This window comes from Cucumis melo, chromosome 5 (genome assembly GCF_025177605.1).
Source record: "Cucumis melo cultivar AY chromosome 5, USDA_Cmelo_AY_1.0, whole genome shotgun sequence".
Lineage (NCBI taxonomy): Eukaryota > Viridiplantae > Streptophyta > Magnoliopsida > Cucurbitales > Cucurbitaceae > Cucumis > Cucumis melo.
Window position 1 is genome coordinate 10,537,696 of NC_066861.1, and position 72,089 is coordinate 10,609,784.

The following is a 72,089-nucleotide window of genomic DNA, read 5'->3' on the forward strand; positions in this document are numbered from 1 at the left end:
TAGTGCTTCATATTGCCTAGCTTACTCTGCTTGTCGCCGCATAGGTTGAGCGCATCTCCTTGCGTAATCATTATATCACCGAGCTTCACTTCTTTTGCCTAAAATCCTGCAATTAAAGCACTAAAACACAATAAAACAGGGATGAAGTTCTTTTGTATCATGTTATTCACAGATTAATCAAATTGCCTATTTTTTCATCTGTTTTCTTCTATTCTCATGCGATTAGACCTCATTATTTTACATAAAAGGCTATAACAACTTGTATTTCTACAAGTTATCACAACCCCAAATTTAAAATAATGCTCGTTCTCAAGCATCATCTCAGGATTCTAAACATGATTTCTTTTGTGCACATCGCTAAACCTTTCAGAACGCTTTTCTAATCTATCTCTCATTCCGGCATTTCTTCTTTTCTTCACCTACTCTAAACTTGAAAATATTTCTAGATTCTAAACGCAGCAAGCTTAAGTCTCAAAATACCCTTGCTCATTTTCAGAAAATCTTATTTCCCCTTTTTTGCAAAATGGCTATTATTTCCAAAAATTCTTAATTATTCCTTTCTTTTCTTGCAACAACTTTTATTAGCTAAGTTATTTATTTATTTATATTGGGCATTGAAATCATAGGTACTCTATGAGTTCATTCCTCTCCTCAACTATAACTCTTATCGCCACATGTTGTTTATGAAACTTTGTTTCTTATTATTTTTGGGAAGAGGTGGTAACATAGGAATTCTTATTTCAATTGAATTTTAGAATAAAAGAATGACTTAGTTTTTATTTATTTATTTTTGAAATTAAGAGTTGAAAAGGAAGAGTTCCTTGATTTTCCGATTATGATATTAGTCTATTTGCCCCAACGTTTGCACAAGGTTTAAAACTGATTATGATATTAGTCTATTTCATCAAACTCTTTTAATCCACCATCATGTTGTTCGTTGATGCTTCAATTTGAATACATCGTTTGACCAATAATAAAAAAATAAAATAACATATGGTAACTTAAATAATATAACTTGATGTCTTAAGCTATTATATTATATATTTTTCTTTCTTTCTATACGTTGAATAACTGATAATTACTTGTTTTTATTTTATTAGGATATTTTATTTATTAATTAATTATTTTTATCAGACACATCATCGAACAATTGTGATTTGAGTATTCTCATCTCATAAATTGTAAATTGAATAACTTTACGTTGAAAGACTCCATAAGTCTTATAGCTTCTAGAAGGAAAAGAAAATTAAAAAAGAAAAGAGATATTTTACTTTTTAATAATTAATTTGTTGAATTTTAGTTGCTCTATATTTTGGAATGTCTAATTTCTGTCTATGTAGTTTTAAATATTAAATTTAATCAATTAAAATCAATTTTTATTAAATTAATTGGATAGATAATATTATAATACTTTTAATGTAAGAAAATTAGATTGTAAAAGAAAACAAAAGTTGTACTTTAACCTTAAAAAAGAGTATGAATGATTGTGAACCGTTTTTATTTAAGATTATTTACCAAACTTTGATTTGGGCATATATCTTTGGATTATCACCTTAATGAGTCATGTAATTAGTTATAATATGAACCTAACTTTATTACTTAAAGAATTTTTTGCTCATAGGTCCGAAGCACTCTTGCTTCGTCATTCTTAGGATAGATCATATATCTACGAATAATTATAAGGTTCCATTTCATAGAGAATTTACATTCAATTTTATGTTTTTAGATTGACTAAATTGAACTAATATATGTTTGACATACAATTTAAATTTTGTTCTGAAATCTGTTCTTCAAATTATATGTTCAATCCACTGAACATTCTAAAACCTATATATTTTTATATGTTTTTATTATATCAATAATTTGAATTTTACTTTTGAGAATGCATAATTATATTAAATATATATAAAAAAAAAATTAGAAACACTGTATGTAATGTAATATTAATATAATATGCATTATGTAATATATTATAAATTACAAATTTGGTACCTATAATTTTTAAAAGATAGAATATAGTTCTTTTTGGATAAAATCATAGAAAATAGTCTCGGAACCATATCTGATGCTTATAAAATTATAGAAACTATTTAACCAATATTTTAAATATAAATTATATTCATAAATAAATTAATAATAGTTCGTTAAACTAATTTTACAATTTATAAATATATAGTATAAAACACATTTAAGTATTTTTCAAATTAGAATCCAATGTTTAAAACTAAAACCAAATATATAATATGAAAACATAAAACATAACTTTGTTTTAATCGTTTTCAAGTTTTTATTGGACTGACACTGAGATTTCGACTGTCGATACATATTCTTTAATTCTATTAGAAAAAAAAAACATGTTTGCAATAGTTTTTTTTTAAATATTGGATAATAATTACAACAAATTTAAACCCAACTTAGTTGATAAGATGGAAGATAGCAGTTGAAAGGTGGATTATATGATCCACCAGCTTCGTAAACATTGTGAATTAAACACATAAAATAAGAGAGAAATACAAAGTAGCCATCCAACCATCCATTCTTAAAATGGTTGAATTTTAAGGAACCTATATATATATATATATATAAATATACACGTTGTCATTTTTCTTAAGTGGAATATTCAAAGAAAAAGAAAAAACATGTTTACCAAATAATAGGAAAACAATATTTTGTTTTTTTTTTTTTTTATTTTGTGGAGATATGATTGGTTGGTAGAGGGTTTGGACTTTTGTTTAGTGTGATTGTAAAAGATGAGAAGACGAAACATTGATTGGAATGAAAAGGAGGGAGATGCGATTTGCAATAAATTCCGTGTGTTGCAGCCAACTTTGAGTTGGTCCACAAATTATAAAAGTAATTCCAACAAAATGGGCAGCGCGTCCCATCTTTTTGCCGTCCTCACGCGCCCTTACCTCCAACTTTTTAGCAAAACCATAGATTTTGTACCTAATTAACATCCTACTCTTCTTCTCCTTTTTTCCAATCCTATTTTGATTGTTACATTTTTTAAAAACTTTCTTTTCCTCTTTCAACTTTCAAAAAAAAAAAAAAAAACTTATTTTTCTCTCTAACCTTCAAATTTTATTAATTCTTTAAAGAAATGGTGATTTGACTTTTATATTTAGACGACTTCTATAGATTCTATACTTTAATGTATAATAATTACATTATTACTTCATGAATTGATAATTTAATTTCTAGGAACATTGCTAGAAATTTAGTTTACGCCGGCTCTACAAGAGTTGTTTAGGACGAATTGAATAAGTATTTTAGGCAATCAAATAGACTAAGGTTTATCAACTTTGTTGACAACTCGTGATCGCCACTCGTGATCGCCTCTCAAAGATTATTTATCCATTTAAGCATATTTTACTAAGGCTAAAACTCTTCGACAAGATCTTTTTTATTTTTGACCGGTTGATGAATGTTCTTGTATTGGTGTTGTTCTGTCTCTACTTTCTTATCTTAAATCTATGTATATGTAAATGATATTCGTAATGAACCTCAATGAGACATATGCATCACTCCAACATAAATTCTTTTGATGGATCCCTTGCTTTCCATCAATAAAATATTTTCACTTTTGATTTAAGATAATCAAAGAGATGTTGGTGATTCTTGTGTTGTTGTTGAGACAATTGTTTTTCTTGTTGCAACAGATGGTAAGAAAGGATACAATGATCGATACAAAAGACGTGATGGGTGATCTCTTCCTATCTGCACAAATTGTAGAATAAAAGGTCATGTGATTGATAAATGCTACAAATTGCATGGATGTCCACATCGGCATAAGTTTTATAAACCAAAGTAAAATGAGAATTCTAATGAGAAGACTACAATAGGAAATATTAACGACAATGATTCTGCATTTTCTGCTAGTTAAAATGTTGATTAATCGTCACAATTAGTGACTATGCTTCAAAAACATTTTGACCAAGCTGGTTAATCTGTCAACAATGTGACTCATGTTACAGGTATTTGTTTTCGAGCCTTTCATCTAAAACGACTTTTGATAATTCTTGGATAGTTGATTTTGGAGCAACCAGCCATATATGCCATGACAAAATTGTTTTCTCCAATTTACATCCAGAGCATAATATCTTTGTGATATTGTCTTATCAGAATCTTTATAAGTTTGAATACATTGGTGATGTTCATCCGACTAATCACTTTTGTCTTGTTGATGTCTTTATGTCCCTCAATTTACATATACCTCTTGTCCATAGCATTCCGGAATACTAAAGAATGACAAATGCTCTATTATTATGTGTTGATTCTTATGACATTCAGGACAAATCACTATTGAAGACAATTCGAAAGGTTGACTGCATTGAAGGACTTTCAACGTTTTGGTGTTAGTAGTTCAAATAAAAGTGTTCTTTCAACGGATACTTAGCACCATAGATTAGGAAATCCTTTTGTCAGTCGTTTGAATATTTTGAAGGATTGTTTGAATCTCTTCTGATTTTTCTAAGCTTTCTAGTTTTCATATATGCCCGTTACCAAAACAAAAGTATCTTTCCTTTTCCTTCAAATGATCATGTATTCAAGCATGTTTTTTATTTTCTTCATTACATTTTGGGGCCTTTTAGTACTCCTACATATGCTGAATATTCCAATTTTGTTACATTAGTTGATGATTGCTCACGATTTACGTGCATTTATTTGTTATAACGTAGGAATGATGTTCTAAATATATTATACCTTGGTTATTCAAATTTGTGGAGACTCAATTTTCCAAAACTATTAAGATCTTTAGTTCTGGTGCAATTGAAGTTTGACACATTCTTTGCATCCATGAGAGCTCAACATCAATTTTCTTGTGTTCGTACACCTCAACAAAATACAATTGTTGAATGAAAGCACTGGCATGGATTAAATGTGGCAAGGGCCTTAATGTTTCTGTCATGAGTTATCATGCCTTTTTGGGGTGATTGTATTTCGACAGCAGCATACTTAATCAACCAAGATATGAAGGTTCATGTTATACCTTGTCTTGTAACCAAGATATGAAGGTTTGATTGTGTTCATCTTGAATCCATTTCTGGTTTTTTGATCTACTTGGGTGTTGTTGTTGCAATGTCATCAAATGTTTCCTTGTGAAGGACAAGAAGGATATTGAAATATAATTACTTTTAGTTTCATGAATTTCAATGAAATAAATGGATTATAGACAGAAGAACTTATTCTATTTATGGTTGCACATCAACGGTATTCATCAAAACATATTGACGAGCTTGATGTAAAAGCTCTCATTCAGGTATGCTAGTAACTCCACTTGACAATGGTCTACCAAGTTCTGAATTGTCTAAATTGTCTCTTTACTTCAAACAAGGGCAACGTATAGAAGTATTGATTGTATTGAAAAATTCAAATCTGATGAAGTTCTCTGCACCTAACTCAAACTCTTTAGATAATCTACTCTTTAATATCCATGATTTATCCATACTTATAATTGGCTAATCTTGGATCTACAAAAAAAAATTACAATATTTAAAATTAGGTGACTCTTGCAACTTACGATCCTATCAACAAACAAATCCCAATCTAGCCTAAGTGTTCTAGTAGTAAGATCATTTACATCGAAATCAAAGCTCAAATTAACAAGCAATTTACTTTTCGTCAAGGCTTAGAGTAGTCTCAAATCAAGAATCCTAACATAAAACATAAACGAACTTAACTTCAAACTTTACGGTCTCAAACCAAAAGACAAAATTAACTTATAAAAAGTCCTATTCACCATACCCAACACGTGGTTTGATCTAAACACATTTCAAAACTTCAATCGAGCAACACAACCAAAATGTTACTTAAAATTATCTCAAACTTAATTGGCAATGTGGTTTCAACTTTTAAATATCTCTAAAACTCAAATCTAGAGCTCTACATACAAATTTCACATACATCAGTCAAACATCACATGGAAATTCATGCAAATTAGTCTATCTTATCAAACAAATCTCATTCAAATGTAGATCTATAAGAAAAATTCATCAACATTTCAGTCAAACATCACATTCAAATGTAGATCAATAGTATGTCTACCATAGAAGTTCAAAACAAACATCACCCAGAAGCCAAACAAATAGTAAATTAAAACAAACTAACAAAGGTCATCTGTATAAGCTTATACACCAAGCCAAAAAAGAAATAGAGTTGAATAAGCAAATGAGAAATCATATTCCTACTATCCACCAATCTTAAATATTAGTATACCATGAGAAATTGAACTAAAATCAAAGGTTAGATTTGAAATATGAATTGAGTAATCCACACACCCACAAATTAACTAATTCTTCTTGCATTAGGGCTAAGGTGTTTGTGAAAATAATTGGACGAATATGAAAAGCTCACATTTAAGGCTTAAGTTGACCTATTAGGTATTTAATACAAAAACTAAGGACTCGATGTAACAAACTCGAAGTTCATTAAGGAGAAGAGACATACCAGCGAATAAAACAAACTAGAGCAAACGAGGTGAAGATCTGAGCTTAGGTTGAAGACAAGATTTGGGGAGATAACAGTGTTCAGAGGAATTTTTGAGTGCCTTACGTCGTCGTGCATCTCTGTTATTTAGCATCTGTGTAGTCGGCATTTGGAATGGTTGTACATTTGGGTGGTCGTGCATCTGGGTGGCCTTGGGTCTGTGAGATTTGCGTCGCCATCGAACTTCCGTGGAGAGAATCGCGTCGCCGTCGAACTATCGTGGAGAGTTGCATCGCCGTCGAACTGTTGTAGAGATTACATCGAACTATCGTAGAGAGTCGTGGGCTGTGTGATGATGAGGATCGTCGGCGTCTTTGATGATGAGAACATATTGCGGTGGCCGATGTAGATAGAGAGCAGTGTGGAGAGGTGGTAAACGTGAAGATGATGGAGGCCGAAGGTTTTTTGGAAGAGAAGGTGGAGATGAAAGGGTTGGAGGTAAATTTTTAATAAAATAATTTATTTTAATAATTTTTTTTATTGAAATAATTTTTAATAAGTTTATTTAAATAAATTTATTTTAATAAGCTTATTTTATTAAGTTTATTTTAATAAATTTATTTTAATAAGTTTATTTAATGAAAGTAATACTTTATATTCTTATATTTTATATTTTTTTATACTTGACATTTCCAAAACATTTTTAAATAAAAATGTCTATATTTGTTGTTATTTCCACGTCAAGTAAATGTTAACTATACTTGCCGTAAAAAGATGTCAAGTAAATTCTACACTATATTTGACGCTAAAAAATCGTCAAGTAAAATTTGCACTATACTTGACACTAAAAAACTATCAAGTAAAATGTCTACTATATTTGACGCAAAATAAAATATTAAGTAAAAGCTAACGTAAAATAATCGAAAATTTTGTTTTTTTCAAACTATACTTGACGTGTTTTTGCGTCAAGTAAATATTTGCTATACTTGACACGAATAAAACGTTAAGTAAACTCTCATTATACTTGACACACAAAAAAAATGTCAAGTAAAAGCTAATGTAAAATAGTTCAAAATTTTCCATGATATGTAAAAGTAGCTAGTGTCAAGTAAAGTAGATTTTATAGTAGTGATATATAGTAAACCTTGTAAGTAATCCCCGTACTAGGGCCTTTTGGGTGAGTTGTTAAGCTCATTCAAACATAGGCATAATGTACGAATGATAATATGGCATAAGTAATGACCCCAAAGGATCACAAATAATAACATAGGAGTGAACCTGAGAGAGCACAAAACATAGTGTAAGTAGTAATCCCGAAGAAACATAGTTCATAGTGTAGGTAGTGATCCAAAAGGAACACAAAACATAAAATGTACATAGCCTGTCAGGAGAACTAACAATCACATCTAATCTTAGCATGCATTCATCAATCAATAGGCTTTAGCATAATGTCATAGTCCAAAGTTTCCCAATGTAAATAATATTCATACAATACATAGCATATAAACTTTTCCATTAAACAATAGCATGCTTATATGATACCATAACTAGAAAAGATAATTATTTACTTGGTTGTAAAACAATTCCCAGATCCAACCTAGACATAACGAATTTAATTAATAATTTTATCCAATAAAATTATCAATTATAATCCAACTTTAGTTCTCCAATTTGCTTACAAATGAGGTCGAAAACTAATTTCCAACTTGGATGGAGGTTCACACACAATTAGATTAAAAAAATTCTCCCGTTGACTTCAATAAGAAAAACCTAAATTAATTCCAAAAATAAACTCAACTTTAGAACCTTAATAGGTATTTCAAAACCGATCTAAAAACCAATCAAACTCACCATAATCCGATCAGGAGAGGGGCCTATGTACAAAAGAGTGTTGTGGAGATGCTGCTCAAATAGCTCTGATCCGATAGAGGTGGCGACGACTAGGGTTGTTTTAGGGAAGAAGATGAAGAACATTTTTGTTTTCCTTTTGTTTTGAATTTATGGATTTCAACATAATTTATACACTCAAATAATAACAATTATTTTTATTATTATTATTATTTCCTTTTTATTTCACAATATATATAATTCAAATACATATATTTTTTTATTCTCATTATCTTTTCTGAATCAATTCCTTATCTATTCCACACGAATCAACGTCAACAATCTCTCTCCTCATTAACTCATCTTATTTTTCAACAATTATAATTATATTTCACTATATAATTAGCTTTACTTTATCATATTAATTATTTATACAAAATCAAATAATTAATATTGTATTCCACCAAAAATCCAAATTATTAATTAAATATACATACCCATATATATATATACTAAATTAAAGAAAATTGCAACAGACAAAAAAGTTTAGAAAAAACAGCTCATAACACTTTTTTTTTTTTTTTTGTATATTGGGAATATAGCAAATATGATAAGTAATTGACGATATCATATGGTTATCAAAGAGCTATAGAGGGGCTATTAGAGGTTATCTACTTTTAAATTTGTTACTTTTGCAATTTAGAAAATGGAGTGACATCCTCCATTATAATAAATTATTTTACTATTTTTGCAAAAACCCCGTAATTAATTTCAATTACACAAAAACCAACTTTTCCTTTCAAGATCCAAAATCAATTCAAATCCTCAATTATTTTAATCAATCAAATCTTCTCTGTAAATTTGATATTTAAAATTTCATAAATTCTTGCCCCGACCCGACCTGGTATTAGATGAACGTTCCTTTCCAATTAGTTTGTTACAAAGCCACTGCGAATTCCTCTGCTGGTTTCAATGATAACATTCTATATGTTGGTCCTTTTGATGCAAATATTGTTGTCGATCCATTAATTAATTGAAGACAATGTCCCTTCTCTTGAAATAGTTTCTAAAAAAAGAAACATTGTCAACATAGAAACTCTTGGAGCTACAACAAAAGCTACTTCATCAGCAAAAGTAATGTTGCTGTTGATAAATCTTCTTTCTTTGCCTATCGCCAGAAACAAACGTTCTCCAGCCTACTTAAAAAATTACCATTGTAATCTTCTTTTAAATGCTTCAATGACTCGTACTCCATCAAATCCTCCTTATCATTTGATAGTATGGGTTTTGTCTCAAAACCAATCGGCAACGAAAGAAGTAGACCATCTCCTTATGAAGAGTGTAAAGTCTTCTTGATTTTTTCGACATGAAACTTTTAACATATCAGCACTTATTTCTTTAGAAAATATTTATCTCGTTACAACATAAGCAATTTTTGCTCAATGTTTCAATAGAATATGAATCTGTTCTCTCACATTAGGAGGAAATCATTTCCACATTGCCAAAAAGCTTGAAAGATGAAATTGATGCTATGGAGCGTACCCAAACTTGGACTATTGTCCCATTGCCTTCAGGTCACCATGCTATTGGATCTAAATGGGTATATCGAGTGAAATATAAAAATGATGAAACCCTTCGTCGTTATAAGGCCCGACTAGCAGCGAAAGGGTACAATCAACAGAAAGACAGAGATTTTATGGATACATCTACACCTGTTGCCAAGATTATGATAGTGAAAGTGTTTATTGACATTAGCTACTAGTTATCAATGATCTATAGCACAAATGGACATCAATAATGCTTTGGTTAATTAATGGTGATTTTTTAGAAGAAGTTTATTTAACTTTTCCTTTGGATTATTTTGTTCCTCCAAATGATTCGAGTAAAAAGAAATTGGTGGGTATCTAAATAAGTTTATCTACGTGCATAAACAAGCTTCAAGGTAATATTAGGTTTCAAAAATTTCGTCAGTTTTGTTTTCTCATGGATTTCTCCAGTCTAAATCTGATTATTCATTGTTCACGCGTGGAAAAGGATTTTCTTTAATTTGTTGCCTTATTGTTTTATGTTGATAACATAATTGTTAAAAAAACCTTGGGCAAGCCAAATACTTTCTTGGATTAGAATTGGCTCGATCAAAGGAGGCCTTATTTTTGTCCTAGAGGAAATATTGCTTACAAATCTTGGAGCATGTTGGGTTCGATAATGCTAAACTATCATCGTTTCTTGTGGATCGTCCAAATTTGGAATTAACTGCAGAATGTGAGAATTATTATCTCTATAGATCAATCTTTTGAATATCGATGATTAGTTGGTCACTTGTTGTATTTACGGATATTCTGCCTTGATATTTGTTGTCGTTCACCGTTTAAGTCAATTTTTGAAGTCTCCTACAAATGCTCACTTTTACAAGAGGTACATCATTTGTTGCGTTATTTAAAAAGAGCTCCTAGACAAGGTGTCTTGCTTAAACCCGTATTTTCCTTCAAAATTGAGCATTTGTTTATGCTAATTTTGGGGAGCGTGTCTTCATACACAATGGTCTGTCACTGGTTTCTGCGTGTTCATTGGCGATTCTCTTGTCTCTCGGCATTCCAAAAAGCAGACAGCAGTATCGAGGCCTTTTGTTGAAGCAAAACACAGAGCCTTGGCCTCTATTACTACTGAATATTCATCAGCTTCTCCTTAGTTTAAAAATGCTTGTTTTATTGCCTAGTGTTGTCTATTGTGATAATGAGGCGGCTATCTCTATTGCTTCTAACCCAACGTTTCATGAAATAACGAAGCACATTAAAATCGACTGCCATTTCGTTCGAGATAAGATCGTTCCAGGATTTCTCAAGTTGTTGCCAGTTCGTTCTTCAGCCCAGTAAGCAAGAACGTACGTTTACTTGCTCTCAATTATTCCACTTTATCTTCTATACTTAGCAAGTTGGGCATCTTTAATCTTCAGACTCCAACCTTGAAGGGATGTAATAAGAAGTAAATGGAATTTTGTTTGTCCTAACAGATTGTATTACTTACTCCTTTTTTTCACTTATATTGCTATTCTGCATGGGATCGTATTTTATTTAATTGAATTAATATATCACAATTCATTAAAACTTGGCTCCTCAATTTTATATATATGCGTGGAAGATATGTTCATTTTACAATCCAAAATAATTGTAACTTTTTTCATTATAAAAAATTACAATATTTCATGTCCTCTAATTTCGTAATTAATTACCGATATTATTTTTTATTGTTTTATAATTATTTTTCAATTTATCTTTTAAATTTCTACTTTGGTCCAACATTTACACAAATATTTATGATATAAATCTATATGCCGTCTTATTTTATAGATATGATTATAAAAAATAGTAAATCACTTAGAATCGCAATCAAAGTCTTATTAAACGAATTATATATAAAAATCGATTTTCATCGATTTCTATTAAAAAATTCTGAAATTTCTAACGATATCAATATTTTCATTAATTTACTTTTAATTCATTTTAAATTCAATTCTTTAAACTTTTTTAATTTATAGAAAGAGAATTTGAATACAACCACGTGTCATGATTTGAGCTCTATCCAATTTATCCAGTTTACCACCTGTGTATCATTTCTATTGTCACGTGATTGGTCCACGTGTGTCATGTCATCACTATGTAAACGATCTTGTAGATGACATGATTGTGTATAGTTCATGATACATGATCAAGTTGTTTATGACAAATGATGGTTTTGAAAAGTCCTACTAAACAATTGTGTAGATCATGATACACGATTATATAGTTTATTACACACGATTGTGTAGTTCATGATAAACGATGGTTTTGAAAAACCCTATAGCAAACGATTATGTAGTTCATCTCTATCCACGATACATTGAAAAAAATAAAGATTGATGATTGATTGAAAACAAAAATAATAATTTTAGAAGTATAATGAAAAAGAATAATAATAATTGTAAAATGATAATCATGATTTAATATATATATATATATATATATAAATAAAAGAAAAATTACAGAAGAAGAAGAGAAGGAGAGACCGCCACTGTGGAGAAAGATTGAAAGGAAGAAGAAAGAAATTCATAAGTGGTAAGGGCAAATCTGAAATATTTAAAAAAATGATAGTCGATTTGATGAGCTTTTTTATTTTGTTATATAGGTTGTAAATATTTGAGTTTTTTGTTACATTTATGAAAATTAAACTAATCTTTTTTAATTATCTTCCTACACTTTGTTGTTTAGATTTAATATTTCCTCTTATTTTAAAATTTTTTGTTTATTTTCTTCTATTCTTCCTAGGTAAAAATCGATCACCTATCTATTGCAATTTCAGTTATAAATCTAACATACAGTCAATATAGTAAACAATGAATTTAACCAAAAGACGTAATCGTTTTTAAAACTTAAAATTAAAATGTTGGAAACAATTTAATAGTCAAATAAAAAGTTAAAATTCGAAGTTTATGATTACTTTCATTCTTCAAATATAATTTGATTTTTTATAATTTTTCAATAATAGAATTTAAAATTAAAATACTTATTTATTTCAATTTTAAGTTAGTAAATTATGCTTAAAAAAAGGAAACGGTTAAAAATGACAAATTTAACAAAATATTTATAAAATATAATAAAATTTTAGATGATAGATATTGAAAATTCAAAATTTTGTTATAGTTTATAAATATTTTAGTTTATTTTATATTTAAAAATCCCCCTAAAACCTTATCTTTTTAATTTAATTAAAGTCACATAAGTTTATGAAATTTTATTTTAAATCCTTGTAAAATCAAAATATCATATTAATAAATAATAAATTAAATTTCTATTTCAAAATAAATAAAAAAAAGACAAACATTCTTAAAAATTCTTTTATTTGATTTAAAATTTATCTATTAAAATTATTAAGATGAGATAAATTTAAAATCTAATAAATGATTAAATAAAAATAAAATATATTTCACAAAGTTTAATTTTCATAAAGGTAATAAAACACAAAAATATTACGTTTCGTGTAACAAAAATCAAAAGTCATTAAGCCGATACAATATTTTCATAAATTTCATATTTGCCTGGATGATTCGCCGATTCTCTTGCTTCTTCTTCTTTGCGATTTATTTATTTTCTTTTTCAAATATATTTATCTTTTCTTGCTGATTTCTTTCTTCTATTTTTAAACGATTCATTTTTGTTTAAATATTTTATTTCATCTTCACTGTTTTCGGTAGGATTATTTGAAGCTACTTCATCTTCCTCATATTCGAGAATATCAATATCATCTAAATATAATTTTGACATGATCTAAAAGATCATTTACCATTGTCAACACGATCGTTTACCACTACAAGAGACGGAGGTACTCCCGACGCACAAAAACGTCGAAAAAAGTGAAAAAAGCGTCGGAAAATGATATGCTGACGTTTTTCACAACGTCAGGAACGACGTCGGGAGAAATGAGTCAGGAGAGGCATTCCTGACGCCGTATGGTATGGCGACAGGACTGCCTCTCCCGACGCCGTACTGACATGTGTCGGCCAAAGTGGCGTCGGGAGTTCCTCTCCCGATGGACCTTATGCCGACGCATGACGCGGCGTCGAAAATGCCTTTTTCGACTTTTTTTTCTGACATCTTTCGTGTGTCGGAAAATCATTTTCCGACGTGTCTTATGCTTATTTTCCGACGTGTCTTATGCATCCTAGTCCCGACGTTTCACTGTGTTAGGAATTTCTTTTTATATTTTTTTTAAATATGTAATTTCTAATTTCTTTTCCCTAAAATATTTTGCTCAAACATTCACAACGACATTCAGATTGCTCAAATATTTTTCTCGACGTTTTGGATTAAATTAAAACAAATTCAATATAAATTAATAAATTAAGAAACACAAACACAAATTTTTAAAAAAAAATTAAAATTAATAATACGAATAAGTTCAAAAAATATTAATAAGTTTAATACAAAAAATGTAGTTCTCATAATACAAAAAAAAAGCTTAGTAACAGTTGCAGGTTATTGATTTCACTTTCTAGTAGGCTTAGTAAATTTGCATTGTACACTGCCAATGCCACAGAGCTAGAAACTGAAAATAGCTTCACTACCAATGCCATGACTCGAACTCTTCCCTGAGAAATTTTAATCTCAATCAGCACAAATTACTATCAAGTAAACTACAAGATGGGGGACTCTTCTTCTAAGTAATGATGCTAAAAAGAAACAATGAATAAACATAAACTATAGAAAAAGAGAACATGATTGGACATTGGAGGAATTTTCTTAAGAACAATAGTTCAGCAAGTATTAAGTGCTATAAATATCGCAAAGTCATAGTACCCGCTACAATCCTACATCCCTAGGTTTGTCAATCATAGAACTTAGTTATGTAATAGTTAACAATAATAACAAAATGTTCCAAATGTACAAGAGAAGTATATATTGCATCCATAATACAACAACTTTTCTAATGACTCAAGAAAGAATCATTATTCATAGTCTCAATAGACTTGGGGTAAAGGTTTAAGGAGAAAAACTTGATGTTCCAATACCACAAAAAACTCAATATCATTCATAATTTAATCCACAATCATCAGTATTTTGAACCCACACCAACAAACTAAACCCCCTCTCCCCCCCAAAATTCAATTTTCAATTTAACTATAAACCCTAAACGCTTCAAATTTTAATTTAACTATAAACTCCCCCTCCCCCCAATTCAATTTTCAATTTAACTATAAATCCTAAACCCTAAACCCTTCAAATTTCAATTCAACCACAAATTACATACATTTTATACAAAAATACATTTAACAAACAAAAATCTATTCCAAAATAAAATCCTAAAAAAAAATTCTTAAAAAAAAACCCTAAAACTTATATTTAAACTAAACAAACTTTATATTTAAACTTACCTAAGGTGGCAGACGGCGGCGAAACGGCGAGGGACGGCAACGACGATGGAACGGACGGCAACGACGATGGAACAGACGGCGGCGAGCTACGGACAATGACGAATCTTCGTTTCTCTCTTCTCCCTTTCTCTTTCATTTTCAGTTCTGTGTAAAACAGAACTGAAACGTTTCTAAAGGGGATCTCACGATGCAGCACGAAAACATCGGGAGATCCCCTTTATGACGTCGGGAAAAAGGGTATTCTCGACGCTCATTAAAAGGTTTTCCCAACACGCAATAGTGCGTCGGGAAAACTCCTTATTCCCAACGCCATTCCCAACGCACTGTGCATTGCATCGGGAATAAGGTGTATTTTAAATTCAATTTGGCCTTATTCTCGACGTCGTTTGGCTGACGCGTGTTTGACGCGTCGGGAATATTCTTTTTCCCGATACCATTCCCGACGCATTATGCGTGGCGTCAGAAATACTCTTATTCCCGACATTCTTTGTGCGACGTCCTTTTTGGTGTCGGGAAAGCTCCGATTTCTTGTAATGTACATTTGTCAACACAATCATTTACTATGATCAACACGATCTTGTTGACATGATCTAAACGATCGCTTATCATAGTTAAGCGATCATTTAACATAGTCAACACGATCATTTAGCGTGGTCAACATGCGTTAGATTTGAAGTTTTTAGCAATCATTTACATTGGATTATACGATCGCTTACCATAATCAACATGATCGCTTTTCACGGCCTAACACAATTGTTTAAATTTAAAACCTTTCTCCACATCGTTAAAAAAAAACTACACGATTGTGTATCATGACCTAAACGATAGTAGATTATTCATTTAAACTGTAGTACACAATTAATTGTTTACAAGAAGATTACTTACACACGCGTGTGAACGATTAATTGCTATTAACTGAGGCATTTTTTTTAATTTCTTATTGTGGGCATGCAGACTTTTTCCGTTTTTAGAATTGTTTTATACAGTATAAATTTTTATCGATTTGTTATAGTTTTTAAAAGACCCCATTTCACAAACGGAAGATTTTAAAATCTACACTTATTTTCTAGACTTTCTAACCCCAAAGTAATTACATTCAAAACACAAATTTTACATTCACATCTATCTAAATCTCCTGGCCTAAACCCAACATTTACGTGCTTAAGATTCAAACTTCGTAACAAACATTTCTAAAAAATGGTATTTTAAAAAATACTAGTTAGTAACACGTGCACTGCACGTGAAATTTGTCATTTTATTTTAGTATATAAAAAAGTGAGATTTGTATAAATAATGTAGTATGAATTCGTATATTTAAATATAGTAGAATATTATATTATGTGATCTTGTATTATTAGAACATATATAATTTTTATGAACATGAAAGTAAGCCACACAAGATAATATTAGCCATCAAACTTTCTTCCATATACATTCTAACTATTAGATGATTTTATTATTTAAGTTAATTATTAAAATAAACATGTATCACAACTAAACTAATCTAATGTAGTTAATTTGAAAATGTGTAAATTAAAATCATGCACTATATTTCACATCTCAAAGACGAATAATTTCATCATAACAAACTTTCAGCAACAACCAAATTGAAATTCTGATTTGATTCGCTCATTTCAAAGCTTAATTAACCTTATAATTTTCTTTTTTATTTCTTATTAACTCTTCGTGGCTCACCATTTTTTACAACCTCATAAGACATCTTTCTTCAAATTTAGCACCATTGAACTGTTTATAATTTGTCATAATCGATCGCTTCTTGATCTTAAACCATTCTCCACTTCACTCTAGCCAGAATTAAAATGCATGAATTAACAAAATATCATTTTAATGTTTACCTTCCATATGATGAAAGAGAGAAAAGTTATGAAATAAGATAGTATACCCTCGTAAACTTCCATTTTTCATCACCTTCATATATGCTTGTATTTTTCTTTGTAGTTTTCTACCGATTTGATGGTGGCGAGCTAATAAGACGCTAAAAAAAATCTTAAAAAGAACACTCTAGTGTGAATTCTTCCATAATTCCATGCATGTGTATACCTAATTGTTGGGAAATTGCCAAAAATAGGTTAAAAAAAGAGCTTTAAATGAATTTTGGGACAAGTTTTCAAAAGAAAGACTTTTAGGACAATTTGGGTGTGAATGGACAAAAATGCCCTTCCTTTCCTTTCCCTCTTCCACGTTTGCTTTCCCTTCTCTCCACGATCGATTCCTTCTCTTTCGCGTATAGTTCCCTTTCCCTTCTCTTTTCTTTCGCGTAGAACACCTGAACCTACTCCGCCCATCGTCGCTTGCCCTTCGTCGGTCGTTGTCCAGTGCATTTCGTCGCTCCTATTCGGACCATTCAATCAACTTCGAGCGTTTTCTCTTATTTGGGTGAGTTTCATGTCTAACCGATTTTCAATTTATCTACTGTAAGTAAATGTTTGGTTGGGGTATTTGGTGCTATTTTCATCCGTAATTGTCTGGTTTTTTGAATTGGACTTATTTGCCGTAAATTAGTTTAGCCAAAGTTTGGTTTTAGGTTCTTAGAAAGTTCAATGGGTAGTGAAAAATGAATTGAACTAGAGGATGAGGATTTAGTTGGATCAAATATAGGAGGAGTAAGCAATAGGAATAGAAGGAATGAAGGTTTTTTTTTATCTCGCACGTTTTTTTTTATCTCGCACCTATCTCGCAAGTATCTCGCACGTTCCAAACTTTCACTATTTATTTCAAAATCAACTTGGTACACCTCCTCATCCATTTAGAGCTATTCTTTGCATGTTTAGTAACTCTCTTAGGCCCTCATGCTTTATCTCACACGTATCTCGCACGTTCCAAACTTTCACTATTTATTTTAAAATCAACTTGGTACACCTCTTAATCCATTTAGAGCTATTCTTTGCATGTTTAGTAACTCTCTTAGGCCCTCATGCTTTATCTCGCACACCTCCTCATTCGTTTTTTACATCTTGCACGCATCTTGTACGTTCTTAAGTTCAAATCAATTTTTGAAGATACAAAACTACTTAAGGTAGTTTAAGGATGGCACATGTTCGGATTTTAGTGCGTCACGGTGGTGCATGGGATGAGGGACGAAGAAAATATGAAGGAGGAGTGTTAAAAGGCATTGTTGTCCCTAAAGAAATAACGCACAAAGATTTACAGTCTGAACTATATGACCTTGCAGAAGTTGACCCTACAAAGTTCGACATAAAGATAAGATGTATATATGAGATCAAAGGGGAAAAGGAAGCTCCTCCATTTGAGTTAAGCAATGACCGTGATTTGAAGTTTTATATTCTTAGTGAAAATTCATTGGAGGTCCCTCTATACCTTTATTTGAGCCTACAAGCAATCGAAGCATGAAAGTGTTAAACAAAGATTACAATTCAGTATCTGGGAGCAACCAAGTTTAAAATTTAAACCCTCATCCTCCAATTGGAATGGATACATTAGATGAGAATGAAGTTGATATTGGTGAAGTTCAGGTTGGCTTGTGTGATAACATGATAAGGACCAATTCGGCTATATGGGAATCATATGAGTCATATCATTCAAAAGATGATACTTTTACATGGGAGTCAGTTGAGATGTACAATGAATTGTTTGACATCCCAGAACAAAGAGATGCTCCTACAAAAGATTGCAAAGGAAAAGGTAAAGTTGACTACAGCTCCTCTAGTCGAAAGTTGAAGACAAAAGGAAGTGGCTGGTCCGAAGAAAGCTCTACAAGTGAAGAGTTGGATGTAGGACAAATCTTTTTTTGCAAGAGAGATTTGTCAATGAGATTAAGTGTGTTGGCAATGAAAAAAAAAATTCAGTTTGTAGTAAAAAAGTCTACAAAAGAGGTTCTTTTCGTTAGATGCATCGACAACAAGTGTGGTTGGAGATTGCGAGCGGTTAGACTGAAGGATTCAAATATATTCAAGATTAAAAAGTATGTGAAAGTTCATGCATGTTCTCTTGAGTTTTTGAATCGTGACCATAGGCAAGCAAAATCTTGGGTTGTTGGATAATTAATAAAGTCCAAATTCAAGGGACCTGGTCGCATATACAAACCACCTGATATCATAGAAGACATGAGGCAAGAATATGGCATAAATATGAGTTATGAGAATGCATGGCGTGCCAGAGAAAATGCATATGAACGAGTGCGAGGGTATCCTGAAGAGTCATATAATCTTTTGCGTAGATATGGTGAAGCACTCAAATTTACAAATCCAGGTACAATATTTCACATGGAACTCAAAGATGATCGTTTCTTTAAATATCTTTTTATGGTTGTTGGTGCATGTGTTAGAGGATTCTTAAATTGCATTAGACCGGTCATAGTCATGGACGAAACATTTCTTAAGAACAAATATCGGGGTCAGTTGATAGTGGCCGTTTGTTTAGATGGTAACAATCAGATCTATCCTCTAGCCTTTGGAGTAGTTGATAGAGACAGATGACTCAATACAGTGGTTCTTAGAAAAATTGAAAGGTGCAATAGGGGAGGTGCCTAATCTAGGCTTTGTGACAGATCGGAAAACATGCTTCGCCAAGTGTATTTCATCAGTTTTCCCCTCTGCATTCCACGGCCTTTGTGTCCAACATTTGAGTCAAAATTTGCATGATAAATATAAGAATGACACGGTTGCTACTTTGTTTTATAATGCATCGAGAACATATCGTGAATCAACGTTTGTAGAAGCGTGGAGACATCTTTTTGCATTTCCTAATGGTTCAGGGAAATATTTAAATGATGTTGGAATAGCACGGTGGTCTCGTGTTCACTGCCCAGGAAGACGGTATAACATGATGACAACAAATATAGCAGAGTCCATGAATTCTATACTAAAAGAACCTAAAGATTTGCCTATTGCTTCATTCCTTGAAAATTTTCGAGCTTTGCTACAACGTTGGTTTTGGGAGCGTCGAGAAGAAGGCATTACAGTGACGTCTACATTGACCAAATGGGCAGAGTTAGTTATTCAAAAGAAACAAGAAGAAGCTTTGACAATGAAGGTCAACCCAATTGACTGTTACCAATTTCATGTCAAAGATTTAGATAAGGAGGAGGTCGTAAACCTTCAGACTAAAGAATGCACTTGCAAGAAGTTTCAAGCTGAGCAACTACGATGCTCACATGCCATTGCTGCAGCACGGGATCGTAATATAAATGTTTATAGTTTATGTGCTAATTATTACACTAATGAATGTTTGTTGGTTGCATATGCGGAGGCCGTCTACCCAGTTGGGAATCAGTCAGATTGGAAGACAAGCGAAGACTACGTACATATGACTGTTTTACCTCCAAAAGTAGTCAAAAGAGTTGGTCGACCGAAGAAAAAGAGGATTCCAAGTGTTGGTGAAGCTCCGAAATTGCATAAGTGTGGTCGGTGTAAACAAATAGGTCACAACAGATTAACGTGTACCAATCCAATTTCATATACCGACAAGTCGAGCATACAAGATTAGAAATTTCTCTACCAATGTACTAAGTATTACACTAATTAATGAATGTTTGTTAATGATGTGTTTTCTTAATGATTTGTCCCAACATTCTTACTTTTTGTGCTTCCAGATGGATGAAGAAGACAAAAATAACAATTGGCTTATTCATTTAAGAACACAAAAACTGGTTTTAGGATCGTTTAAAAATAACTAAACGTTCGTTTAAAAATATCTAAATGATCGTTTAAAAATAACTAAACGATCGGTTAACAACAACCAAATGATTGCTTGAAAACAACTAAACGATAGGTTAAACAAAACTAAACGATCGATTAAAAACAACCAAAACATCGTGTAAAAAAAACCAAACGATCGTTTGAAAACAACTAAACGATCAGTTAAACAAAACTAAACGATCGGTCAAACAAAACTAAACGATCGTTTAAAACAACCAATCGATCGTTTGAAATTAACTAAACGATTGATTATAAACAACTAAACGATCGTTTACAAAAACTAAACGATCTTTTAAAACAACGAAACACACCCGCGAATTGTTTACAACCGCGATTCAACATTTCAAAAAAAGTACACGAATTTACAATATTGCCCCTTTGGTAAAAACAACCGATATATACGTTCAGCCTTCTTCGTTCGTTTTTCGTCACAACGCAATACACAACCGCACTGATCACTCACCTTCGTTTTCTCTCAGTCCATTGTTCTCTCAGACCATTTTTGTCTCAGTCCATATTTTTCGTCAACGTCAAAAGGTATTTTCCCGAACTTTTCCTACTATAACGTTACACTTTTCCTTTCTTTATATTTCAAACGTTTCGACTTGTGTCTTGAAAAACTATCATTGTGTTCTTAAATTATTATTGTGAAGCGTTTAGGGTTTCGGATTCGACTTCTGTCTTCAATATAGTTCTCCAGATTGTTAAATTTATTACTTTCCGATTAACTATCATTTCAGGATGGTTGTACCTAGCGACAAGTATTTTCCTGCCACTGTGTCATGTCAAGTGCACAAGATCGGCAATCTTATTAAGGATAAACTGACCAAGGACCAACTGCAAATGTTCGAAAAAACAATTTTTGGTCCATTGCTAAATGTGAACATGGTCTTCAACGGCCAGTTGATCCATCATTTCTTGCTGAGGCAGATACCTGAAGACGGTAACGCAGATGGAATCTGTTTCTCAGTTTTGGGGAAGAACGTCCGTTTTACCCAAAAGGAATTCAACATCATAACTGGATTGTGGCCAACAAACAATCCATTGGAGAAAGATTGCGATAGCAAGCGCCTACAAAGTCTTCTATTCGGATCAGAAAATAAGAAACTAATAACATGCTTGGAAATTGAGGAAATTTTCAAGAATTTTGAGTTTACAAATGATGACGATGCTGTGAAGGTCGCCTTGGCCGTCTTTATAGAAACTGTGATGGTCGGGAAGGATAAGAAAACACAGTTTGACATGGATATTATGGGAAGAGTTGATGATGAAGAAGCATTTAAAAGCTTTGATTGGTCAACTTTCTTCTACACTCGTCTGCTCAACAGTTTAAAGACAAGTCTCCAAGGAAAAAAAGAAGCATACGAGCTGAAGAAGACACGAAGTTCCAAAGCAGTGTCATACTACAACATCAAAGGCTACGTGCTTGCTTTTCAGGTGATTTTTATTTGTTCATACACTTTAAGTAAACGCCAATTGAACATCAAAGTTTAACATATTTGTTTAAATGTTGTAGGTGTGGGCTTATGAAGTACTCTCAACTGCAAATGAGCACCTGGCCACAAGAAACAGTAAGGGATTAATCCCTAGGATATTGAGATGGAATTGTACGCAAGCTCCATCTTACAAAATGCTGCATAAGAACATATACGACAACAAAAATGTAAGTAAAACTTGTCAGTGATCGTTTAATACAATTACACGATCGTTTAATACAATTACATTGCAGACTGTTGTTCAACCTAAACTGAAGATGTCAACCCAAGAGAAGGCTTTCATAGAGAGTTGAATTCGAGGGGATGATAACATGCAAATGGAGGACGATGAATCCATTGGAGCAATGAACAACAAATCATTGGAGCAATCAGACTCATCTCCACAAAGAGAACAATTGTCACCCCAAAGAGAACAAAGTCAAACAGTGGCTGACGAGTCTGAAATGCATCCAATCACCAAGAAGAAACATTTCAGATCAAAGAAGTCCAATGACAAAGAAGAACAAAGTCATTCAAAATCCTACAAGAAACTGAAGAAGGAAATAAAAGAAGTTCGTAAGGATTTATCCACACTGACTTTTATAGTCTGTAGGATGGATGACACAATCACAAAGCAGTCATTGGAGCTGTATGAAATGAAGCAGATACTGGAGAAATTGGTCCAGGTAAAATTTGTTTTCATAATACATTAGTTACACGATCGTATAACTTTGATAGACGATCGTTTATCAAAGTTACTCGATCGTTTAACTTTGATAGACGATCGTTTATCAAAGTTACGCGATCGTTTACTTTTATATACACGATGGTTTAACAATACATTATTTTTTTAATTTTATGTTCGTTTTTATTTGTTTATTAGAATCAAATTGAAAATCAAGGGAATGATCATACTGATCAGAATGACAATGAGTATGTTGTTCAAGAACAACATACTGAACAACAACCTACTGAAGAACAACATACTGAACATCAAGAGGAAACCCAAAGGTTAACATTTCATTCATTGTTTACTAGTTTATAAATACCTAACAATTGTATTTTTTTTCTTATTCTCATGTTTTTTCTCATTTTATTTAGGGAACATCAACAGGAATGTGGTAGTGATATAAGCATAGATGGTAGGGATGCAGACTTGCTAATGACTATAAGAGATATATCAGATAGTCTAAGTCATCAAATTCAGAAAGAAACAGACCTGCCACAAATGATTACTACCCTTCCATTTATGAGCCAACCTCTTGCACTTTGTGAATTGGCTCCATTGGATCAAACTGTACAAATTGTAAATGAAGAATCTCAACTGGTATGTATACACAATAAATTTGTAGTCGTTTGAATTAATAGTTTGTTACTTGTTTAATACGATTACATTGCAGGAAACAACAAAAAAACAAGTTGAGATTCAAAAAAATGATGAAGCAGTTACTTTGGTTGAAAAAGAACCAGTAACTGTGCCTGATAAAGATGAACAAGAAAAACCAATAAAGAGAAGAAAGTTATGTAAAATAGCAAATAAAAAGGTGCAAGATGAAGATGAACAAGGTAATCCACCCACAACATCTGCTCAGATCATAATAGAATCTACAACACCTGTCCCAGATGTGGAAATCAGAGAAGTAGATACATATAATCCGATGTGGAAAGTGGATCCAAAATTATGGAAGGAATACTTACAATGGAAAAGATCAAGAAAAACAACACATGAACAAAGGAAAGTAGTCTCCACAACCAGAAAGAAAGACTTTTTCAGACAGCTTGAAGAAAAACATGGGTACATGGAGACGTAAGTACTCTTTTCAAACGATCGCTTATATTAACTAAACGATCGCTTCTATTAATTAAACGATCGTTAAGTTAATATTACACGATCGCTTACTAAGTAAACGATCACATGTACATTTCTTAAGCGATCGCTTATGCTCTCCTTTCATTCACTAAACGATCGTTTATTTTTTCTTTGTAGACATTGGATTTGCTATTATCCCACTTGCAGAATAAAATGTTGCATCTCAAGCACCTTTGCAAGCGCTCTTTTAGAATATTACATTCCTCGTTTCTAGTAAGTTGTTATTCTTTAATTTTTTTTTTGTATAGAAGTTAAACTACATCATTATATTCTGACTAAAATTTTTGACTTGTTCTTGAAGCTTGGAATCAATAAACCAGACTGCATTGTTTGGAACCATATTTTCGATACTCATCTGGTGACACCAGATAATACGAAAGCTGAATGGACAGACCCAACAGCACACCTAACTATATGGATAGAAAAAGATGTGGAATACTATTTCAACACTGCTGTTGGTGATTAAAACCACATACCAGGGTGGGGAGATGTCAACTACGTGATTACCTGCATCAACATAAAAGAACACTGGTTGGCTATTGCAGCTGATATGAGAAAATGCAGGATCTACGTGTTCGACTCAATGCCAAATTATGTTGAGCAGAAACTTGTTGATGAAGCTCTTCAAATGCCTGCACGATGCATCCTCTCACTCGCGATTGCAATTGGAGTCAACCTCCATTCAGATCATTTCACATATGGCCCTTGGCCAATACGCAGATCGAAGGCCACATTATAGAAAAGGCGTTCATTGGATTGTGGAATTTTTTGTACTAAATTTGTTGAATGCCTTGTAACTGGTAGTGACCTTTGTTGTCTAACTGTGCCAAACATGAAACTGTTTAGACAACAATATGTGCTGGAACTTTGGGCCAATAAATACTTTTGCTAAATAAAAAAATATATATTTCGTTCTTGTACTTTTGAGTTAATATTTGTATTCGTTTATATAATGTTTTTATGTAATTTTTATAGAGAGAATAACATATTATAATTTTAAATTTTGTTATAAAATAAATACTTTGTGATATTTTCAATTAAACACGGCCAAAATTGAGAAAGAATATTTGAGTTAATATTTGTATTAATTTAGATACATATCACAAAATATTCGTGTAGAGAAATACTCATCGCGCACATATGTTTAAGCGATCGTTTAGTAAAGTCTAAACGATCGTTTGGTAAAGTCTAAACGATCTTCTTAATAAACGATGTCTAAACGATCTTCTTAATAAACGATCGTTTAGCTGCAAGTAGTTTTGCAACATAGAGAATAATCGATACTACTAATTGAAATGCCAATTGATACTAATTGAAATGCAACATAGAGAATAATCGAACAGCCAATTGATACTTGTGATTTATGTAAATATTTCAATACATAGGAGTGTTGGTCCATAATTGAAATGCTAATTGTTTTCTAAAGTAGGACATGTTTTCTTGACATAATGTATCTAAACCAACACCAGCAGCTATGTACTCAAAATACTTAATTGTGAATACGTCACAATCACTATTATTTCGTTGAAATGGAATTGAGTCAACAATGACAACTGGCCAAGGTTCCTTGTATGTCGATGATCTACCTCTCCTATCAAAGAAGCCAGTACTATCTAACAACTTTGGCACCAACTGTCGAATGAGCAGTAATATGTTTGTGATCTCTTCAGCAGTTGAAAGTGACGGAAGCGAATCCCATACCTTCACTTTAACTTACCAAATCCAAGCATAATAGAACCCAATGGTTGACATGGACATTGAATGGAGAGTAAACGTAATCAACACTTGCCCAAGGATCTTGGAAGTCCTCTTTTGACCCGACAACATAGTCAACCAACCTATACTCTTCGTCCCAGTCAAACGGGTGATTCTCTTTAATACATTCTTTGTATAAGGGCCACTTCGAAACTAAAATGCGCTGCAAAGAAAAATATACAAACGTAAATATCAGACCGAAAGACAAATATCAAATGCAAATACATACATAAAGTAACGTGACGATTCCAAACCATAAAGATTGTGTCTGCAGTTGTGAAGTTCTGAGAAGAAGGTATCCCGACTGCCTTAATCTTCAAGCAAATGAAAAGAAAAAGTGCATCCAAATGCTAATAGAAACAAAAGTAAGCAGTAAATGTTTAGAACCATAACAATGAAAAAATTATAATTGCATAAATGATAAGATAATCCCTTACCTCATCCGCCAACCACCGGCGACACATAAACAAGTCTCTGAAAAAAGCCTTCGATTTTTTCCCATGAAAGGTTTCACGCAGCTCATCGTCTGTACGCTTGTCTGTAATCCAAGCTCGAAGTCTATCTAAATGGACGTCAAGTATTTTGTGCATAGGATCATAAACAATTGGTTCATACTGAGAGGTGCTGGTGGTTGATGTCACAAACCGTTTTGGTAGAGTTGTGAATGGGGTTGATAGGTAAACACTTGCACGCTTCCTACGGGCGGGCCGAACGTGTGGTCGTTGAGTGAGAAATGGTTCTATCTCTGTGACGTCCTCATCGTCAACGACATCTATTGGCTCCTCTAAACCAATATCAACCTTCTTCTCCAACACATTTTCGTCGCCCTATGGAAGCTCATAATGCATTAGTGTGGATAATGATAGAAATTAAACATCAATATTAGCAAGAACATGGAATCAAACCTTCTTTTTAACTTCAATGTGTTCATCCTCCTTTGGCATCCTCAACCAATTAGGGGTACCGCCTGTGTCAACATCTTCGGTCTTAGCATTATCCACTTCTTTACTTTCTAATGTATGATCGACTAAGCCTTCGGACACCTTGTGATCCCCTTCGTCACCCTATGGAACCTCAAAATGAATTAGCGAGAACATGCAACTTAACGTATGAGTAATTACCAAATATGAAACAACTAACGTCAATACACTTAACAGTTTCATTCCTAACCTTTCTTTGAAGTCCAATGTGCTTCAATATGGTTGACATCATGCCCTTCAATTTGTCAATATCTGATTTTATACTATTAAGTTGCCCTTCAACAACCCCTACTCGATCTTGGAGATTCCGAATAGCCTTTTTCATCTTAATCTTGGACTTTTGTTTCTTACTCTTTTTGAAGTCATCTTCATCATTAACAACTTCTCTTACTCTTTTTGAACCACCATTCTTCGACTAAATAATGGTAGATGAGCGGAAGTTTTCAAAAAGTTCACCTGAAGCAATTTTCAACTGCTCCTCTTCAGGTGTCATCTCAATGACCGCCTTAATTATAAACTGCAAATAGAAAAAGGCAAATGTATTTAGGACAAAGAAATAAGCACAAAATCATGCGATCCTTAAGTAAGTTACTATTGCTTGCTACTTACCATTGGCGAGTCAAACACCTGGCTTATAGTTTGGGACTTTGGTGATTGTTGGCACACCCACCTCAGCATTCGTGGTATGACATGATCGTTTACTTTATCTACACCACATCCAATGATGGTTGGTATAGACTCATATGCCCAAACCTATTCGACATTTGACTAACAAGTTTAGGAAGTGCCACAAGATATATATAGATATATAAACAAGTGGTTTCACAATCGTTTCAAAACAACTATACAATCGTTTAACATAACTAAACGATCGTTAAAAAAACAACTAAACGATCGTTTAAAACAACTAAACGATCGTTTAAATAACTAAACTATCGTTTAAAATAACTAAACGATCGTTTAAAAGTTTTGAAGTAAGAAGTAAGAAGTCACATACCTGTAATGCATGCGGAAATCCATTGATAGTATATTTTTTTGTTTGTGTTGATTTCTTCTTTCCCTTGGCATATTGCTTGTCCAAGGCTCTTTTCAAGGCATTTAGCGTACGTACAAAAACAATCCGACCCCAATCATAATTATTAAATGTATTCCAATCATCAGCAATCTTGAAAAAACCAATGTCCACTTTAGTTCCCCTATCTTTTCCCAACAAAGATATCTCTATAAAGTAGACTAAAGCTAATTTCACAATATCATCGTCATCACCCTCGTATTCCAAAAATATATCCTCTAAGTCGCTAACATAAATACACTCCTTGTCTTTGAAAAACTTCTCCAACAGTCGACTATTCCCAACCAACTGAATATAGTCCTCTTTAGGACCCCATAGTCCAGTTATGATGTTAAACTCTCTCCTACCGAAAGTACAAACAACGCCCCCTAGTAAGAAACTTATAGAATCCTTTCCTTCATCTTCCACATCCTTTAACAGTAAGTAGTGGATGAGTGGCCCATTAAAGACAATATTTAGGTCCAAAAAGTGCCCAAACTTTGTTTTCCTAAATAAGACTAATTGATCGGGTTTGAGTTTGGCCTTAATATTATGTGTTGTCTTTTCTAAATGAGACAAACAACTTACTAAGGAATAAAAATGATGGGAAGGATTAATCTTGTACAAGGATCCGTCGGTCGATGTCGATGTCGATGTCATGATTGAAGCCTGAAGAAAAAGGAACAAATTCCAGCAAATAAGTCGATTCCAAAACCAAACATTTACAGCAAATATATTGAAAATGGGTTACAGATAAAACTCACTGAAATAAGAGAACACGCTCAAAGTTGATTCTTAGGTTCGAAAAGGAGAAGCGACGAAATGCACTGGAGGACTGACGACAAACGAACAGTCGGAGTATCTTCGAAGAGCAGAGCGGAAAATTTCAAAAGCCAACGAAAGGAGATGTTTTTTTTTTACTTCAGGTGTTTTATGTGAAAGAGAAGGAAAAGCGAACGTGGGTAGGCGAAAAATCAATAGAGAGCGATAGAAATTTAATGAAGGGCATTTTTGTCCATTCACACCCAAATTGTCCTAAAAGTCTTTCTTTTGAAAACTTGTCCCAAAATTCATTTAAAGCTCTTTTTTTAACCTATTTTTGGCAATTTCCCCTAATTGTTCAATGTTGTTCTTTTATGTTATTTGATTTATGAATCCAATGATCTATTTGTAAATGTGATTTGATTGAGGTTGAATTTAATTAGGTTATTGTTTTACTTCTAATAAGAATAAATGATTTTGTAGCTTCGGTAACATAATTTAATCATTAATTTGCTTTACTTAAATGCAATAATGAATGGTTATAACATTAATTATCAATTAAATTTAAGAGTCATTCCAACTACTTTAATTCTCTAGAAAACTACATGAAACTATTTTATTAATTGTTTAAAAATAAAATTATGGGAGAAACCTTTTCACATTTTTATTATTGAATGGTAAACTTATCACCAAGTGAACTATGAGAAAACTTAAAATCAAAAGGTAAAATGGACTAACAAAATTTATGAGTTTGAAAACATTTTATCAAAAAATATATTTTTCTCTGATTGGTGCAAAGCATTGTTCTACATTCATACAAACAAAGAAATATTTAGATGGTGAGTTGAGAAAGAAAAATAAATAAATTACAAAAAAAAAGATTTTTTGAATAGACAAAATGTTGGCTTTACATAATTATAGCTAGAAGTTGAATTGAAAAATGTTGTAGCGAGAGAGTTAAAAGATTAAAAAATATTTTGTTATTGGTGTCAGATCGTTATATAAAATAACTTGCAAAATATCTATGGAAGTTGAAAAAATCGATACCTTAGTTTGACAACATCTGTCAAAGCATACATACGTCTTTTATTAATGCAAAAATATTGCTATGCATTTTTGAAAAAAAATTGGGAGAGTGAATTGAGACAAAAATACACAACAAAAAAATAAAAAAAAAATAAATTAAGATACAAACTAAACACCTTTACAATTATTGATAGATTAACCTATATTCTTCTATGTGCGTAATGTGCATAGAGATAATTGCTTCCTGTATATATAGGTGGAGGGAAGTTGATACCAACTTGGAAAAGGAAAGTACAAGTTTTAATTCATTCAATAATTTTCATCATAAACTTCTCAAATTTAAAATAAAAACAAAAAACAAAAACACTATTGTTTTCAACGTAAAAGAAAATTTCAATAGCAAACCCCATAATTGATATTTACTACCCATTATTCATCAAAAACATATTATTTTATTATAAAAACAAAATATGAAGTTTAAAAAGAGAATTACTTTAAAACCGAAGTAGTAACCTAGATAATGTACTAAGAAAATGAATTTAATAGAGATAAAAAAGTTTATCCACATATATAGATAATAAAACAGCAAAATGTTTAACAATTTCGAAAACGAAAAGAGTGCACAGACCCATAATGGAAAATACAAAAAATGACCATGTCCAGTGATTAATTGGCATACCTAGAGCATAATATATTTGGTAAAATATCGTTTAGATTTGACTATTTTTTTTCTACTAAGCCAAGATTATTTGGTAGTCAAATATAAACCATTCTTTTAAAGATTTTTTTCAGAAAAAATTCATATTTATATTATTATACCGTCTTTTAAATTTGATCTTTTATATTTGACAGATGACCTTGAATAACTAAATAACAATTTGATAAAGAAAAATAAAAAATAAAATAGATCTTTTATCTAAATAACAACGTGAGAAAAAAATAAAAGAAAAAAAATGATGGAGAAGAAAAATAAAAATTAAAATATTAAAATATGGAAAAGAAAAGACAAACGTGAAATATTAAAAAAAAAAAAAAAGAATAGGGAGGTCATGAAGTTTTTGATTTTGTTAATACACACCGTAAATATGAAAATTTACCTTTAAAAACCTTATTTTGTTTTTGAAAATTAGGTTAGAAATGGAACGTGAAAAATGGAAAGGAAAGAAAAGGAAAAAGAATGAACGCTTGCTTATGCCATGTGAGGTTTCCCGCGAAATGAAATTTAGCACTGATCAAGAGAAGTTTAGAAGAAAATTGTGATGAGTCTTGTAGTTCTGGACTCCTAGCTTCAAGTCACTCCATTCTTTGATTGTTTTCTTTGTATGGATTCTTTGAACAAGTTGCTGCAAATTTCTCCTGCAATTTAATATTACTAAATTCTACTTTTCTCCCTCCGTTGATACTTTCCGGTAAACGACGGAAATTGACATTGTCGTACCGGTGAGTAGACCTCACGCGTAAGGATTTAATTAAACCCCTCTTGTAGGAAGTCAAAAAAACTATCCTACAAATGGAATCAAAGTCTTCGTTCTTCGATTCAAGGTATTTCTCACTCCTTTCATTTTAATTATTCACTACCATTGGTTGGTTGGTTGATTGGAGCATTTATTTAAACCCCACTTGATTGCTTCTAGATTTCAATCCAAGGGTGAAACCAGAGTTTGATTTTTCTCCCTTGGTGGCCAGACCAGTGTTTATACTTTGCCGCTTCTTCCCTGTTTCTTCCTTTCAACTGTTTTTCACCTTCTGCTCTTTTTTCCCGCATTCTGCTGCCTTTTATGTCATTTTTTTAAGGGAAGTTTTGTGGGTTTTCGTTTGTTTTTCCGTTTAGCTCTTTCTTTGATTGGTTGGATTCAGATTTTGTGTGGTTACTGTTTCTGGAGATTTGAAATTTTCCTTCTTGGTTTTGCCCCCTATTGGGGTTTACTGCTGGACATAAAGAAGGGTCCATTTATCATCATTGAAAACTTGTCTTTCCCAGGAGGAGCTTACATGTTTCAAGTTGGTGTAGTTTGAAGACTAGGGGAATTTCAGCTAGGGCTGGCGGTGGCTGCCTGTATTGGTGTTTGACTAAATTTTGTGCTGGTCCTGGAGAAAATGAGGACAGGAAACCAAAAGAGGAAGCTGAGGCTAAGCAAGATCTATTCATTTGCTTGTGGGAGAACATCATTGAAAGATGAAGACCATTCACAAATTGGGGCGCCCGGGTTTTCACGAGTGGTTTTCTGTAATGATCCTAATTGTTTGGAGTCTGAAATGCGTAATTATGTTGACAATTCCATCAGGTCTACAAAGTATACACCTATCAATTTTTTGCCCAAGTCCTTGTTTGAGCAGTTCAGGAGGGTGGCTAATTTTTACTTCTTGGTTGCTGGAATACTAGCCTTCACTCCTCTTGCTCCTTTTACTGCCGTTAGTGCAATTATCCCTCTTATTGCAGTCATTACCGCGACAATGATTAAAGAAGGTATTGAAGATTGGCGACGACAGTCACAGGTAACGGTTGTTCTCTATTTTATTTAGTTTCATAATCTATATGTTTGCTTGTATATTAATTGATAACTAGGTAATGATTAACTTAAATATTTTGGTAAATATTATCCTGTTTATTTTGCATAATGTTCTGAAATATAAGAAAACATCTCCAAGGATGAAAAGATAATGCTAAAAATAACACAGTTCTCTAATCTTATTTTCTTCAACATTAAGATGCAAAAGCCTTTTTAATTCTTATCTGTTAGACATCCAAACTCCTTTACCGGCAGAAATCAATAAACAGCACAAGAAATAGCCAAACAACATCGAAAGAGACCCAAATATGTCAGGAACTCAGTTGTATTCAGAGTTCTTCGATATACAGTGATGTTATGAATCTGCAATTGAAAACTAAGGATCTTCCCAAAATGGAACCACGGGAAAATCCCTCTACACTCTAGATCCAGAGCTGGTTCTCCCAGCTCATAGACACCAGAGTACTCTCGAAATACCTACCTCCCATTGTCCCCCAAACATACTCGCTCACGATCCCAGACTGTGTCCACTTAATCGTTTTCCCTTCCATTCCCCATTTTACCTCTCCTAGAATACATTTTAATGATAGGAGGCCTCTCAAAATCCTAACCACCCTTCTAAAGCAAAAATCTTTTTATGACAATGGCCAGTCTTATCACTTCTGGTAGTTTTAGTTCAATTTGAGGCAATATTAAGGATTAGTGAACGTATGATAAGAAATTCCAAATTCTTCTCATGCTGTAGTCAAATGAGCTATTTTCTTCCTTACGTGTGGTTGAAGTCAGTTTTCTCGTCTAACTTTGTTTGTAATAGAAAATTTCTTTCCAACTGTTTTGAACTTTTGAATGTATAAAGCGTCGAATGTTTTTTAACTAAAAGAATGAATGTTGTGACATACAATGTAGATGATGTCATTTATTTTAAAACGTATCGACATAAGCATTTTATCATGATCATCACCACCATGTTATCGTTATGCTCTTAGAATTTTACTTTGTTTGAAATAATATTTATCAAGTTTAATCAGAAGTTGGGAACAAAATTTAAAGAAGTTGATGAAAATTTTTAAGGTTAAATTATAACAAAAATGCCTTTAAACTTTATAATTTATATAAAAAAATACCCTAAGCTTTCAAAAGTTTCAAAAATGTCCTTCAATTTTCAACAAGAGTTCAAAAATACCCTTACTGTTAGTTTTGGAGGGAAACTATTAAAATTTTATTTCAAAATACCCCTAAAGTATTGAAAAGTTTCATAAATACTATTTAGCTTAAAATAAAAAAGTTTAAAAAATATTCTCACTGTACCAAATTTTCAAGCAATTTTCTAATCAGTCAAAATAAAAACCGAAGTTTTAAGCTAAAGCATAAAATTCCACATAATGTCACAAAATTCTAAAAAAAAAAATTTCTACTTAAAACATACTAAAACAATAAACTAAACTTTTAAAAATGCCCTTAAACTTTCAAAAGTTCCACACTACTCTTAAACTAAAAAAAAGAAAAAAGAAAAAATAAAAAAGCTCTTATTAGCATAAGTCGTTAATACGGTCTTACTTTTCTATTATTTTCTTTTTCTCCCCTCACTTCTTTTAGACAAGTAAATAAATAAATAAAACTGCACACTTTAGTTAGGAATATGGACTCTAATAAGAATAAAAAGAATAATAAGAGGACCAAGGGATTTCAGGCCTTACATGTTTTAATGAACATTTTTTAAGTTTAAGGGTATTTAGAAACTTTACAATAGTTCAAGGGTATTTTTGAAACAAAACTTTGATGGTTTCCATTCAAAACTAATGATAAGGGTATTTTTGAAATCTTTTTAAAAGTTTAAGGGCATTTTTTAAACTTTTAAAAGTTTAGAGGTATTTTTGACACAAATTACAAAGTTCAAGGACAATTTTTTATAATTTAGCCAATTTTTAAAGACAAATCTTTAAGAGGGTCAGAATTAATTTGTGATGCAAAAAGAAAGTAGCCTAGTTCTCTGGTACCAGGGGATAAGTGTTCCTGTTACGGTCCGCATACGTATAAAGTACATGCTTTACCCTTTACATTTATGAAGATTGTAGGAATGGAGATGCGAAATGTGTTTGTGTTGGGTCTATCATTATAATAAATCAAACTATGATCTCTCTTTCTGGATCACATCTATATTTTACCCATTTCAAAAGAAATCTCTATTTTCCATGGAAGATATACAATTGATTTTTAGTTAGTTAGCCTTCTCAACTAATATTAATAATAACAAAGCAGCATGCCCTTCCTTGCTGCAGAACGATTTAATTTGTTGTTCACAGTTTGTAATGAATCTATGTTAATATAATAGACTGTTCTTTGTCAATCTTTGCACTTCCTTGATTATTTGAGTGGGTGTTTATCCAGGATATTGAGGTAAATAACAGAAAGGTTAAGGTTCATCAAGGCAATGGAGTCTTTGATTTTACTGAATGGAAAACTTTGAGGGTCGGAGATATAGTGAAGGTTGAAAAGGATCAATACTTTCCTGCCGACCTTCTTTTGATTTCATCATGCTATGAGGATGGAATCTGTTACGTAGAAACAATGAACCTTGATGGGGAAACAAATCTGAAGGTAAAGCAAGCATTGGATGCAACTGCATTTGCAAATGAGGATTCTAACTTCCGTGATTTTAAGGCTACAATCAAATGTGAAGACCCAAATGCAAATCTTTATACCTTTGTAGGAAGCATGGACTTTGAAGAGCAACAATATCCACTTTCCCCACAAAATCTTCTCTTGAGAGACTCCAAACTTCGAAACACAGAATATATATATGGGGTTGTTGTCTTTACTGGTCAAGATTCAAAGGTTATTCAAAATTCTACTGATCCGCCTTCCAAGAGAAGCAAAGTTGAGAAGAAGATGGATAAAATCATATATCTACTGTTTGGCATTCTATTCATTCTGGCATTTGTTGGATCTATAGTCTTCGGTGTCGTGACTAAAGATGATCTGAAAAATGGAAGGAGTAAGAGATGGTATCTTAATCCCGAACATTCTACTATTTTCTTTGATCCTGAGAATGCACCAGCTGCTGCAATTTTTCACTTTCTTACTGCACTGATGTTGTATAACTACTTTATACCTATATCATTGTATGTGTCTATTGAGATTGTCAAAGTTCTTCAGAGTATCTTCATCAATCAAGACATACACATGTACTATGAAGAATCTGACAAACCAGCACATGCCCGCACCTCAAATTTGAATGAGGAACTTGGTCAAGTTGACACTATACTCTCTGACAAGACTGGCACTTTGACCTGTAACTCAATGGAGTTTATCAAGTGTTCTGTGGCTGGAACAGCTTATGGCAGTGGTATCACTGAAACTGAGAGAGCTATGGAAGCCAGAAATGGTATGCCAATGCTTAATGGTAATGGCAATGGAAATACCTATAAGCGTAATGAGGATGCTACAGATACAAATCCCCCTGTCAAAGGGTTCAATTTTAAGGACAAAAGGATTATGAACGGAAAATGGGTTAATGAACCTCATGCAGATGTCATCCAGAAGTTCTTCCGCCTCCTTGCAACTTGTCATACAGCTATTCCCGATGTGGATGAAAACACGGGAAAGGTTTCATATGAAGCAGAATCGCCAGATGAAGCAGCATTTGTAATTGCTGCCAGAGAAATTGGTTTTGAATTCTATCAGAGGACACAGACAAGTATTTCAATTCGTGAATTGGATCCTAGGTCTGGAAGGAAGGTGGAAAGGTTAGTCTAGCTTTGGCATTAACTTTCAATAAGAACCTCTCTTTCCTGTTGAACAGTCAACTCCATAATTCATTTTACATGCATGCATGAAATGTGGATTAGCGTGCTTGCCTGATTCTGATTGTTTACTGCATCTTATATGTGCTAGCATTCTTAATTATGGATGGTCAGAACGTTTCTTCTCACTCTTTCTATGTGAATAGTGGCGTTAGCAGCACTCTTGCTCTACTTACAACTTTTAAATTTCACAGGTCATATAAGCTTTTAAATGTTTTGGAGTTTAATAGCGCACGAAAGAGGATGTCTGTCATAATTAGAGATGAAGAAGGAAAAATACTATTACTATGCAAAGGTGCCGACAGGTATGTGAAATGTGATAAAACCATCTTCATGCAAGTCCTTACATCTACTTTATGGCCATGTATCATCATGATGTGATCTCCATGCAGTGTAATGTTTGAGAGGCTTGCGAAGAATGCTAGCAAATTTGAAGAGAAAACAAAGGAGCATATCAATGAATATGCTGATGCAGGCCTTCGGACCTTGGTACTTGCTTATCGTGAACTTGATGAGGTGGAATACAAGGAATTTGACAGGAAATTCTATGAAGCAAAAAATTCAGTTAGTGCAGAGAGGGAGTCAACGATTGATAAAGTAACAGATCGCATTGAAAGGAATTTAATTCTTCTTGGTTCCACGGCAGTTGAGGACAAGCTTCAAAATGGGGTGAGTGGAATGCTTAGGTTTATTATGGTTAAACCATTTTTCTTGACACTGATTTGAGGGTGACCTAATGAGGGTTTCCCTCCATTGGAGGTTTTATAGGGTCAGAATCTGTTTTATTCTTCTATATTTAAGGCCTTGTTCCCCCCTGTCGTCCTTTTTCGTAAGCCTCTTTCTTGATATCTAATATCATTGAACTTGAAATTGAACCTGTTCCACATTTCCACTGTGTTTACTAGGTCCCTGAATGCATAGACAAACTTGCTCAAGCTGGGATTAAGATCTGGGTTTTGACTGGGGACAAGATGGAGACTGCGATCAATATTGGGTAAGACTTCTTAGATAATAAGTTTTCCTTGTTTATGTTAGTGACAAATATTTTACTCACTCACGGTTGGAAAATTGCAGTTTTGCCTGTAGTTTGCTCAGACAAGGAATGAAACAGATTATTATAACTCTGGAGACACCAGAAATTCAAGCCTTAGAAAGGACGGGGGAGAAGGATATGATCACTAAGGTAAATCTATATTCAGGTCATGACCTCTTATAACCTGCACATTTGGTTATTGTTCTATTATGATTTTTTCTTAGTTCAACAATATATTGGATTAGAGATTTGAATCTCTGATCTCTTGTTCAAGGGTAAATGTTTTATGTTAGTTGAGTTCATTTTGACATTTATTCTAGTACTTTATTATTTTATTATCCCGATTGAAGAGTCTAATGGTAGTCATTGAATTGGTGGACTGGGCTACTCTATTTTAAGTTTTGACAAAGTAATTAGCATTTGTGAAAAGAAATAATAATAATTAAATAAATAAATTCAAAAATGAAGAAAAAAACTCAAACATACTATATAGGCCCAAGAATGTCACGAATTAACTTTGATGTCCTGAATTATAGCAGCATTTTTGTTTATGTTAGGAAATATGAATACAACAATATTTCCAATTTTTGGTAACTTTGTTAGGTTATACATGTTGAATATATTTTTTCTTAACTGAGGAAGTGATGGATCTGTAGCGTTGGAGCTGGACGATGATTAACAACGTGGCTTTACATAGTTTAAATGGTTAAATTTCTAGCTCATAGGATTTCTGATTATCTTTTAGGCATCAAAAGATAGTATCGTCCACAAGATAACTCGGGCAAGATCTCAGCTCACTGCATCAAGTGGAAGCTCTGAGGCTTATGCATTGATAATTGATGGCAAATCACTTACTTATGCTCTAGAGGATGATGTGAAGAATGTATTCCTTGACCTTGCAATTGGATGTGCGTCCGTTATTTGTTGTCGCTCATCTCCAAAGCAAAAGGCAATGGTAATTGTTCAGCTCTCGATCTCAATGTTTAAAAGCCATTTCAAATTTCATTGTCTCAACAATGTGGAAATAAAATTCAGGTCACTAAGTTGGTCAAACTTGCAACGGGAAAAACAACATTAGCAATTGGTGATGGTGCGAATGATGTTGGAATGCTTCAAGAAGCAGATATTGGAGTTGGAATCAGTGGCGCCGAAGGGATGCAGGTATGGGAAAATGCTTATTATCTTATTTACTTTTTCCTTTTGTTCTGTATCTGATATTTCCTTTTGCATTTTGTCACAATTGATTACTTCAGGCGGTCATGTCGAGTGATATCGCAATTGCTCAGTTCAAATATTTGGAGCGTCTTTTACTTGTGCATGGACATTGGTGTTACAGGAGATTATCATCAATGGTAATTCCATTCACCAAAGACGAATACTGCAACTTTCATATTTAAAAATATTTAGTCAATTTTATTTTCAGGAAGTAATTTATCTTCTTCTAACATCTCTTATTTGCTGGCTTTTCTTTTTGGCAGATATGCTACTTTTTCTACAAGAATTTCACGTTCGGTTTTACGCTTTTCTTATACGAGGCATACACTTCGTTCTCTGGAACCCCTGCATATAACGACTGGTTTATGTCACTCTACAACGTCCTGTTCTCATCTCTTCCAGTTGTGGCCCTCGGGGTGTTTGACCAAGACGTTTCTGCAAGATACTGCCTCAAGGTAAAAATGTGGCATTTTTTTTCTCTTGGTTTTGTGGGGATATTAATTCGTAATTATATTGTATGCATTTATGTATATATTCAATTAAAAGATCATTGCAAAATGATAATAAGAATAATAAATAACTAATTTTCAGCACCCTTGTGGAAACTTAAGTCTGAAATAAACTAAAACTAAGCTTACATCTCACTTTATCTTTTAAAAGATAGTTTCCGGTGTGATCATATCCTAAACCCTTACATTTGTTGTGGCAGTATCCTATGTTGTACCAACAAGGTGTGCAGAACGTTCTCTTTAACTGGGCTAGGATCCTCGGCTGGATGTTTAATGGTCTGTGTAGTGCATTGATCATTTTCTTTTTCTGCACAAGTGGAATGGAGCATCAAGCATTTAATTCCGAAGGGAAAACCGTGGGGAGGGATGTTCTAGGAGCAACAATGCTGTCATGTGTTGTTTGGGTTGTCAACTTGCAGATGGCACTCTCTGTTAGCTACTTCACTTTGATACAACATATTTTCATTTGGGCTTCAATCTTTATCTGGTACCTTTTTCTGATGATATATGGAGCCTTTCCTGCCAGCATTTCGACAAATGCATATCGCGTGTTCCTAGAAGCCCTTGCTCCTGCCGGGTCTTATTGGCTTCTACTGATATTTGTGGTGATCTCTGCTCTCACTCCATTCTTTGTATACTCAGCATTACAGTTGAATTTCTTTCCCATGTACCATGAAAAAATACAATGGATAAGGCATGACGGTCAGGGGCAGATAGATGATCCCGAGTTTGTCCATATGGTCAGGCAAAGCTCGTTGAGACCAACAACTGTGGGTTTCACAGCTCGTTTGGCAGCCAAAATAAGAAAAGAAAAATCGTAGTTTGTTGATTCTCAGAGATGCAGATTGATTGCTGTATGTTTAAATATGAAATTCCTACATTGACCGATTTGTACAGATGCATCAATCTACTTTGTGATGCAATGATTGAAAAATTATTTTTCTTGGCTTCCTCTTCAAGGAAGAAATATAATTTTTGTTCAAAATTATAACTTCATGTACTTTGTATAATAGATAGCTCAGATATCACCATAGATCACGTGTTTATGCCAGAATAATCACCAGCTCTCTCTCTTCTTTAATTTTATTTCACTGTAATTTTTTCTGATACATTCGAACTATTTAGAGTCTCTGCCTCCCCTCTTTCTCAAACACAGAAGAAAAGTACAAAAAAGAAAAGAAAAAAAAAGTTTCCATGTACTAGGTTATGTTTTTTCTGCCTCTCTGTGCTCATGCTATTTATTTATTGATTTGTTATTGGTCAATTTTGTCAGAAAAACAGTAGGAAATGAAGAACGGATATAAAAAGAGAAATAGAAATATCATCCATCTCATGTAGAAGGAATTACTTGAATTAATTGATACTGTACATTTGTAGGACTAAACAGTTCATCTCTGCAGGAACCTGATCTTGTATTACCATTTCCCCAAAAGCTTCCAAAACCAAACTCTCCTTTCTCGTGCAAATCCTGCATAACCTTCTCAATCTCTTCCATACAGCAACTCAAACCCAATCCCTTTTCTTCATTTCTCATACAACTTCCATTACTAATACCTCTAAGCTCATTTCCACAACAACCCTTTTCTTTCCCTACCATCTTCTCCTCTTTTTCTCTCATTCCCAGCCTTTTCTTTGCAAACTCTCTCGTCTTTCGAACGAGTTTGCATGGAAGCTTGAGTAACAAAAGGAGAATGATCTGCAACGCCAGGCATTGACAGCAACAGCATATGACAATGCAGTCGGCTGCTAGTGTGTTCGTATCTTCCATGGTCGTGGAAAATGGTTGACGGGAAGGAAGTGATGTGGGAGAAGAAGATGATCAAAAAAGGAAGACATTGCTTGTTGGAAGCGGATTTGGGTTGAGGAGAGGTATTAGAAAGGGTAAAGTAAAGATGATTAATATGTGGTTGGGAATGCAAAGATGATTGAAAATACCAAAATGGAAATTTCCCTTTACATCAATGCTTAACTTCAAATCTAAGTTTCTCTGTAGCATCCGTATGGGTTTGGCAGATTAGATGGTAATGTTAAGGCAAACTATATGCCTTTCCTTTTGGGGTTTCATGAACCAAAAATGCCAAATCTAAGCAAAGTTTGGATTCTAGAATCACACAAAATGATACTTTTCTTCTTCAGCTTTATAAGTTCACCTTATGAATTGTCTATAAAATATCCATGTATTTTAACTTTTTTTCTTTTTTTCTTTTTTATCTTTTTATTACATAGAAGAGTGGAGATTTGAAGTCGGATAATGAAGATTTAAAGTATATATTTTAACCATTTTTGCTATAATCTAAATTTTGTTTTAGGATTAAAAATATAAATCTAAACATAAATTTAAGTGGCTTCTTGAAAATATAAAACTAATTTACTTTTTTTTTAGAAAAAAAAAGTAACTATGGACTTATTATTAATATTATTACTTTATTAGATGGTTGTATTTTAAACCATTGAAAATTATTTTGTATCCATCAAATAGTTAATGAAAAGTTAAAACTTCAAAATTCTTTGTGCGCTCATAATATGTTTCCAAGTTTTTGTAAGGCCTTCAAATCTTTAATGAAACTTCCATTTGAAATTTTTAAGTCTTTTAAGTTCTAAAGTAAGTTTGGCGGTAATTGACATGATGTTAAATTCTAGAGGTAAAAAGTTTAATTTTTCATTCTCATGATAGTTATATTAAATGTCTTTCAAGTTTTTTGAGAGTCATTGAGGCTCGGATGGCATTTTTTGTTTGAGTTTGGACTTGATTGATTTTTAATTCAATTCTTTGAATCAAATTATTATACGTATAAAACATTTGAAGCGATGTATAGATGTATAAAAATTAAATTGATGGCCGATTTTCAAATATATAAATCTTAATAAATTGATTAAATTGATTTATGCATAAAAGTTTAATGGAAAGGTATAATCGAAAATTTAGAAGTTTCCAGCATAAATTGAAAATCTGAAAGTAGAACCATCAATTCACTGATTTTAGAAAAATGGTAAAATGATAAGTTTGCTTGTATATTTTTTATGTGGACATCCCTTAATTAACTGATAGTACTTTTGCCATTAATATTCAATCTTTAAAAGTATTTTTTTATAACTTGGCTTTTTCTCTAAAGATATATTAAAGATTTATTAAAAATCATATCAATAAATTTTAGCTTAATTTACTAAAAAAAAACAAAAAAAAAAAATATTTACGATCCATTAAGGCTCACAAAAGGCACCATTGTTTTTTTCATAAATTCCAAATGTATCGTTTATTGGTTTTGAATATTGCGTGATCAATCTTAACTTTACTTCTTTTTCTTCTTATTTGCAATTCGTTGCGATCTTTTTTTCTTCTTGGCACAAGATCTAAACAATATTAATACAAGATCTAAATGATCAGTTGTCTATCCCAAATTGATAGAGATAAACAACTATCACTAATAGATCATTTAAATTTGATACACATCGTTTCGACTATGTACAAGTATATATGATCGTTTAGACTGGGTACAAAGATACAAGATTGTGTAGCAAAATTGTTTAGATTTGGTACAAAATCGTTTAGAATGAATACAAGATCATTTAGACTAGGTACAAGAGTACAAGGTCGTTTAGGTTCAGTATAAAGGATATCAAATCATTTAGGTTCGTTCAGTATAAATGGTATAAAATCGTTTAGACTAAGGTAGAAGATCGTTTAAACTCGATAAAAAATCGTTTTTAATCGTTTTTTTACATGCGTGACCGATTAATCGCATGATATTTTTTATATTTCACGTTGTGGGCTTGTGATTTTTTTCCTTTTTCAAAATTATTCTAATACGATATATATTTTTTCATGCTTTGTTTTATTTTTGAATAAAAAACCCTGAATTTTAGACGACCCAAAAGGGGTTATTTATGGAAGATAGTAGACTAATTAATTCTAAAATATTAATTAAAAACTAAATAATCTAAAGGAGTTCTAAAAAAACAAATTATTTATTTTTTTCAATTTTCTCTATAATATCATTTAATTTGATTACACAATCGTTTAAATTCGTTTACACGATCGTTTATTGTTTCAATATTATTTAGTATAAATCGTTTAGATTTCTATATATCGTTTATTTTTTATCGATTTTTTTAGGATTCTTTGTACACAATCGTTTATATTTAACTACCCAAATCTAATACTTTTTTTTAAAGTCTTTTATATTTAGTATACGATCTTGAACAACCAAATAAAAGTTTGAAAAAAAATTAATTTTGATACACGATCTTAAGCCAAATAACAATCAAGAAAAAAAAAATCAAAAGAAGAAAGAGGATAAAATCGCAGACAAAGAGAAGAAAGACAATAAAAGGGAAGAGAAAACCTGGAGTATTTAAAATATTGCTATACGGGTTGTAAATATTTTACCCATTTATTATATTTATGAATTTTTTTTCTATAAACCTAATATTTATTTTTAAAAAATTATAGCTTTTAATCGTTAAATTAATAAAATAATAATAGTTATTAAATTAGATTAAGATTATACTTATCTCCCTCAAGCTATAGCTCGAGGTTCAAATTAGCTCGAGGTTCAAATTCTATTTGTTGTACTAAAAAAATAATCACTATTAAGATGAATCAGCCAGTTTAAATTTATATTCTAAAATAAAAATGTTAAAAAATGATAATATTACATAAATGTTAATTATCAATTTAGCTGTATAACAAATCTGAAATGAAGAGAAACCTCCCCTTCATTTCAAAACAAATAGATCTGACAGCACTCATTCTCCATTTTAGAAATGGAACCAACGGAGAGTCTGCTTTCCATTCATTACAAATCTGCCAACTCATTCACTCAGTAGGCCTTTAAATTTTGCTGCACTTTGATTCAAAATTCAATATGGCTTTTGACACATTGGGTTTTGAATTTGAGCAAACAAATTTTCCCGCTTACTTCTTAAATGCCAAAACTCATAGACAAATGAACTTGGCTTTGAATTTTGAGCAGAACCTAGTGAGAAAGAAAAAGAAAAAAAAAAAAAAAAAAGAGCAGTAATTCACATTGTTATTCTTTATTTATTTCTTTTTCTCTCCCTTTATTTTCAAATTCATTTGCAGTTCAAATGGTGAGTTGAGCTGGAGGCATTTAAGATGCCATCACCAAGAGTGTGTTGTTCTAAAGATACACAAATTCCAACTTAACTTGTATATGTAAAGTTGGATGAACAGAAAAGGAAGAAGTACCTACAAGATCAATTATGGCTGTTTGTCAGTCTAGAATTTCTTCTGGTCAATACTTCAGCTGCCCAACTCTTTCCTACCTCAGTCTGAAATTTTCCTGAAAAATGCAGCAGAATAGATAGTTTATAGCCTACCAAATACTCCTTTCTATTTTCCAGTTAGTCCAATCTATCTAACCAATAACAAATTTCAATCAGGTTTCTGATCTTTTTATTTTGATTCTAATAACTACATGCCAATAACTATTGATATTGAGATGCCATGAAAATAAGACTAATCATTTGCCATTGATGTAGCACAAGGGAGAAAACTAGCAAGATAAAATAAGAACGACAGGTTGTAAATTTTGAAGAGTGAGTAGGTGAATATTTCCAAAACCAAGTTCTTTGACCTAATCGCCATTATTTTATTCAAGTAGCCTCACTCTTAATTACCCATTCCTATATGGTGTCAAATTATTGTGCATTAATCTGATAAGGGTGTCATATGAATATTTAAGTAATGATGTTAACAGGTTGGACTTGATACGATAAAAACCGAAAGATCAAGAAAGTAATTGAAACTGGGAAAAAAGGCAGCCATCAATATTTAGGGACTAAATTAATAGTTTAACTTAAAAGGGTATAATAAAAAGTAGAAATGTACCAGCTGTTGAATGGAAAAACTCATCCAGCACCTTCCCATGTTCTGCCAATGTAATTAATTCATGTCAAATATCAAATTTCAAACTACTAACATTTATTTATAACGCAAGCAAGATGAAGTTTCACAGTTACCTATTTCATATTCAAATGCTTGAAGAATCAACTCAACCTACAAAATACACCACAGTTAGCAAAGGCACGTTCTTAATCACATATCATCACCAATGTAAGCATAAACATTTGAGATATTTACTCCTTCCTTCAAAGTCGCAAGTTCAAATACTCAACTTTACATTTATTGTACTAAAAAAGAAAAAAGAATCTAATACAACCAACACGAAATACAAGGAATGGCTAGTTCATGAAGATGAAACTATGCCAACATACTTTATCAAAGTCCTTCACAAGATTAGCCTCCAAAGAAGAATTGTTTTCATACTCAGCCCAAAGTTCTTTGATCTCTTCGGCTGTAAATGTTTAAAAAGAAAAAAAGAAAAACAAAAAAGAACCAAAAACAGAAAGAAGATTAACAGCAATACTTTCCAGCCATTCACCAAACTCACATCTAAAAATATTTTTGTACCTCTCATGCCTCCACCAAGAAGTTGGCACATTTCATGTAAAGCTGCCGACTCTCTTCTGCTCTTTTCTTCTTTTGGCACACCATCAGATGGCGTTATATCTCCAACAATAGCTGTCGCAGTCCAAATGCAATATCAACCATTATCATTCAGTAGAATACATAAATAATAGCCAACTTAAAAATCATTGTAACATAACAGACAAACAATATATTTCAATGTGGTAAAAACAATATCAATTATATGGAGATAAGCTCGCATGGTTCAACGGGAAACCATTATCTGCTAAAAGGAAATCTGGGGTAAAAAGTTAAAATCAGAAAAATATGCCAATTACATTCAAATTAAAAGAACCATGCAAAATGGACTTTTGATGTTGAATAGATAGTCTCAGCATGATAAAGATATGGATACATACATGCCTCCTATATTCAGTCCCAAGAAGTGTTTATGAATAAGAAATTTCATTGAAATATTTGAGCAAAAATGGCACCATATAAGTAAAAAAAACATATAGCAGCAAACCCGAGATAAACTCCTGCCAGTACTCTTGGTAGGCAGTCTCTAGGTCTTTGGGTTTGGGGGGTTCAGGTCTCAAAATATTAGGATTATATATTGTCCTTTAGGAATCATTCAGCTGCTTCGACTTACCCAACAAGTATCAAGGCATGAGATTGCCTGTAGTTAACCCCTACGATTGAGTGGCTTGACCCCAAAGACAAGCATCCCCTTCCACTAGACAAACAGAAATTTTCAAACAATGATAAGCATCCAATGTCCATCAGTTCCCTATCAGATAAAGGACAGGCCCAAATATGAATATCTCCTCCCCCAGAATGAACAGGAATCTCCCAAACAATGATAAAAGGGAAACAGTGTTCGTCATTCTCTATTCCAAAGGAAAACAAAACCCAAGAGATGTAGAGGAAGTTCTCCCAAAAGTAGGAAAGACAGGACACTGAATGATACCTCGTAGAAGAAAGATGGTATAATCAAGGAAACAAAAAGAGGGGGTCTATCACCCAACCACTTATCCTCCCAAAATTAAGTAGGCAATCCACACCCACAAAACGCTAAACAAACTGAAAAAGAAATATAATCCCAAGAAGATAGCTTTCCACAAAATTCTGAAAGTGCCTCTCAAAAGCCCACCCAAATTAAACTCAAGTGGATGGAGCAATATTTGCTCACAACGACCTTATGTCATCAAGTGTCAAACTCCGGAAGCGCTACAACCTTTAGCTAACAAGGCCTCATTTCAGGGCATGAGATTGTCTATTCCTAACCCCTAAGATTCAATGGTTTAGCCACCATTATCACCTCACTAAATGAGACCCCTCCCGCTCATCAACTCTTTTCCATAAGAAACTCCTTGTAAACTTCTCCAAAGCCACATTGAATGATCCAGAATCTTATCAAGGAGAGTGTTTTGAAAAGAATAAGCCTCCCTCCTTTAAGTTGAAAAGCAATAACAATACCACTACTTAAATAAAATATGCATATAAGTTCAGGAAATTATAGGAAATTGTGTCAGAAAGTACCTTCAGCGATATCATGAACAAGAGCTATCTTGATACACCTGATCAAAGGAGAACAAGGACAAAGAGAAACAAAGTTCAATAGAAGTTCATAACAGAATATTAAAGGTCCAGGCCCCTGGTGAAGAAGTGCTACCTTTCTCTGTTCACTCCTGGAAGATCGCCCGCTATCAAACTCATTAGAGCCATGCGGTACATATGATCAGCAATTGATTCGGGACCATTTATTCCATGATTGATCCAACCCTTTCTCTTTGTAGTCTACAAGAAAAAGAGAATAGCCAAATGATTATTACCTCTAATGGATATAATTTTCAGACCACCTCAGTTTCTCCCAACGCATAAACAAATATAAGTTCTTCTGCCAACAATGAAAAAAAGAACTAAAATCAAATTTTCATTGGCCAAATAATCCAAAATCTTTATCAACTCAGAAAAGCAACAATACCCACTCGCGAACCTTGTAGTTCATTTAATATTCTCCAAGAATCAAGCAAAAACAAAAGTTTTATTTAACGAATTGTTTTATAATATGGATCAAGAAAGTCCCCCCCCCCCCCCCCCCCCCCAATTTTTCATAGCCAACCAGCGTGACATGACCAAATAGTACGGATACCTTAAGCCGATGGCACAATGTGAGGAAGTCAATAACCGAAGAAGACGAGGGCGAACCAGTGGAGCGGAAGGAAGGTTCGGAATTCTCAAGACCGAGGGGCTGCTTGGAAGCATAGCCATCAGTATTGGGGGGCTGGGCACGAAGTGAGACAAGGGTTCGCCAGGGGAAAGCAGAGGGCGATGCAGGGCGCAAGAAGATGCGAGAAACGAAAGCGAAAGAGGAACGAGACAGTGATGGAAGTGGCGGAGGGGCGAGATGGGTCGGCGAATTAACAGCCATTTGTGAAGAAGAGGGAGATGGGTGGAAGAATTTGGGGAAGAATGTGAAGGAGAAGCAAGAAAGCGGCAGAAATGGGTTTGGGGAATGGATTTAGAGAGCGATGAAATAGGGTCCGGAGTTCTTGGTGTTGGGGTGTCTCTTGGCCGCAAGAAGAAAGAGAGCCACCGTAAAAAAGGGGCTGGCTGTGTTCCACAACAAAGCACGTGCCGCTAACTACGATGTTCGTTCTCTTCTCGGAAATTTCTCTTTCTTCCCTCCTTTCTTGGCTTTTTTTTCAATGGAACATTCATGGTATATTTGGCTCCTCCCTAATCATTGTAAAACAATTACATTTTTCATACACCATTTCTTTTTTTCTTTTTCTCTTTTCTTTTTTTTTTTTCCTATATCGCATTTTGATGTATATACTTCCAAATCTATACTATTTTAGGTTTACCTTACCCTTCATCTATCTATCTTCACCCATCCCTTCAATCATAAAATTATATATATATATATATATATATATATATTATGATATTTTTAATAAATAATTAAATATCGAATGAGCTCCATAAGGATAAGTATTATCATACATAGATGTCACTACAAGAAAAACAGTCTACGATAGCTCGCTAGAAACGCTATCGTAGACAGTTTATAGCGTCTTACCAAAAGTCGTGACAGTCCACGTTATTAAAAGTCTGAATTTTTAATAGCGTTTTATAAAAGCTATAAAAGTATGCATTTTGATAGCGTTTTGGAAAAGTTATAAAAACAACTTTTTAATAGTGTATTTTTCTATTTATATAATTTATGATAGCGTTTTTTTAAAAGCTATGAAAAACGTGTTATAGCAAGTTTAAAAAGTTGTTGATTGTTTATAATAGCATTTTTTAACAAATATAAACGTTTAGTCATATCTTTAAATAAAAGCTATAATAATGTAGTATTTTCACATATTTTATCTATAATAAATTTTTTTAAATATCAATATTCAATTCCAAACATCAACATACAATATACTTGCCAATTATGTGAATGAAATTTATTTAAAAGGTAGTTGATGTCTCATACATTGTTAACTAATAAAAGATCAAATAACAAAAAATTATCCAAAAATGAAAGAAATACATCAAATGTAATTAGCAACTATACAATGTTCACAAAATATAAAATTCATCAAGTGTTGAGGATTATATAACATCATGGAATTGAGCTTCATCTTTGAACAAAGCCACCAACCAAGTGGTTTCTTCAAGCTGCCTTTGCGAATCCAAGTCTCAGCTTGTCAAAATCAAAGACAGTATGGTAGCGGCCTATGAAGACATCTCCCAAGATCCTACCTCCAACAAACATGTTCTTAATGAAAGAAAATTATACTTTGAATTATGCTAAAAGCAGAATCAATGGTTAAGACATATAATAGAGGAGTCCACGAGGAGGAGGAATATCAAATGTTGTGAATCCACTAATGCACTGAGCTACAACACCCTCACCCACCTTGAGAATATACTGTTCACATTGCTTGCCACTTCAGAGAGAGATGGTAGAAACAAGTAGTGTAATATTGAAAAAAACATTAAACAAGCATATAATTTTTTCATGATCTATGGTTTCAAGCATGCAAGAAGCTATATCAAATAGAGAAAAATTCCACGTTCAAGCAACTATCTTTCCTTTTTCATGGAAAATTCTAAAGTAACCACTAATGTTTCGAGGGGCAACAAATCTTCACTGTTCTAGTTAACATATTATCAAAGCCAGTAACTCTTCTGCTCAAATGTAACGCCCCAAAAAACTAAGGTAATTTTGGAGTTAATTATCTTAATTTTGTTTAATTAGATTTAATTTATTGAACGTTATTTTGAATTCATTTAATAAGAATTATTTGATTATATGGGAATTGAAATTAATTAAATATTTGTTGGATGAATATTTAATTAATTAGAAGTTTTGGAATGTGGTGTTTGTTGAGATTTTGATTAAATGGTAGGTTAAGAGGATTAAATAAAGTTGCGGATTTTTTGTGTTGTTAAAGTTGAATTAAATTAAATAATTATGGATGTTATTTAATTAAATTGTAGAGTAGAAAGTTTGTTGGAGATTTGATAATTATATGTATATGTGGAAATAAATATATAATTATTATGTTAAAGGAAAAGATAATTATATTTGTTGAAATATAATTATTTAAGGAAAAGATAAATAATAATTAATTATGGGTCTTTTTAATAATATAACAAAGCGGCAAGTTATTTACACTCTATAAAACAATTTCAGAAACGGAAAAAGTCCATAAGCCCACAATGCAAAATACCAAAAATACCCCAACAAACGTGCGATTAATAGTCCGCACGCGCGACTAATGTTAATAAACGGTTATTAGACGCCATCGTGTAGAATAATATAAAATTGATACACGATCTCGTAAATTACCAATTACATAAACGATCAACAATAAACGCTAAACGATAACAATATATTTTAACGATTGTACATCCGATCACGTTTGTAAATATAAACGATAAACATACACGATTATGTACATTATATAAATGATAATCATATATATAAACGATAAGGTAATAAACAGTAAAAGATGACGAAAAAGTCTAAGTACACACGATCATGTAGAGAAATTTCAACGATCGTTTATAAACGAAAATTTACAAAAACTCCAATAACCGTAATTACAAAAATGTCATCCAAATAAAGAGGCTATAAAAAGGTGAAGGAACTTGCTCAGACTTTTTCTTTCATCGTCTTCTCATCAATCGTTTACATCCTGGTAACTACTTCAACAGAACTGTCCCGATCGACGATCTGCCTTACATAGAAAAATGTTTGAATCTATATTCATTTTGATCTATCTCCATCATCCATATATATCTAGCACCATCTATATTGCCTACAAAAAGGTTGAGTCCATATTCATTTTGTTCTATTGAGTCTATTCATCTCGATCTATCTCCACCATCCACATATACGTACCACGATTTATATCACAGACAAACAAGCCTTAATCTATATTCATTTCATTCAATCTATATCTATCGGGATCTATGCCACATACAAACATGTCTGTTTCTATACTGTTTGTATAATTTATATTAGTATTCTTGTTTACAAATAGATGATGAGCAAGAATCAACAAGCATCGTGTAGCAAATCAATAAGGTGTAAAGCAAAGACAGAAGAAAGTAAAATAAAGAAAGAAAAAGGAAAAAATATAACAAACTAGAATGTGAATATTTGTATGTATAGCGTTGTATATTTCTGTATCTTTTTCTTTATAGCGCTCTGCATTTGTAAATTTGTTTAGACTTGCCCTTGTTTGAGACATACTATTTATTATGTTATTCAGCATGTGAAACACTATCCAAATGACATTATCATGGAAGATGAACAAAAAAAACCTTAGAACTAATGTATACTACAGCTTAGAAACATTGAATCGGATCAAGTAAAAAATAGACAAAAGGATTATGTCTCGAGTTTTGACAAACAGCCCTTTTGGCCAGTTCCTTAACATTAAAATGGCCAAAATACCAACACAATTCCTGAATTTTCTATTAAGAAAACAATTCCATACAAAAAAAAAACTAATGTTCTTGCTTTCAACTTCAATGGACATATAGCAGAATTTGGGCTGAAAGACTTTTGTTTTGTGACTAAACTAAAATGTCACAAATTCCCTGGGTTAAATCTAAGAGAAAGAAAAGAAAATGGTCTGAAGAATGTGTTTCGTCATGATGACTTTTTAACAAGAAGAGACATAGAAAGAACTTTCAAAGCGTTGTGCAATGAGGGACTCATTGAAAGAAAAACTAGTTAACCTCTATATCTTAGAAGCATTTTTAATTCCCAAACAGCAACACAACCACATAAATCTCCTACATCTAGACATATTGGATAATGAAGAAATCTTCAAAGGCTATCCATGGGAGAGGTTATCATACATCCTAACATATCAGTTCTTGAAAAAAGCATCCTACAGTGACAAGGATGCTATATACCTTCAAGGATTTCCCATAGCTTTAGTCTATTGGGCTTTTGAGAAAATACCAAGACTTTCCAATTTAGACGTTGGGTTTGGAAGAAAGTTTGCAAAGGAAGGACCACCAATTGTAACATGGGAATGTTTGGAAACAAGTGACTGGAGGACTCTAAACATCGATATTTTTGAATCTGAAAATGTAAGTAAACTTAGAGCATGCTTATATATATGTCTATCCAGATAGACAATGAAATATTTTCTATCCATCTCTATCTTGAATAGCTGATGATATAAATCTATCACTGTTTATCAATGCTATTATTTTTTCACTAATAATATAATATTATTTTATTTTTAGTTCTCCATGACACCTCTAGACTCATCAGAAGAAGAGTCTCAAACAATTTTGAGATATTTCAAAAATATTGAGAAGCAAGAAAGAAAAGAAAAAACAGAGCAACAAAAAAAAAACAAGAGAAAGAAGTGGAAAAAACAATGAAACAAATAAAATCTTAAATGAAATAAGGGAAATCAGAAAAATTAAGAAAAAATAGAAACAAAACAATTATTATTAAGACAAGGAATAAAAGAAGTAAAATGCATGTTGACAATTGTTATGACAAGCTTGAATATAGCACCACCATCAGCCAAACTTCAACAACAAGAGAATGAGAAAGAAGTTGCATATACAAAAGTCGTGGAGAAAAATAGACCAACTACTTGTAGCCTTGATCTTCTTGATGATGATGAACAATTTAATATAATGGTGAAGTATGCAGCAACAAATTGCCCTACGGTTAGTGCCTTATTCATTTTCCACTCCTTTGTTTCGTTTAATGTTTCTCACTTTCCAAATAAAATAAAACACGAATATGTTGTTTCTTTTTCTTTACAGGAAACTGCTATTTTGGAAACACAAAGTAGCTTGGAAACAATAGCAACTACAGATTTAGAAACACCCAAAACACAAATATTGTCGTAGGTTTAACTTTTTTCCAAACAATAAAAATAACTCGTATAGACAAATATAATTTATCTGTCTGGATGTGTTTTCTTCATGATGTATCTGAACATTATTACTTTATGTGCTTGTAGATAGATGAAGAAGACGAAAACAACAACAGGCTTATTCATTTAGGAACACCAAAAACACACGTATTGACATAGGTTTTAATTTATTTACTATACAACTGAACTGGATCCACAATCGTTTAAATACAATTAAACGATCGTTTAACATAACTAAACGATTGTTTGACATAATTAAATGAGACATAACTAAACGATCGTTTGACGTAATTAAACGAGACATAACTAAACGATCATTTGACATAATTAAACGAGACATAACTAAACGATCGTTTGACATAATTAATCGATCGTTTGACATAATTAAATGATTGTTTGACATAACTAAACGATCGTTTGACATAACTAAACGATCTTTATATTGCATGTCTGTCTACATTTTGTTGCACAATCATTTTGACAGCACATTCTCTTTTTACATTCAGATAATTGAATTTAAAGATGGAGAAAAAGAAGAAGAGTTGAAAATAGTAGGAGCCAGGAAGACAAAACAAAACGAAGCCAGATTCAATTGGAAAATATTGTAACCGTTGAAGAAAAAAATATAGAAAAACAAGGGGAAGAAAATACAAAAGATACAACAAAATGAAAACAAAACTTGATTGATGAAGATGAATTTGATAATAACGAAACTGAAACCGAAGAAGAGATCGACACTGATAGCAGTTAAGAACTACAAGAAGAAATTTACACTGATAGCAGTGAAGAACCAGAGGATATCAAGTTGAAACAAAAGGAAACAAGAGAGAAATTAAAGAAATGCAAAAGAAAAATAATGTTAGTTAGCAAAAAAAGACAAAACTCTCAACACAAAGAGAAAACAGCAAGAGAAACGAAAGAAGAATGTCAACTCAAGAATACATTGATACTGCCCCATCCTTCGACTTACAAATTTCTCAATATTTTAGAGATGATTTATAATTTTTGTAAAGCTTCAAATCATTAAATTTAACTTTAAAAAATTTTCAAAAATTAAATTTTTAAGTTGCATATACATTGATACTTCCCCATCCATTTCACTCTTTATATCCTACACTATCTTTATATCCTAATTTTTAATCTGGTAATATTACATTTATTACCACGATCGTTCGTATTCAACAATACCATCGTTTAACTGCATATATACATATTCGCTTAAATAATATACTACACGATCGCGTAAATTGTACATCTTATAAATGATATCCTACACGATCGTTTAGTTGTACAACTTCATCGTTTAACATTATATGTTTTTTCAATCGTTTAACAAAGCGATCAATTACATTTTTTAAAAGATCATTTCGACTTAATTAAATGGTCGTTTAAATATATATATATATATATATTAAACACTAAAGAACGTGATTAAACATTTTAAAAAAAGTACGCAAATTTACAACATTACCCCTTTGGTAAAAACAACCAGTATATACGTTTCACCTTCTTCGTTTTCCGTCACTTCTAATACACAAACGCACTGATCACTCAGCATTTCGTCTAAAAGATTTCCAATTCCATTCTTCTCTCAGTCCATTTTTCTCTTCAACATCAAAAGGTATTTTGCTGCACTTTTCCTACTATAACATTTCTCTCAGTTCCAAGAACTTTTCTCTTCACGTTATTACACTTTTCCTTCTTTATATTTCAAATGTTTCGACTTTTGTCTTGAAAAACTATTGTTCTATTCTTAAATTCTTATTCTTAATTGTTTAGGTTTTCAGATTTGTTTAAACATCTATTCTCCAGATTGATAAATGTTTCAATTTATTATTACTTTCTATTTAGATTGAACGATCTGTTACATCAAGTAAACGATTGTTTAATTTTAGGGCTTATGGTTTAGTTTTTTTTATAAATGATCGCGTACATAATGAAAGTATATTATGATCATTATTTTCAGGATGACTGTACCTAGCGACAAGTATTTCCCTACCTAGCGACAAGTATTTTCCTGCAACTGTCTCATGCCAAGTGCACAAGATTGGTAGTCTTATTAAGGATAAACTGACCAAGGAACAGCTGCAGAGTTTGACAAAACAATATTTGGTCCATTGCTGAATGTCAACATGGTCTTCAATGACCAGTTGATCCATCACTTCTTGCTGAGGCAGATACCTGAAGAAGTAAACGCAAATGAAATGTGTTTTTCTGTTTTGGGGAAGAATGTTTGTTTCACCCAAAATGAATTCAATATCATAACCGGGTTGTGCCCAACCAGAGTAACATTGGAGAAAGACTGTGATAATAAGCGCCTACAGACCCTTCTATTTGGATCAGAAAACAAGAAAATAATAACGTGCTTGGAACTTGAAGAAATTTTCAAAAAATTTGAGTTTACAAATGATGAAGATGCTGTGAAGGTTACCCTGACCCTTTTTATAGAAACTGTGATGGTAGGGAAGGATAAAAAAAAACACAGTTTGATATGGATATTCTAGGAAAAGTTGATGATGAATAAGTTTTCAAGAACTTTAATTAGTCAACTTTCTTCTACACTCGTTTGCTCAACAGTTCAAAGACAATTCTACAAGGAAAAAAAGAAGCATACGAGTTAAAGAGGGCAAAAAGTTCCAAAGCCATGGCATACTACAACATAAAAGGCTACGTACTTGCTTTTCAGGTAATTTTTATTTGTTCATACACTTTAATTAAATACAAATTAAACATCAAAGTTTAACATATTTGTTTAAATGTTTTAGGTGTGGGCTTATGAAATACTCTCAACTGCAAGTGAGCACCTAGCCACAAAAAACAGCAAGGGATCAATCCCTAGAATATTAAGATGGAATAGCACACAAGCTCCATCTTACAAAATGTTGCAGAAGAACATATTCGACAATAAGAATGTAAGTAAAACTTTTCAGCGATCGTTTAAAACAATTGCACGATCGTTTAACATAAATTACACGATCGTTTACATTTGTTAAACGATCATTTACATTTGTTAAACAATCGTTTACATTTGTTAAACAATCGTTTAGCTTAATGCAATATCGTTTATGTCAAATATCGTATCAAGTATCATATTATTTTATAAACGATCGTTTACTAGCTTGTTTCATATACAACGTATTAACAATTCTTTGATTGTAACATTACAGACTGTTGTTCAAGCAAAACTCAAGCTATCAACCCAAGAGAAAGCTTTCATGGAAAGTCGAATTCGAGGGGATGATAACATGGAAATGGAGGATGATGAATCCATGTCAGATATTGACAACAGTGATAACACTACTTCTGATGATACAACAAACAATCAAACATTGGACAACAACAACTTGTAGTCAACCTCATCTTCACAACTGTCACCTCAAAAGAAAAAAAGACAAACAGTGGCTGATGAGTCCGAAATGCATCCAATGACCAAGAAGAAAAGCCGCAGATCCAATGAAAAAGAATAAAAAAAGTCATTCAAAATCCTACAAAACACTAAAAAAGAACATCAAAGAAGTTCATAAGGATGTATCTGCATTAACTTCTTTAGTTTGTAGAATGGATGACATAATCATAAAGCAATCATTGGAGCTATCTGAAATGAAGCAAATACTGGAACGATTGCTCCAGGTAAACTTCATTTTCAGAAAGTATTTCATTTATTAGTTGTTTAAATAAACGATCGTGTAACTAAAATATCCGATCGCTTATCAAATTTCAGCGATTGTTTATCATAGTTACACGATCGTTTAGGTATTATACATCATCGTTTTACTTTTTTATGCACGATCATTTAACAATTGTTTTTTTATATTTTATTTTCATTTTTATTTATTTATTAGAATCAAAATCAAAACCAAAATCAAGGCAATCAACTCATCACTTTCAAGATGATCTTCATGATGGAAGTAATCAAGCAATATGGACAAAAATGATGATCATCAGAATAGAGAAGATATGATGAGCAATGACCTGCCATGTGTTGAAGAACAACACACTCAAGATCATAACGTGGAAAGTCAAAGGTTAACATTTCATTCATTGTTTACTGCTTCATAATTTTCAAAATTGCTTACATTCTGAATAAGTAACAATTGTATTTTTTTCTTATTCTCATTTTTCTTCTCATTTTGTTTAGGGAACATCAAGAGGAATCTGGTAGTGATATAAGCATAGACGGCAGGGATGCAGACTTGCTACTGACTATAAGAGATATATTGGATAATCTAAATGCTTAAAGTCAGAAAGAAAAATACCTGTCAGAAATGATTACTACGCTTCCACTTGTGAGCCAACCTCTTCCACTTTATGAGATACTACCATCATCAAGTAGTACTCTCAACCAACTTGCAATGGCTCCATTGGATCAAACTGTAGAAATTTATGAGGTGCCGCCATCAATTTCAATTGTAAATGAAGAATCTCAACTGGTATGTATACTCAACAACAATGTAGTCCTTTGAATTAAGAGTTTGTTTCTTATCTAATATTATGCATTGTAGGAAATACAAAAAAATGATCAACCAGTTACTTTGGTTGAGATAGAAAAAGAAAAAGAAAATGAACAAGTAACTGAGGATCAAACAATTGGAAATGTGCAGTAATCTACCTCAACTGAAAAAAATAGAATCTCAATTGGTATGTATACACAACAAAATGTGTAGTCCTTTAAATTAATAGTTTGTTACTTGTCCAATATCATACATTACAAGAAATAACAAAACAACAAAACAACAGGTTGAGATTCAAAAAAATAATGAAGCAGTTACTTTGGTTGAAAATGAACCAGTAACATAGAAAGAAAGTTCTACAATTGATTTAGAACCTATATCGGTATGTATATAAAAGAACCAGTACTTTGCATCAATTATTATTGTTTTATATTTTTTCCTTAGTTAACAACATTTTTCATTATAGAAAATAAATGAAGATCAACAACAACCAATGAAAAATTATGTAAAATAGCAAATAAAAAGGTGTCTGATCAATATCAACAAGTTAATCCACCCATAACATCTACTGAGATCATATCAGAATCGACAATACCTATACCAGATATCGAAATCATTGATGTAGATACATATAATCCTATGTGGCAAGTGGATGAAAAATTATGGAACAAATACTTAACATGGAAAAGATCAAGAAAAACAACTCATGAAGAAAGGAAAGTAGTCTCCACAACATGAAAGAAAGATTTCTTCAAAAAGCTTGAAAAAACACATGGATACTAGGAGACGTAAGTACATTTTCCAAATTTCATTTTACATATAAAAATACATGATCGAGTACAACATACTTTATCTAAACCAAACGATCGTTTATAGTAAGGAAAAAAATGTTGTAAACGATCCTCATATTTTCTAAACGATTGCTTCTATTCACTAAACGATCGTTTATATATATTAAACGATTGCTTAGTAAGTAAACAATCACTTGTATTTTCTAAACGATCGCTTATACTCTTCTTTCATTCACTAAACGATTGTTTAATTTTCTTTGTAGACCATAGATTTGCTATTATCCGACTTGCAAAAAGAAATGTTGTATATCAAGAAACTTTGCAAGTATACTTTTAGAGCAATAGATTCCGCATTTATAGTAAGTTGTTATTCTTTAATTTTTTTATAGAAGTTATACTGCATAATTATATTCTAACTAAATTTTTTTACTTGTTCTTCAAGACTGGAATCAATAAGCCCTACTGCATAGTTTGGCATCGTCTTTTTGATACTCATCTGCTGACAGCGGACAATAAGAAAGCTGATTGGAAAGACACAACAGCACACTTAAATCTATGGACAAAAGAAGATTTAGAATATTATTTCAACACAGCTATTGGTGATTTCCAAGAAAAGCCAGGGTGGGGAGATGTCAACTACGTGATTGGCTGCATCAACATAAAAGAACACTGGTTGGCTGTTGCAGCTGATATGAGGAAATGCAAGATCTACGTGTTCGACTCGATGCCAAATTATGTTGATAAGAAGCTTGTTGATCAAGCTCTTGAAATGTCTGTACGATGCATCGCCTCACTCGCAATTGCAATTGGAGTGGAAATCCATTCAAAACGATTCAAATATGGCCCTTGACCAGTACTCAAGTCAACTACTACATTACAGAAACGGCGTTCATTGGATTGTGGCATTTTCTATTCTAAACTTGTTGAATGCCTTCTAACAAATGCTAACCATGATTGTCTAACTGTCAAAAACATGAAACTGAAGATAACAGTATGTACTGGAACTTTGGGTAAATAAATACTTTTGGTAAATAAATATATATTTCGTTCTTGTACTTTTGAGTTAATGTTTGTATTCATTTAGATACATATCACAAAACAATTGTATAAAAATATAAAAACATTCGCATACAGAAATACTCATTCGTTGCATATATCTTTAAGCGATCATTTGGTAAAGTCTAAACGATCTTCTTAATAAACATAAAAAATATTAAGCCATCGTTTAGTAAAGTCTAAATGATCTTTTTAATAAACATAAAAAATATTAAGCGATCGTTTATATAAACCACATTAATATCTAAAAGAATATTAAGTGATTTCCTAACATAAAGATGAAGAATATTAAGCGATCGTTTATATGTATCACACTTATGTAAAAGATTTTGCATATATCTTTAAGCGATCGTTTATATGTATCACACTAATGCAAAAGATCGTGCATATATCTTTAAGCAATCGTTTAGTAAAGTCTAAACGATCTTCTTAATAAACATAAAAAATATTAAGCGATCGTTTATATATTTAATGTCTAAATGATAACAACTCTCCATCAAATTTAATATCAAACGTGTATACATAATAATGAAAGAAAGTACGCTTTCATTAATTGTTCAAACCTTGCCTTACTTATAAATCCTACTATTATGTCCTTTAAGATTGCAATTGGAACATCTGGTTGAACTACTAAATTCCCTAACAGATGGAATTCTTTGTTTTCTTGGTCTTCCAGCCTACCGTTTAAAAACTGAAGGTAATATGTTCATGAAAGAATCTACAACTTTCCAATCAGAATGAGATCCAACAGGTTGAATACAACCATTGTATGTTGCTGATAGTGTTTCTCTATAATAAAACTCAGATACATAAGAATAGATATCTAAATTAAGCATTCGTAGAACAGTAAGAGCATGTGCATAAGGAATTTCTTCAACATCCCATACTCGGTAACTACAACATCCCACATTTAACTTCACAATAAACTGTTGATTTCCATTTGTTACTTGGTACTCAGTTGTATTTATTGGATCAACCTAATACATAACACAAATAAAGACAATTAATAACATAAGAAGAAATAGATTCCAATCTCTATATACATCAGATATATATATAGATATCAATCTATCAGTGCCTACCTGAGATAGGAATAGATAAATTGCTATCTTTATCTATGGGATAGACAAAGATAGCAATCTATCTCTAACTGTTCTAGATAAAAATAAATAAATAAATAAATAGTTTTACCAATAATCTTCTCGACTTTTCATGTTCTAAACGTAGAATGTTCTCAGCCCAAGAAGTCAAATGACTCTTCATTGTAGAATTAGCTTTACTTCGTTCATAAAACTACTTTTGCAATACATCCCTAATTGAACAAAGCATGAATCGTCAATGATCAACAGAAAATACTTGTTGCCAACGAGAGTACATGGTGAAATCGATATGTATATATCAGCACGAAGGAGAGTTCTAATAGCTTCTCTGCTCTATAGGTTAATTGACGTGGGGATGACAATCTTGCTTGTATTGTAATCACACACACTTCACATAACTTATTCGGTTGAGTCACTAGTGGTACTCCAACTGCCAATTTCTCTTCTCTCCCATGAGCTTCAAGTCATGAAAATTTACGTGGCCAAGTCTCGCATGCCATAACCACGTTGGATCTTCTAGGCTTATCAGAAAGCATACTTGCTTGAACGTCTTCAAGATTATCAAACAAGCGATTTTGTGTTCACTTCACCGACATCAAAAGCTTTTCGCTCCTTTTAGACACTTTCATGGCATCTCCACCATTTGCACCTTGTTCCTATCTTTTTTCATTTCCCAAGCCTTATGATGTTGCTACGCAACCTAGGAATGTAATACACCTCTTGGAGAGCCTTCTGATCATCGTTTTTGTACTTAAACACGACTATTCCTTTTTCCATGATCTGAATGGTTGATCCATCACTAAGCCTCACCTACTCAGTGATGCTTTCATCCAATTCTTGAAACTTCACTCGATGGCCAGTTTTGTTGTTACTAGCATCGTTGTCAAGGTACCAAACGTCGTTGTTTTTTTGTTCTTGTCATTGCAATACATATCTGGTAACAACTGCTCTTTGCTGAGTAATAAGGCACCTCTTGATCACATCTAGTGCATGTCTCCTCCTAGAAGACGACCATCATCAAAGTTCGTTCTTCTTCGACGGTGCAAGTTAGATGAGCTTCGTCGTCATGAATTTTTTCATGACACTTCGACGTGTAATGTCCCATCTTGTTGCAAGTGAAGCACTTTATGTGACTTTTATCACGAGTGCCTTTTCTAGTGTTTCTAGTGCCTCCCATACTGTTTTGATGCTCTATGCCACGACCATGACTACGACCTCGTCTTTGTCCTTGCCATCTTTCGTGATCGCTACCATAGGATCTGTGCCCATTGTTCACCGAAAAGTTGTCACCATTATTCAGTTTTTGTCTTGCTTTCCACTCGACATGAGTAAGTAGGAGTTGTTCATTGGTTTTGTTGTTCTTTCCTCGGAGCCGCACTGTCTGTTCCTTGTATGTTTTCATACATCCTAGCTCTTCTCCAAACTACATGGTTTGGAGATCGTGGAGTTGCTTAATTCCGACGTCAATGGGAAGATATTTTTTGAGGACAAAGTCGAGGAGCTTCTTGACCAATGATGAATCCTCAAGTGCAACACCGAGGGTGTTGAACTTGTTTGCTAGTCTGTTGATTTTTTCTGTAAACTCTTCGATTGTCTCGGTCTCTTTCATCTGAAGAACATCAAACACACTCTTCAAGGTTTGAACTCGTGCCATCTTCACCTGCTTGCTACCCAAGTACCTCATCTTGAGACTATCCCATATTTTCTTTGCGGTCTTCTTCCTTGCAATTTGTAGAAGCACGTCTTTGGGAATGCATTGAAGAATGTACACGCACGCCATCTTGTCCTTCTTCACTTCCACTTCGACTCCTTTCGTCGACTCTATTGCCTCCCAAACTCCTTGGACGTTGAGGATTGCTTCCGGATAGAGAATTGGCATTCTGTTGTTCTCCTTTGCTTGCTGCGAGACGCTTGCCATCTTCGTTGGACAGTGGAATTTGCAATGGAAGACAACCTGGCTTTAATACCAGATGTTTGTCTAAAAAACAAGGATCTATATAAAAAAAATTTTACGCACCCTGATATATTTGAAGAAGCAAACAAAACAAAATATTCTGGAAAGTATACTATCGAGAGAAAGAAAATAATGGAACTGGTTTTTATTCAATTTGATGGTCTTACATTTATAGTCTAAAATCAACAAAATAATTGCAAACCACTAACTTAATGCTTTCTACATGCTGAAATTTTGGAAAGCTAGAAAAAAATATTTAATAGCCAAGAGAATAAATAAAAAGAATAGAAATGTGTGTACTTCTTCCGACACGATCAAGAAGATTCGATTGAATCATGATCGGATTATTGGCTCACATCTGATTCATCTTCTTTTCCTTCCAAAATTTTCAAAATAGAAAAAAATCGGTGAGCCGTAAAAAGCAAATATGAAGTGGGCTTCTTGAAAACATCGAGAAAGTAACGTTTTCGGTGAGGTGATTGTAGCAAAGGCAGAGAGAATTGATGACTCCCAAGCCATCGAGAGCCTTCCAAGCATTATTTCATGTAGTTAAAGCATAACCAGTGGTTCTCAAAGAATCAGATGTTTTCAATACTAAGCTTCAAATCCCTAACCTGTGAAACCCTAAAGGCAATGGTGAGACCTAAGATTCCAACTCTAATGGTCGCCATTGCCTCGCTTCAAATGTCGATGCCAAAAAGAGAAAGGGCTTACTTGATATGTGATGATGGAGGAAATTATTTAACCATCATAGATGAAAATTCCGACTGCTTTCTTAAGTGGCAACACGTGTTTTTTTTTTTTTTTTTGGATTTGATCAACATTTGAAAATGATTTTGAATAAAATTTGCTTTCAAATTATTGGAAAATAAATGTTGATCATTTTTGTGCCATGTTGAACCATTGCCTTGAAAGTAAAATTCAACGCGACATCGGTGCTAAATTGCATATGTTGGTTGCTCCCCAAGGTTAACACAACTTCCCAACACAAGCATACACTCGCGCGGGAGTAAGGAATGGAATAAAAAATTCTTGCTTAGAGAAGAAATCAAAGTTTTTTTAAAGGAAGAAGAACCACACTACAAATTTTTCTTTCAAATAAATATATAGAAAGAATAATGATTATAGACCTAAATTTAATTTTAGATCTATAAGGGTTAACAAATTAAAACATAACATTATTACTATAAAAAGGCTACAATATTTGTAACCACCAAAATAATAATAACAATGATAATCATTCTCAACAACAAATTGCTCGTAAGTACAATTAGATCAAAATTATTGTTTTGCCTCTATAGTTACATATGACTTTTTAAATATTATTGATCCCACGAATGAACAATTAGCCATAGTCCAACTGTAACTGAACTCATCTCTAAGTAGGAAAAGCGGAGGTTCTACATTATTCGAAACTCGAAATTAGTCCTTAAGGAAGCAATTTATCTACTTATCCTAACAAGAAAAAAAAGTGAATTCCTTCTTGTGTAGTTGTGTTTCCAGTTCCTTAATCAGACAAATCTCCAAAATGGTAGGCATATTAAGTTGGTGAATTTGGCTACTCTTACCCATATACATCAAAGGACTACCCTCATGAAATGTAAATTCTTTTTGTAAGAGTGCTATGACAAGAGACTATTCATTTTCTGGTCCAATTTTATCCAACTCTTCGTATAAGATACCCCCAATCATACGACTCCTTTTGAACGATCAGGATCAGATGATTTGTAACACTTTACAATAATTATAACAATTATAAAGTGGGTCGTAACTATAGTGTCACGGGTAAAAGGCATACAACCTTATTCCTACACTATAAAACTTTTTTGTTATTCTCAAATATGATCCAACTTTGTATATGTCAACTACATCATGTTTAAGTTTATGTAAATTAACCACAAATCTTAGTTTATTAGATTGAGTTAATACAAACAAAATAAAATGACAGGTTATTCTATTGAATAAATAATTGATATGTACAACATTAAAAACTACAATAACCCAAGAGATTTAGGACATCAACCCCAACATGGTGGTAGCTGTTGAAGATGGGAGTCCATGCCCTCTAATTTACCAAGATTGGTGGAGAAAATCTCGAAATCAAGACCACAATCGAATATATGGAAATTTATTCATGTTGTGTTAGATTACTATAACAATCTAGTTGAATATTGGAACAATTTTGGTTCAACTAATTTTCTGCAAAAACAAACAAAAATTAACAAGTATTTCATCATATTCAACTTTTCTTCACATTTTAAGATAAAACATGTCTTCAATGAATTATTTGTTAGTCTTAAACTTGATTTTTTTATGAAAAATACTAAATGTATGTATTTTATATCTATTCAACATTTTTTCACATTTAAGATTAAACATGTCATCTATGAATTATTTGTTAGTCTTAAACTTGATTTTTTTATGAAAAATATTAAATGTATGCATTTTATATCAAAATCCTTAAAATTAGAAGCTATATAATTCTAAGAATATGATAATTATCAAACAATAACAATTTTGTTTTCTTATTTTTAAAATTTAAAAATTAAGCTTATAAATATCTTTTCTTTTTTAAAGAAAAAAAAAATATTTATTAGACTACATGGTCCATAGAACGATAACATTCCTTTAAGCAACATATAAAAAATTAAGTCAGATATTATCTTGAACCAAACTCTTCTAATTGTTCCCTTTTAGTAGTTTTTGCTATTGTATCTGCAAGTAAATTAAAGTTTCTATGGGGAAAACACAAAAGCTATATTCTCCCAACTTTCTAAAAGAAGCCATATGTCTTTGTTAGTAACTCAAAAAATTACAAATTAGTTTTAAGTTGGTCTAGTCAATTTCTAGGTTTTAGGAAATAGTTGAGGTTATTATTAGTTGTAGAAGTCTAATTTCCTATCCTTATGGAGTTAGTAGAATTAGGTGGTATCATTGTGTAATCTATTTTTAGACTTAAGATGTGTATTTATTTTGAGCATTTTTCAATGAATGACATACTTCCCATTTCCCCATTTCTCTATATAGCTTAAATATTCAACATTGGTATCAGAGCCTGATTCTTAAGGAATCTGTGAGTGAGAATTTCCAAGAGAAATCGAGTGATACACTTGTGAGAGTTATTAAAGATGGAGTTAGGATCAAACAGTTTCACTTCATTGGTTTCACCTGTGTTTGATGGTGAAAACTACCAAGCTTGGGCTATCAGAATGCAAGCCTACATGGAGGGTTGTGATTATTGGAAAGCAATTGAGCAAGACTATGAGGTTACTCCACTTTCTGATAATCCAACATTAAATCAGATCAATACTCACAAGGAAGGCAAAGGCAAGAGCTTGCTTATATGCAGTCATGTCTCTTGCTATATTCAACAGACTTATGGCCTTAGAGTCAGCAAAGGAGATCTAGGAGTTTCTCAAAACTGAGTATGAAGGTGATGAAAGGATTAAAGGCATGAAGGTATTGAACTTAGTGCGAGAATTCGAGCGAATACAAATGAAGGATTCTAAGTCCATCACAAAATACTTAGATAAGTTAATTAGGATTGCTAATAAGGCAAGAGCATTAGGAACTGCTAATAAGGCAAGAGCATTAGGAACCCAATTTATCTGATAGTAGATTGGTTCAAAAGATTATGGTTTCAGTATCTAAGCGATATGAAGCCATCATTGCTTTCTTAGAAAATACTAAAGACCTCTCAAAACTCAAGGTGATAGAAGTAGTTAGTGCTCTGCAAGCACAAGAGAAAATAAGGTTGGTGAGGCAAGAAGGAAGCATTACGGGGCATTGAAAGCTAGAATCCAGCAGGGAGAAGGTAGAAAAGAGAAGAAGTGAAAAGAGAAGAAGGGAAGTGGCAAAAGTAGCATAGAGTCTCTTGCAAAGGATGTTGGTAGTGCATGCAGGCACTGTGGAAAGTAGAATCATCCACATTTTAGATGCTGGAGAATGCCATATGTGAAGTGTAGAAGGTGTCATTTATTGGGGTACATTAAACGATTCTCAAGAAAGTAAAAACTCATCAGCAAGGAGGAGCACATATTGCAATACAACAAGAAGATTTGAACTCTTTGTGGCTACTTGTTTCTCATCAACCACTCAATATGATGGTTGGTTGGTTGATAGTGGGTGTACCAATCACATGACAAGTGACAAAGAGTTGTTCAAGACCTTGGCATGTCATTCAAGGTTGAAAATAGGAAACAATGTGTATTTAGAAGTAAAGGGGAAGGGCATAGTGTCAATAGAGAGTTGTGCTGGAACCAAGTTGATTACTGAAGTGTTATTTGTCCCTGAGATTGATCAAAACTTGTTAAGTGTTGGTCAACTAGTAGAGAAGGGATTCAAATTGTTGTTTGAAAAAAAGAAAGTGCCTAATTTCTGATTCCAATAGGAATGAGCTCTTTAAAATAAATATGCAACAGAAGACCTTCTCGTTGGATCCACTTGAAAAAGAGAAGGTAGCTTTCAAGTATCAATTGTATGACACTGAGTTATAGCACAAGAGGTTAGGGCATTTTCATCAGAAAGAATTGTAGTATTTGTAGAAAAATAAGATGGTAGTAGGAATACCATTTTTGGAGGAGCTGAAAAAAAACTGTAGGGCTTGTTTAATGGGAAAGAAAACAAGGCTACCATTCAAGAAGTCACAATGGAAAGCAACTAAGAAGCTGCAACTCATCCACTCTAACTTATATGGACCTCAACTAACTCTCTCACTAAGTAGTAGCAAGTATTTTATTATCTTTATTAATGATTATACCAGAATGTGTTGGATATATTTCATAAAACATAAGTCTGAAGTAGTTGTTTTTGAAGTTTAAAAGTTGGATTGAGAATCAAAGCGACTATAAGGTTCATGTGGTGAGAACTGATAATATGTCTGAATATATACTACAAAAGTTCAATTCCATCTATGAAGGAGTTGGGATAGAGCATTAGTTCACTACTCCATATTCTCCACAACAAAATGGAGTCAGTGAGAGAAAGAACAGGAGTATTATGGAGATGACAATATGCTTATTGCATGAAAAGTGCTTGCTAAAGGAAATTTGGGCTGAAGCAGTATACACAACAGTCTTTCTATTAAATAGACTAATTACGAGGGTATTAGAGAAGAAGACACCCTATGAAGCTTGGTTTGATATTAAACGAAAACTGACAAATTTTAAGGTGTTTAGTTGTTTGTGTTTTTTTTTTTATGTTCCACAAGTGAAGAGAGACAAGTTGAGTGAGAAGGCTAAACTAGAAATTTTTGTAGGCTATAATAGGGTATCCAAAGCCTACAAGATCTATCAACCTCAAGATGGTGATTAGTAGAGATGTCCAGTTTTTTGAGGATGAGGAATGGGACTGGACAGTAGAAGTAGAGGAAAAACAACAAAAAGTCTCTCTAGACCTTGATGAATTAGTTGATGATGTACCAATTAGAGGGACTAGGCTATTGAGTGAAGTGTATGAAAGAAGTAATATAGTTGTACTACAGCCTGCAGGATGTGAAGAAGCTAAAAGAGATATGAAGTGGATAGAGGCAATAAATGAGGAGTTGAGTATGATAGAAAAGAACAATATATGGGAGTTGGTGGAGAAGCCTGCAAACAGGAAAGTGATTGGAGTCAAATGGGTTTTCAAAGCCAAATTGAACCTAGATGGCTTTGTGAACAAGCTCAAGGTTAGATTATTGGTGAAAGGGTAGGCAAAAATCTGTGGAATTGATTTTTCTGAGGCTTTTACACCGGTTGCAAGAATGGACACAATCAGGTTGCTATTGGTTGTATTAGTCTAGCATGGATGAAAGGTGTATCAGTTAGATGTGAAGTCAGCATTCCTAAATGGAGTGTTAAAAGAAGAGATCTATGTTGAGCAACCTAACAGATTCATCATACTAGGACAAGTGCAGAAGGTTTATTTGTTGAAGAAGGCTCTTTATGGTTTGAAGCAAGCTCATGTGAATTTTGTGAAGAGTTTTAGTGAATCCACGCTCTATGTGAAGAAATCAAACACTGCTATTGTAATTGTATCTCTCTACGTAGATGATTTACTAGTGATAGGAAGTAATGATATTCAGATAGAGATGTTCAAACAAGAAATGATGATGATGTTTAAGATGACTGATCTAGGTTTGATGTATTACTTCCTAGGAATGGAGATTCGGCAAAAGCAGAATGAAATATTCCTTTGTCAGAAGAAGTGTGTAAGAGAGATATTGAGGAGGTTCAATATGGAGAAATGTAAAAGTGTGAACACTTCAGTCATTCTGAAGGAGAAGTCGCAAAAGAATGACAGGAAGGAACCTGCTAATGAAAATGTGTATATAAGTCTAGTTAGATGCCTCATATATCTTACATCCACTGGACTTGACATTATGTACACTATAAGTGTCTTATCCATATTTCTTCACTTTCCAAGCAAGAATCATATGGTTGCTGGAAAACGGATTATGAGATATCTGAAAGGCACAATGTCTTTTGGGATCAAATTTAGTAAAGTTGAAAATTTTGAGTTGAAAAGCTATGCAGATAGTGATTGGGTTGGGTCATTGGATGATATGAGAGTACCTCTAGTTATTGTTTCACCTTTGGCTCGGGATGTTTCTCATGGTGTTAAAAAAAACACTACTACAAATTTGGCATTTTTTTATGTCCAAGGTGTCACAATCGTAACCTTTCAAACACGTTTGTGTGGCACTTGTTCTGCTCGGTCAACAAGTCAACCGTTTAATATTCGAAATCCGTGGACAAACTCACGGTATGATGTAGCCTTCCTCGACGTTCTCGGAAAAATGTTTTTATAAAATGGGAGAGAGAAAGTAAATTGTTGAAAACATCATAAAAGAAAGCATTGAAGACTGTCAATTGCAAGGAAAATAGCTTAGATTGCAAAGAGTGCGACACGAAATGTCAGGTACCCCCTATAGTACATATTGAGATTTTTGGCTTTGACAGGCTTGCATATGAAAAAACCGAAATGTCACACTGTGGCTCGGCGACACAAAAACGAAAGAAATAAACTAAACTACTTTTAAGACATAAAGATAAAGCAATTTAGGGGTATTCGGGCATACAGCTATAGGTAAAAAACACCTTGGACAAGTATGCCCGTGACATTCTCCCCCACCTAAACGGTTGACGTTCCCATCAACTAGCGAAGCTGGAGCTCTTCGGTGTTCTGCTTCCACGCTTCAAGATCTTCGACACGTTCTCTACTTGTTACCTCTACGAGGGGGTTCTTCCACTTCATTAGAAATTTATGTATCTCCCTCGTCGGCCTTCTACTTGTCCTTACTCTGTCAGCAAGGACTTCCTTGACTTCTCTATCTTCTTCCTGTTTCAGGTTGACGGATAATCGTAGGGTGTTGTTGCACCATTGATTGACAGCTTGGTCATCCACTTGAACTCAAAGAGGCATCGCTTTTAATCCACCCTCTCCACTATTCGCCTTGAAGCTTCTTCTAGGCACACTCGGGTGATGTCAGCCATCTGCTCCCATTCCTTTTCAACTCTGTGAACTTAAGGGTTGTTCCCTACATAAGGGCCATCAATGACCAACGGCAATACAGAATGCCTACTATCGTCAATCTATAACTGACTTTTCCTGATCAGCAATCTGTTTGAACTGGGCTACATACAACAGCTAGACCCAATTCCTTTGTCTGCCGTCAACAAAACGATGCAGATATTCTTCAAGCATACAGTTTAATTGCTCGACCTCAACTTTGGAAGGCTTATTCGATAAGACTAAATGGCGCCATGGGGAACTCGTATGCTCTAAGTCCAGTGACACAAGTTGTCTCGAGCCCCTCTGCCTTTGTTGCTCTTACTCGACAGTGCCTCGGTCGGATGTCTGACTTTGGGAAATACTTCACCCCACGTGAGTAATCAAACAGATTAGGGAGTATGGGAAATGGATATTTGCGGTTAGCTGTGAGCTTATTCAAGAAGATACTGCGCTTGGTACGCCGTTGAGAATTTCTATCCTTCTTCTTCAGAGAAAGGAATAGGGCTCCATACGGAGCTTGTACAGATCTACTAAATCCTCTACTCAATAATTTCTTCGACTGTTTACGAAGTTTAGCTAATTCTGGTGGCGTCGTGCGATGAGCATTCTTCGCAGGCGCTTCCGCCTCTGGTGGCGCTTCTTCGATCATTCTTTAAGCCTATGTTTTCTCGCTCGCTCAACCAACTCCAATCCTTTTACCCATTAACATCTTCCCAGATCGATCATCCTTCGCATCGACAAGGACTTGGGCCAACTTTTTGGCATCACCCGATGGTACTTCTCAGGGACACACAAAATGTCTTTGGGGACTGTCTCCCCTAATTTTCCCAACGCCCCAAGTGGGATCGCCGCAGATGGTAGTTCCTGTTGGACGGGACTCTTGTCTAGTTGCATGGTTGATATCATTTTAAACCTGTTAAGCTGACGAATATCTGCTTGCACGACGGTGGGGAAAGACCCAGTAATCATTAGACATTTGGCTGAGGGCATTGGTATGACTTGATGTTTAGGGAGGAACTCCATTCCCAGTACTACATCGAAATCGTCCATCTTTACAACCACAAAGTCTACAGGGCCTTTCCATCCTCCCAGCTTTATCAACGTTCGTTTCACTAATCCGACGATAGGTAGGGCAACAGAATTCATGACCTTCATTCTTCCTGAATCCTTCTCCTAACGGAGTCTTAGACGTCTGGCTTCTGCCTCTATTATAAAGTTGTGAGTTGCACCGGAATCAACCATAGTGCTTTTAGTCTGTTTTTGGTTGATCCAGGTGTCAACATACAGTAATCCCCTTTCCACTGATATGCTTCTCTCCTCTGCTTTTTTCTAGAGAAACGACAGATACTTTAAGGCCCCTATTCTAGGCTTCTCACCCCCTTCCATCTGGTTGACTTCACCTTCGGCTTAATTCGACTTATCATCTAAATCCAAGATTAGTGAGGCCTAAAAGCATGGAAGTCGACTTTATTCAGACATTCTCTTGCCAGATGTGCCCCTCACATATGAAACAACTGAGGGAACACTTGGGTAGGCTTCGATCATTCAGCCTTCACCATGTGTTCTCTGTGTTTGATTGGTAAGGCTTGCGGTCTTTACCAAAACGTTTGTCTCCCCCAACAGCTTTGGGAGAACTCGAGCGACTATTCCTATTCCTTCCAAGTGAGGAACTTTGGTGACGTCTCATATCTTGAGAGTCACTGATCAGATCAAACAACCGTTCGGCTGCTGCATACACTGATGTGAGGTCTTGGACCCTTTGTTCATATAACTTAGTCTTGGCCCACAGTTTTAGTCCTTCGAAAAAACAGAAATCTTTGTCTTTCTCTGACATATCGTGAATGTCTAACATCAAGCCTACAAACTGTTTTATGTACTCTCGAATACTACCGGTGTGTTTTAGCTTACGCAACTTTCGTCGAGCCAAAATCTCAACATTTTCAGGGAAGAATTGTGAGCGAAGTTCTTTCTTCAAGGCATCCCAAGTATCTATCGTACAACGTTCTTCTTCCATGTCCACATTTTGGGACCTCCACCATAACTTGGCATCCTCAGATAGATGCATCGTCGCTAGTGTTACTTTGGCTTCCTCAGTAACCGTGTTCGTGGCCCTGAAGTACTGTTCGAGGTAAAAAAAATATAGATCTTCAGGGTCTTTGCATCTTTTGCCCCACAGAAGGGCTTTGGTTCTGGGATCTTTACTCTGCTAACCGAAATTACTCCTCCAGCTGGAGCTTGGTTTGCTATTGCTCACACTGTGAGATTCAATCTCGCATTCACATCTGCGATTTTATTTCTAACAACATCGAGGGTAGCTCGAAAATCCTCCGACATGTCATTTATCATCTCTAAGAGTGTCTTCTAGGAGCTATCTAGCTCATTGACATGTTCATCCATGTGGGCAACAAAGCCCGACGAACTGTCCCCATATTCGTAGTTAACAGTTCTTCTAATGTTTCCTTCTAGACTCTTGCCAACAACTCTTGTATTGGTAATCCTTCGACATGGCCAGCTACCTCACTGATCATATCAGTTTTCTCAGCAATCTCTTCGAGATGGAACTCCAAG

General features: G+C 33.2%; 4 protein-coding genes across 6 annotated transcripts; 2 read left to right on the forward strand and 2 right to left on the reverse strand.

Moving 5' to 3' along the window:
* Positions 1–21,720: 21,720 nt before the first annotated feature.
* Positions 21,721–31,770, forward strand: LOC127149535 (uncharacterized). The gene is made up of 3 exons (XM_051085314.1): positions 21,721–22,272; positions 22,352–22,498; positions 31,612–31,770. The coding sequence occupies exons 1-3, from the start codon at positions 21,721–21,723 to the stop codon at positions 31,768–31,770; spliced, it is 858 nt and encodes a 285-aa protein (XP_050941271.1).
* On the forward strand, positions 30,921–39,933 carry LOC103496923 (putative phospholipid-transporting ATPase 9). Of its 2 annotated transcripts, XM_051085287.1 has the most exons (12): positions 30,921–31,296; positions 31,736–32,250; positions 34,653–36,010; positions 36,262–36,372; positions 36,460–36,736; positions 36,973–37,061; positions 37,142–37,250; positions 37,846–38,055; positions 38,136–38,261; positions 38,354–38,452; positions 38,579–38,770; positions 39,025–39,933. In XM_051085287.1, the coding sequence occupies exons 2-12, from the start codon at positions 31,852–31,854 to the stop codon at positions 39,643–39,645; spliced, it is 3,591 nt and encodes a 1,196-aa protein (XP_050941244.1). In that variant the 5' UTR covers positions 30,921–31,296; positions 31,736–31,851; the 3' UTR covers positions 39,646–39,933. The 2 variants fall into 2 exon arrangements, with proteins under 2 accessions (XP_050941244.1, XP_008457183.1); XM_008458961.3 differs by lacking the exon at positions 30,921–31,296 and having other exon boundaries at positions 31,319–32,250.
* Positions 39,934–40,125: 192 nt separating this feature from the next.
* LOC103496924 (uncharacterized) lies at positions 40,126–41,000 on the reverse strand. Its single transcript, XM_008458963.3, has one exon. It carries the CDS (start codon positions 40,590–40,592, stop codon positions 40,155–40,157), a length of 438 nt encoding a protein of 145 aa, XP_008457185.1. The 5' UTR covers positions 40,593–41,000; the 3' UTR covers positions 40,126–40,154.
* A 2,452-nt stretch (positions 41,001–43,452) lies between these two features.
* LOC103496922 (5'-deoxynucleotidase hdd1) lies at positions 43,453–48,037 on the reverse strand. Of its 2 annotated transcripts, XM_008458960.3 has the most exons (9): positions 47,410–47,969; positions 46,930–47,054; positions 46,797–46,834; positions 45,258–45,368; positions 45,062–45,141; positions 44,807–44,843; positions 44,676–44,717; positions 44,038–44,127; positions 43,453–43,800 (listed from the first exon to the last, which is right to left on the reverse strand). In XM_008458960.3, exons 1-8 carry the CDS (start codon positions 47,686–47,688, stop codon positions 44,042–44,044), a joined length of 798 nt encoding a protein of 265 aa, XP_008457182.1. In that variant the 5' UTR covers positions 47,689–47,969; the 3' UTR covers positions 43,453–43,800; positions 44,038–44,041. The 2 variants fall into 2 exon arrangements, with proteins under 2 accessions (XP_008457182.1, XP_050940414.1); XM_051084457.1 differs by lacking the exon at positions 43,453–43,800 and having other exon boundaries at positions 43,846–44,127; positions 47,410–48,037.
* Positions 48,038–72,089: the final 24,052 nt, after the last annotated feature.

What these genes read in the sequence shown, in the direction of transcription:
- LOC103496924 (XM_008458963.3), bottom strand. Translation starts at nt 40,592, where the DNA reads ATGGAAGATACGAACACACTAGCAGCCGACTGCATTGTCATATGCTGT.
- LOC127149535 (XM_051085314.1), top strand. Translation starts at nt 21,721, where the DNA reads ATGGTCTTCAACGGCCAGTTGATCCATCATTTCTTGCTGAGGCAGATA. An exon ending in GCTACGTGCTTGCTTTTCAG is followed by an intron (nt 22,273 to 22,351) that starts GTGATTTTTATT and finishes TAAATGTTGTAG; the next exon opens with GTGTGGGCTTATGAAGTACT. An exon ending in ACATATACGACAACAAAAAT is followed by an intron (nt 22,499 to 31,611) that starts GTAAGTAAAACT and finishes GGTTGGATTCAG; the next exon opens with ATTTTGTGTGGTTACTGTTT.
- LOC103496922 (XM_008458960.3), bottom strand. Translation starts at nt 47,688, where the DNA reads ATGGCTGTTAATTCGCCGACCCATCTCGCCCCTCCGCCACTTCCATCA. An exon ending in CATTGTGCCATCGGCTTAAG is followed by an intron (nt 47,055 to 47,409) that starts GTATCCGTACTA and finishes TTTTTCTTGTAG; the next exon opens with ACTACAAAGAGAAAGGGTTG. An exon ending in AGCATTTGAATATGAAATAG is followed by an intron (nt 44,718 to 44,806) that starts GTAACTGTGAAA and finishes TTACATTGGCAG; the next exon opens with AACATGGGAAGGTGCTGGAT.
- LOC103496923 (XM_051085287.1), top strand. Translation starts at nt 31,852, where the DNA reads ATGAGGACAGGAAACCAAAAGAGGAAGCTGAGGCTAAGCAAGATCTAT. An exon ending in CTATGCAAAGGTGCCGACAG is followed by an intron (nt 36,373 to 36,459) that starts GTATGTGAAATG and finishes ATCTCCATGCAG; the next exon opens with TGTAATGTTTGAGAGGCTTG. An exon ending in GTGGCGCCGAAGGGATGCAG is followed by an intron (nt 38,262 to 38,353) that starts GTATGGGAAAAT and finishes TGATTACTTCAG; the next exon opens with GCGGTCATGTCGAGTGATAT.